The sequence below is a fragment of the Geotrypetes seraphini genome, chromosome 8 (assembly GCF_902459505.1).
Source record: "Geotrypetes seraphini chromosome 8, aGeoSer1.1, whole genome shotgun sequence".
In the NCBI taxonomy this organism is placed as follows: domain Eukaryota; kingdom Metazoa; phylum Chordata; class Amphibia; order Gymnophiona; family Dermophiidae; genus Geotrypetes; species Geotrypetes seraphini.
In genome coordinates this window covers 114,276,325-114,347,926 of record NC_047091.1, presented here as the reverse complement: position 1 = coordinate 114,347,926, position 71,602 = coordinate 114,276,325, and the positions used below count along the sequence as shown (strand labels likewise).

Here is a 71,602-nt window from a genome sequence, read left to right as displayed (position 1 = left end):
GAAGATGAAGATTGAATTTGCTTTCTGCGGTTGAAATTTTTGGTTGAACAATTAAGGCTATTTAAATATTGCTGAAAATTAAAATAAAGCTAAAGTTGAAATTTGAAGAAAAGTTTAGAAGAGACAAGGGCTCTATAGCTACGACCACTGTGGCAGTTAAAAAGTGAGGAGATTTGAATAGGTAGCACAAGGTGGAAACTATTGTGCATACTCAGAAGCCTAGTTTAAAAAGTCTTGTGAGCTTTGTGACAAGGGCCACTCAGTGCTGTTAGCTGTGATATCACTCCATATGTGTAGCTGTTGTCATCCTATTTGTCCATGGAAAATAAGGCAAAAGCTGTCAATCGGCTTGCAATCTCCATACTTCCAAACCTATTTGTTCAGACTTTCCAGGTTTATGGAATTTATTACCACCTGAGCTGATGTGAAACTGATTTTACTACTTGGTTATTCAACAGATATTTTCAGTAGATTAACCATTGTTAGTCTCATTTATTATGTACAATTAGATTTTATCTGTTTTTACTGGAATCATTCTATGTGGATCTTCCACTTATTATGAACCTTTTTGAGTCCTAGGTTAGAATAGGTCTGTGTATCCTATATAATAAAACCCTAGCCGCGCATGCGCACTTCTATCTGCGTGTTCCATTTTCCCTGTTCCGTGAGATGTAGGTCCGTGGTGGCAGGAGTACACATGCGCAGGTCCCCAGCCTTACAGCACCTAACTACACTTGCCGGTCGGACTGGCCGCCAGCGCTGGACTCCCTGCTCTGGTAAAAGTAAGTTCTTCGCCTTGCCACCCCCCCCCCCCTTCCCGCAGTCCCAACTCCAAACCTGCCGACTCAAGCAGTGTCTGCATCACTGTACACACGCTGCTTTGGGGCCGTAGAAAGGCCTGAAGCAACGTGTGTACAGTGCTGCAGACGCTGCTGGAGTCGGCAGGTTTGGAGTCGGGACCGCGGAAAGGGAAAGGGGGGCGGTGGCGGCAAGGGACTATGAGAGCCAACCAGACTTCTAGCACCCGTTAATGTAACGGGCTAAAATACTTGTACTGTATATAGTAATTGCACCTGCCATTTGGATGATCAGTCTTCCAGTTTCACATGATCCTCTTGAAATTTCTCACAATCTGCATCCAATTGAACAACTTCATAATACTAATAGACTATTAGTATTATGAAGTTGTTCAATTGGATGCAGATTGTGAGAAATTTCAAGAGGATCATGTGAAACTGGAAGACTGATCATCCAAATGGCAGGTGCAATTTCTGTGGACACGTGCAAAGGGGTGCTTGGAGAAAATAACCCAAACACAATGCTGGGCTTCACAGTAGGAGTCATCACCCAGGAAAAAGATCTAGACATTATTATGCACAATAAGTTGAAATCTTCTGCTTAGTGTGTGGTGGTGCCCAAAAAGCAAACAGAATATTAGAAATTATTAGCGAAATGGTGTAGTTGTGTGTGTTCACTCTTAAAGATATGTAGAAATAAAAATAAAGCAAAACAAAAAATTAAGGTGTTAGTCCATATTGCCTCAGGTCTTATAATCCATTGGATCCAGAAACTTCAGTCCGGTAGGAGGAAAGATTACAGGACCTGAGGCAACATGGACTAACAAGCATTTTTAGATTAACTTTCAAAGGTACCCTGCTCCAGATCAGGGTTACCTTTGAAAGTTAATCTAAAAATTCTCCAGTTAGTCCTATAAAAAAGGTAGAAACAGAAACATAGAAAGATGACGGCAGAAAAGGGCCATAGCCCATCAAGTCTGCCTACTTTACTGACCCACCCCCTAAGTCTATTCTAGAGATCCTACACCTAATGACCCAATTCCTTAACTCGACCCTCGTAGGGATCCCACATAGGCATCCCATTTATTCTTAAAATCTGGCACGCTGTTGGCCTCGATCACCTGTACTGGAAGCTCGTTCCAATGATCAACCACTCTTTCGGTGAAGAAATACTTCCTGGTGTTGCCATGAAATTTCCCGCCCCTGAGTTTGAGCGGATGCCCTCTTGTGGCCGAGGGTCCTTTGAGAAAGAAAATATCATCTTCCACCTCGACACGTCCGGTGATGTATTTAAATGTCTCAATCGTGTCTCCCCTCTCCCTGCGTTCTTCAAGAGTGTAGAGCTGCAATTTGTTCAGTCTCGCTTCGTACGAGAGACCCTTGAGCCCCGAGACCATCCTGGTGGCCATCCGTTGAACCGACTCGACTCTTAGCACATCTTTATGGTAATGTGGCCTCCAGAATTGCACACAGTATTCCAGATGAGGTCTAACCATGGTTCTGTACAATGGCATTATGACTTCAGGCTTATGACTGACGAAACTTCTACGGATACAACCCATCATCTGCCTTGCCTTAGATGAAGCCTTTTCCACTTGATTGGCAGTTTTCATGTCTGCACTGATGATTACTCCTAAATCTCGTTCTGCTGAAGTCCTAGCTAAAGTCTCACCATTCAAGGTGTAAGTTCTGCATGGATTTCTTCTACCGAGGTGCATGACCTTACATTTCTTAGCGTTGAAGCCCAGCTGCCAGGTTGAGGATCAATGTTCCAATATAAGCAGGTTCTGCGCCATACTATCCTGCAAATTGCAATCGCTTACTATATTACATAGTTTGGCGTCATCGGCAAATAATTCTTTTTTGTTGTGCTTTATTTCTATGCATTATTTTTAGGAATTATGAAAGGAATAAAGAATAAAGCAAAGGATATCATATTGTGTGTGTTGTTTCTTAGTGTGCTGTGTGCAGTTCTGGTCACTGCATCTCAACAACTACATAGTGAAATTCGAGAAGGACAACTAAAATGATAGAAGGGATGGATTAATTCTCATATGAGGAAAATCTGAAGAAGTTAGGGCTCTTCAGCATGGAGCAAAAAAAAAAAAAAAAAAGATGGCTGAGGGGAAATATGGTAGAAGTCTGTAATAACCTGAATGGAGTGGAACTAGTGAACACAAATCAGTTGTTTCCTCATTCAACAAGTACAAAGGTAAGGGGATACACCATGAAGTTATAAAGTAAATTGAAAGCAAATAGGAGAATATACTATTTCACCCAATACAGAGTTAAGCTTTAGAATTTGTTGACAGATGATGTAAAACCAATCAGTGTAGCTGGGGTTCAAAAAAGGTTTTGACAAATTCCTGTAGGAAAGTTATTATATTGAAGCTGATATTCGGACTGCAGGAGTTAGCGGGGCTAATTCCTGTGCTCAGCCCAGATATTCAATACTGGCCTATTTCCAGTTTATCTTTGGCTGCTATAAACTTACCTAAGTAGACATTCAGCTCTGGCTTAATATACTGTATACAGCCAAAGGGGACATCTTAGCTTAAGTAGCTCACCAAGGTGGGCGAGGCATAATGAAATCTTACAGTTAGAACGGCGGATAAGTAGTTTTTTAAAAAAAATTATTTTAGTATTTATATACCACTTATAGCCTAAATGGTTTACATTCAGGTACTCAAGCAATGGGGGGATTAAGTAACTTGCTCAGGGTCACAAGGAGCAGCATGGGATTTGAACCCACAACCTGGGATGTTGCACCTTAAAGCGCAATTGCTGGAGGCACAGCAAGCACTAAATGAGCTTTTACATCAAGGAGCTTTAAAAGCCTCAGCTTACTATAAATTTCAACTATACCGTTTTGCCAATAAATGCAGCCGCCTCCTGGCACGATTGGCCAACCCTAGGGTGGTGCGAACGGGCATTACCATGTTATGAGATTCTCAAGGGGTATTACATCATAAAAGTAAGAACATTTGTGAAATAATGAGCCAATTTGTAGAGTCCTTGTATGCTTCTCCTGAACTTGCTGGCTTGGATGGAGTTGTTTATCTGAGCAGTTTGGATTTGCTGAGATTGAATGTAATGTAATGTAATGTAATGTAATGTAGTTCCCTGGAGATGCCTATCTCCTCTGATGAAGTTGATTGGGCTATTCGGAGTGACGTTTTAGGGAAGGCACCTGGCTCTGATGGACTGCGAGCCGAGTTTTATAAACTGCTCATGGAGGAGATTGCCCCTCTACTCGCAGAGACTTTTAATCTCGGGGTGGCAAAGAGTTTCCTACCCAGACATCTCAGTATGGCACAGATTATAGTGCTTTCGAAGCCTGGTAGAGATCAGACTTTGCCAGAGTCCCACAGGCCGATTTCCGTACTCATGTTTGAAACTAAGCTTCTGGCAAAGATTCTGGCCAGTCACTTGGCTAGAGTGTTGCCATCCCTAATCTCCGAACAAGTGGTCTTTGAGAGCTCCCATATCTTAAGAATGTCCGTAGGATTTGGATCTTGATGGCTTTGGAGAAGGTGCAGACGGACGGAACCCACTCCCTGCTCATTAGTTTTGATGCCGTAAAGGCTTTTGATCGGGTACAGTGGGGGGTACCTGTTAGCTGTGCTCAGGGTCTATGAGATAGGGCCATTCTTTTACAGAGCTGTTCAGACTTTGTAATGTGACCTGGAAGCTCAGATTCTGGTCAATGGGATGCTTTTGGTGCCCTTTACAATATGTCAGGAGACGAGACAGGGATGCCCCTTACTCACATTACTGTTTGTACTTTCGTTGGATCCCCTGATTAGGAAATTCAGGCATATGTGGAGATTAGTGGGCTACAACTGGGAGCTAGTCATTTCAACATAGCGGCATTTGCCAATGATTTATTGGTGTTTCTCTCCAACCCACATAGATCATTGCCGATTCTATTGGAGAGTCTGAGGGAGTATAGCGACTTCTTGGGGTTGGCTCTAAACTTTGGGAAGTCAGAAGCTTTGGTTTCTTCGGACTCCCTATGTATTACTTGGGGAGCCTTCTTGAGGTTTGCTGTAAACTTTGGGAAGTCAGAAGCTTTGGCTTCTTCGAACTCCCTATGTAGGACTTGGGGAGCAGACTTTCACCTGAAATAGGCAAAAGGCTCTTTTTGCTATCTGGGAGTTCGATTATCTATGGACGTGACTTGTTTGTACTGTTTAAATGTTGATAAGTTGGTGGATACGTTCTCTCTTTTGGTGAGGTGTCAGGGACTGCTGCTATCCTTGATGGGTAGAATACACCTTTTTCGTATGATCTTGTTCCCCAGGGAGCTTTATGTTCTTCAAACTCTCCCTGAATATTTGCTGAAAAATGATATTAAAGCTCTCAGCTCTTTGCGCTCCAGGTTCTTTTGGGGTGGGAAAAGGCCTTAAACTTAGGTGGGCTAGCATGATTGCACATTTGGGGGAGGGGTATATTGGATATCTGCTTATATAACTAGGCTTGTCTTTTACATCATATTTACGACTAGATGTTGGGTACAGACCTATTTACTGATGTGGCCTTAGAGCGGGATTATTTTTATTCTTTGCACTTACTGTATCTTTTACATGCACAACTTTGGGATGTCTTTTCGGCCCACTTGGAGCAGTGTGTTGTTCCGACCCATTTAGGCAGTGTGGAAACAAGTTCTTTCTCTTTGGGGACAAGATCCAGATAATCAGTGTGTTAACGCCATTGGTAGATAATGCAACCTTTCCACCAGGACTTCTAGTTTCAGCAAGTGGAGGACTAGGGGCATTTTCCAATTATGTCACATTCTTCAGGGGGAGGGTACATTACTTTCTTATGAGACATTGATCGCTAGAGGGATCCCTTCCTTGGGGGCGCACTATGCCTATCAACAGGTCTGACATTATGTGTGGTCCCTCCCGATGGGTTCCCTATCTTGGGAGTTTGGAGTTGGATTTGAGGAATTCCTGGAGGCGCCAGTGGAGACCAGAATATTGGTTTCCTACTTCCATAGGGGCTTGCTTAAATTTCAGCCTCCTGGGACCTTTTCAAGTGTACTACAACACTGGCAGAGGGATCTCTGGACTAGAATTTAACACTGCCAATATTGCTGAGGGCTCTCAAAGGCATACTGGTTGTGGTGGTTAGTGCTGAACTACAAGAGTGTCATTATCATACTATGATGCGGTCTTATGTCCCTCAAAGCCAAACTTATATGGGAAGTGTTGACACACAGCTTTGCATAAAATGTCATTCTGCTGCAAACGCCTATGTGCATGTTCAACAATTCAGGGATTTTGCAGAGATGCTTCTTTCTTTTTGGGAAAAACCTTAAACACAGCGTTTTATCTCGGCGCCTAGTATGCTATTTTGTCATTTCTCTCTTTTACATATGTATTCAGCTTGGGAAAAATTGTTCTTGAGCAAGTGTTATGTCGTGGGGAAGAATGTATTTTGAATCATTGGTTGTCTGAGCAGCCTCCTTCCGTGTGATATTGGAGAAACAAACTACATGTCCTGATGAAGTGGGAGATGAGAGCTGTATTATCCCAGGACAAGCAGGCAGCATATTCTTGACTGATGGGTGACGGCACCGACGGAGCCCCGGTACAAGAATATCTGCCTGCTGTCCCTGGATAACACCTGTTACGGTAAGTAACTGTGCTTTTTGTTCCCGGAGATAGCGTAAAGCTTTCCTTCAAGTGTGAACTCCTTATCTGAATGTTCTGGCTCCGAGAAGTCGAAGTCAGGTTTTGAACAATTTTTGTATTTGGTTTCTTGAGTTCCATGGATGGGGTTACTATACTGTCTTTTTGTTAGACAACAGGAGGGTTGGGTAGGGAGTGGGGAACCGAGGTGAAGTGTCCTTTAGGGAATTGTGGGCTTGGGGACATGGTGGGCATGATTCATTGTTACAGAAATTATTGTTCTTGTACGGATGTTTGTACTTTTCCTTAATTTCAATAAAAAGAATATTAAATAAATATATAGCGGCCAAAGGCAGACCAGCTACTTAAGCAGCCTGATTTGGCTGCTAAATATAGCTGGCTAGCACTTTAAATTTTGCATGATATAGCTATCCACTAAGTGCTAATATACAGCAAACATCTTGCGCCAAATATTAGTACTTAGCAGGTTAGTACTATTTAACGAGCCAGGAGCTGTTCCTGACCAGTTAAATAGTGCAGAATATCGGGCAGATGATTATGAGAATAGTAGAGAAACCTGCACTTTTTGGGATTCTGCCATCAAGCCCTATATCCAAGCAGGAAATTGGACTTGATGCACCTTTGGTCTGACCTAGTACAGCAAGCCTTATGTTTGTTTTCCCATGAATAGATACCACCAGATAGTGGCATATCTGTTGATGACTCAGTGCAGTCACTCAGCTGTACAATTTCCTCAGTTCTGTGAAAGATCACAACAACAAAAAAGAAATCAGAGGCTTGTAAGACTTAGAATAGAATGCTGATTAAAGCACAGAGTAACAGTTTCATAGACAGATTTTCAGTTTCTATAGTCACCTTTCTGTCTGTCAGCTTGAACAGATTGCAACCTCTTGGCACAAACCTAGTTTCCAGGCTAGTATTTGAGAATTGTAGCCAGATGGATTATCTTGTACTCTATCAGGGTTGGCTAAAGGGATAGTGGTGCCCAGAGCACCCCCTTCCTCCCTATGTATTTGGCATCTCTGCCCATATCCCTCTTTCCTCCTCCTCCGTCTTCCTCCCCATGCATCTGGCACTACCTCTGCAGTCCTGTAAAATTTACCATATATACTTGAATATAAATGGGCCAAAAATGGGGTCTCGTTTTATTAGGGTCATCGCCCACCTGTACAATTAAAAATGGTGCTTAAAATACAGAAACACCAGCGCATGCGCACTTGCTACTGCTAACGTTAATGCTCCCGATTGGTGGAACATGTACTCATTCATGTTTGAAGTAACCAACTTAACTTAGGGGTCCTTTTATCAAGTTGCAGTAGGGGTTTAACGCGTGTTAAACCGCCTGCCGCGCTAGCCATTAATGCCTGCATTGAGCAGGTATTAGTTGTTTAGCCAGCCGCGGAGGTTAGCGTGTGATGAAATGTCCGATGCGCTAGCGCGGCTTGATTAAAGGACCCCTTAGATGATGTAAAAACATTAAATAAAAACAGATCAATCAGCCATGGTGTTTAAACCAGCAGGATGCATGGTTTTCAGTTTGTAGATCCAATGTAACTCTCGCTGCTTTAATCTTTTTTTTATTATTATTATAAAATTTTTATTGATTTTTAGTAAACATATGACAGAACAGAATGCAAGCGAAAACCACATACAAAGAACAATGTTTCCTATCCCAAATCTGGCCTAACTAATACAGAATGCTCTTGACTGGACAGATAAACAGAGCCCATCTATCACCCCCCCCCCCCGGCTCCCATTCTCAACCCTAAACTTCCTCCAGCCCCCCTCCCCATACCCAACAAACATCCTCCCCCCCAGCCTTCCACTGTCCCCCAATAAAGAGGAGTACGCAGTGTGTCCTTCAGCATACTCCCCCCCCCCAACTCCACAAGCCTGCTTTAATCTTTTTATCCTGTCTCCTCCTCTATGCATTTGTGGCTCATGATCGATCACAAAATAGCGGAGGTTATCAGACTTGTGTCTCTGCAATTGACAGTGTTCCACTATCACTTCTGAACTTTGTGCACATTTTAAATCTGACTTGTGTTCTCTCTTTTTAAAAAAAAATTCTTTATTTTAATAATTTTACAGAGAAAAAAAAGTGTAGATAACAATAATCTCAATACAAGACATAAATTACATTTGACATAATTCATAGCCTTAATAATTAATAAATAACACATCTTATCATACAGTCAATAAAAACAACCCTACTTCCCCCACACACACACCCTCAGGAGGCCTGAACTCTTTTCATAAGGATAGGATACTATACAATTTTGATCCTTTTTCCATTCAATATATTCCTCCCATATATCTTCAAACTTTGTCCATTGATTTGTTAACAAGGCCGATAATCTATATTTTTCACATACCACTCCTAAACGATCTCTCATATCTCTTATAGTAGGTATGTTTGGGGTACACCATTGCTGAGCCAATATTAATCGAGCAGCTATAAATGCCAAGTCCATAAGTTTAAGATGGGCAGATGATAAACCCTCTTCTCCAATTCCCAACAGTGCCCTTTCAGCACTCATATCTAGAGGGATCTGGATTAACTTACTTATATAATGAAATACTTGTTCCCAATATTTCTGGACCTTTCAACAATCCCACCACATATGATAAAATGTACCTCTTTCCCCACAACCTTGCCAACAAAAATCATTTTTCTCCTTAGTACATTTACTAATTAGAACTGGAGTAATATACATTGTACTAAAAGTTTTATAGCATTTTCCACCAGAGTAGCAGCTCTGGCTATATGGAATAGGTGTGATACAATTGTACCCCCACTCATCAATTGATCATTCCTTTCCCAAATCTTTTTCCCATGCTTTCATAAACGCTGTTTACATATTCTTATCATCATGTAAAATTTTATATAGCCAAGATATACATCCTTTAGCAACTGGGTTCCCCAATCCCTTTTCAAATTCAAATTTCTTTAAAACTTCTTTTCTCATCCCCTTACATGTCATGATATAATTTTTCACCTGTAAATAGGGGAAAAAGTCTCTCACTTCCAACTGATATTGATTCTGCAAGTCTGCAAATGCTTTGACCTCCCCTTCCTCAATAAGTTGGCCAAAGCACTTCAACCCTTTTGCCTCCCACTTCTTAAAGATTCCCCCCTCTCTACATGGTATAAAATCTTGCACATATAATATAGGAGAAAAATACTTTTTTCTTTTCCCAAAAGTTTTTTCCCCACATTTTTCCATATTCCCATAGAGCATCTACTAAAGGGATTACTTATATTCATTAATTCTTTTTTCTCTCCCCATCCATGGTAGATATTTAAATTCCATAATACCCTCTATCCCTTCTAGCATTTCTTGTTCTACCCTTACCCATAAATTAGGTGCATACGAATGCCATTCAACTATCGCTCTTAATTGAGCGGCTCTATAATAATTCTACAAAGAAGGTAAGCCTAATCCTCCTTCCACCTTAGACATAAACATTGCATATCTTCCAACCCTTGGACTCTTTCCTCCCCAAATGAATCTCATTATCATACTCTTCCATTTTTGGAAGTACAATTTTGGAATTTCTATCAGTAATACTTGAATTAAATACAAAAACCTAGGAAAAGTCATCATTTTAACCATTTCCATACATCCTAGCCATTAAATAAACATCTTATTCCACCTTTCTAAATCTTTCTGAATATCCGTTGCCAATGATATATAATTTTGCTGAAACAAAAGTGTCCAATCTGCTCCCAAAATTATTCCTAAATAATAATAACAGTTTATATACCACAGGACCGTGAAGTTCTATGCGGTTTACAATGATTAAAAGGTATTACAGATTGAGTGGAATAAACAAAGTTCAGAGTTAGTGAATAACAGTTCGAAGATCATTTGTTGAGGACTAAGATTGTATAGGTCAGCGAGTTACAATATGCAGATCAGAGGAAATAAAGAGTGCAGAAATTTTAAGAAAGCAAAAATAGGAGGCCAATGCCTTATCCAATTATAATAAGTTTAAAAAGATTTGGGAGCCATTGACTATTTATTCTAATGATCAGACATCTTAAACACCTGAATATTGGATAAGATAAAGAGGGTGGGATTATGATTGATAATAATTGATATATGTTAAGTATTAGTTTATGGGTGGGAGGGGTGGGTCTCTTTTATAAATATTTATTTGGAGTAATACAAACAAGAATGTCAAGTGATTAATTTATTTCTGAATGATTATTGTACACTTGTTGAAATTTCTGAAAATGAATAAAGATTTAAAAAAATTAAAAAAAGAAAGAAAAATATAAATATACAGTTTGCTGAGCGAGAATATAAGATATACAGTTTGCTAAGAAATTTCCGAGAGGACCCGATAGGAAAAGGTCACGCATTTTCAAAAAATACAGCGAAAATTACAATATGATAATAATAACAGTTTATATATAATAATAACAGTTTACATGGTCTAAGTCACAATGTCCAAGTTCCGTTGATCGTGGGCTGTATAACTTTCGGTTATACATGCTGTACGACTAAGTCTAAGCCGGCCCACGTCCCGCCCAAGTCCCACCCTTGACACTCCTCCCAAAACGCCCTTCGTTTAGAAATAAGCCCAAAACCCATTTTTAGTATCGGCACTAGGACGTTTTTGAGAAATGTTCGTACCAAGTGCCGACTTAGGACGGTGTTTGGACGTATTTCTCTTTCCATTATGAGCCCCCTAATGTTTAAGTCTAAGGCGGTTTAGATTAAATTGAATAGCTTCATCTTCCATTTTTCCCAGAACCATACAAATCTCTTTTTATTTGAGTTCTGAGTTGTTCCCCCCCCTTACACCCTTCTTATGTTGTATTACTAATCCCATCAGTTTCTCTTAATTTTTTTTCCTCCCTTTCTTGGATCTTTTTCTTATGTGAAGCTATAGAAATTCTCCCCATAAACAGTTTTTAGGTATTCCCAAATCATAATAGGTGAATAATGATCAATACTATTATTATCCAAAAAATTTCTAATAATATGTTCTATCTTCTGAATTAGGGTTTTTTAATAAATTATCATTTAATTCCCAATATTGTGTCCCAAGCTTGAAATAGCCCCATGTTATATCTACCCATATTGGGCATGATCTGCCCAGCTGGTTTCCTCTATTTTAGCATCTAATAATTTGCCTCCCAACACTTTATCTAAATAGATCATGTCTATATGGGAATATACTTTATGAGGGGAAGACTAATACGTATAATCTTTTCCTGATGTATGTAATGTCTGCCATCCATCAATTAAATTTAATACTTCTAAAAAAAAATTTAATTGCTTCCTGTCTGTTTTAGTTCTATCACTTTTTTTACTCGTAGAATCCCAGCGAGGATCCAAAACCAAGTTAAAATCCCCTCCCATTAGTAATAAACCTTGATTTTTCAAAAAATTACACTTGGTTAATATTAGGAGCATACAAGTTCACCAGTGTTACCTTTTCCCCATTCAACTCCCTCAACCATATAATCCATTTCCCTTCATCATCCTTCCATTCAACCTTTGTAAGGACTTTCAATTTTTTATCAAATAATATCCCAACCCCTGCTTTCTTTTTATCCTTATTAGATGCCCAGATTCGCACCGGATAATCTTTTAAATTGATCATCCTTTCTCCCATTTTTTGTAAATGTGTTTCTTCTACAAAACAAATACCATAATTCAACCTTTTTATCTCCTTTAAAAACAATTGGCGTTTTTGAGGTATATTAAGACCATTTAACTTCCCAATCTTATCTTATTTCCATTCATTCCTTCAATGAACTTTTCATTTTATTCTCTTTGACTTCCCTATCCTTACAGATCTTACAATTTTTTTTTCTTTTTTTCCCCAAGCCTCCTTAATTCCCCACCCCCTCCACTTCCACCTATCGCATCCAATCTCCCCTTCCCCCTCTACCCCTTCCACCTTCCATCCCTTCCTCCAGGACTTTGTGTGATTCTCTCACCGACCTCAATACACTGATCAAACTTCAAGTTTTCTCCTCTTACTTTCATCATTCATCCATCCCAATCTCCCCCTTCTCATTCATATCCAATCTCATTCATTCATTACTTCTTCTCAACTACTCAAATAAAGATTTTTCATCTCCTTAATTTCAGTCAAATGCCTTGTATCAGAGTCCTTAATCCTGCACCGATCTGGTCATCAACCAGGATTCAAAGTGCCCTTAGATTCCTGCCCCGGTTCCATTTGTTGTTCTTCCTGTTGCCTTTTCTTAGATCCAGCAGAAATCTCCTGCCAGCGGTATCTTTCCAATTTTTGCAATGCTATTGAGCCAGAATCTGGCCTAGTTAATTCCATCAGACCCTCTTTAATTAAATAGTCCTCTGCTTCAGTCACAGTAACAACTTTCTTGTAAGTACCATTATTTGTAATCAAAAGGCCAAATGGAAACAGCCATTTATAATGCAAATTCTTCTGTATCAAAGCTGTGAGAATCAGGCGAAATTCCCTCCTCTTTTGTAGAGTAATGGCAGATAAGTCCTGAAATATCTCAATATTATAAGTCTGCCAAATTACCGTTCCCAGTTCCCTGGCCTTGCGGATCAATCGTTCTTTATCCACAAAATTATGCAGGTATACAATTATATCCCGAGGCTTTTCAGACAATCTGGAACCAGCCATCCTGTGGGCCATGTCTATTTTTACTGTGGCTAGGGAAATTTCTTCTGCGCTCTCAGATGTTAACATAAAAGCAAATAATTCCTGTGCCACTTTCGCAGCGTCTTTATATATCTCAGTGTCAGGGACCCCTCGTATTCTTAAATTCTGCCACCGGGATCTATTTTCCAAATCTTCTATACGATTTACACAGTCTTTCAATTGTTTTTGGGTATCTCCCACCTGACCATCAATAGTTTTCAACAATGTCTCTTGTTCACCAACTTGTCGCTCAGTTTCTTCCACTCATCCCAATAAGTCCGCCAGATCTTGCCTTATTTCTTTTACAGCGTCTTTTATTTTCCCTTTCACCGCAGCTACTTTGCTCTTTATTTCCAGGGCCCACTGCTGAATTCTTCCTTTATGGCCGAAACCGCCAAATCATCATGTTTTCTCCGGGGCAGACCTTCTCCTCTGACACACTTTCCCCCGACTCACTTGACATCCCATGGGCGGTTCCCAGTCCACGTCGGCAGCCACCTCTTTCCTGCACTCCTTCCTGGGTGTAGTTCTCCTTGAGGGGGGGAGGGTTTGCCAGCATATTTTCTCACCGTTCTTTAAAAAATATTTTTTCTTTCCATATCGCTTAAGCTTCACTTAGAGGGGGGTTTGGAAACGCCGAGGTCAGCGCTCCCTTCTCAACCCATCAAGATTAGTGATGTCACCGGAAGTCTCTCGACTTGTGTTCTCTCATACATGTACATAAATCCCTTGAAGACATACCCATGTATATATATTTTTTTTACATGGGCATAAAATGAGATAAACAATGAAAGTTGGCTTGCAGTTTGTAAAGCTTTTTAAATCATATTGAAGTCCATCCATTGGATTCATGAACTGCTTACATTGTAAGGTGACTTGACATGTATTGCAGGACCCACATTTGTAATGACCTGTCTGTTGCTTCTCTTGACTTAATAATGGAGGGTCAAAGCATTTCTTTAAGATTTTGTTGCGTGAAAACGCAATTCTGCCATATTTCTTCCCCTTTTTATTGGCATGGTAATGTGTGCCAAGTTTAGCACCACCAATCCGTTTGAAAAGTTGGATCCTTTGTCAACAGCTTTGATAAAACATTTAAAACTAAAGCATATATGTCTGTGGGATGGAAAATATTAGTGAAAGTGTTCTGGGCGAGAATAGTCAGTTTTAAAATGGCTAGGTAGTGAAAACAGAGACAAGTTAGCCCTCCCCCACTTGTCTCCACTCCATAGTAGACCATATGCAAGAGGATAAAATGAGACTGCTGCCTCTACAAAGTCCATCTTATAAATCCCAACCCTAACCTTTAAAAAAAATTACTTAAATTCCACTCTTTTTTCTCCCAAGAAAACATGTAATTTGACTCACTGTATACTTACACAGAAGTATACAGTACTGAAAATGGTAAATAAACATAATTATGCTTGTTACAGAAAATGACGTGAACCAGCCTTTTGCTTATTGGACTTTTGATTGCCCAAATCAACCCCTTTAACATGATCATGGTTTTTAACATCTGATAACTTGCCCTTTTTAAAACTTCATATACAGTATACTGCAAATAAAAAAAACAAAACACACCACCACTAACACCATCGATATTATACAGTCTCCCAATAATGATATAATGCTGAAATTTTCCAAACAAGGCAGAGCGGGGGGAGGTGTATTTTCCTAGAGCTCAGCTTAATCTCCCAGCGCGCGCCTCGTGCCCTCTCTCTCCTGCTGCCCCCGGAGGGATTGGGCTGCTCGCAGGACGAAGGCGTCACTTCCACTTCGGAGCTGCTGCTTCTGTCACATCCGCCACTTGGAGCCTCTAGGAGAAAGGGAAAGCGGGAGGGAAGGAGAGAGGAGAGGCGCGCGATCAGCCCCGGCGGGACGTGTTGCCGCCGCTGTCGGGGGCCACGCGGCAGCGCCGGCCCTTTAAATCCTTTTAAAGGCGGACTAGCCAGGCCCGATCCGCTTTCCAGGGAGGCTACTGGATCAGGGCACGGTCGAAGCCCGTCTCGGGATCCTTGGCCTCGGTTACACGGGCAGGCAGCAGGTTACATTAGATCGGAGTCCTGGCTTCCGATCCCGGTTGGGACCTGGGGTTTGTTCCCCCCACTTGAACGATATGTTATGGTTGGGCGCAGAAGAGGTAAAATCCCTTGAAAAAATGCGGTTACCTAAGGGATCGATGTCAGCCTGTTTGCTGTATCTCCCCTTCCCTTGATTATGGGTTTGGTTCGGTTTCTTTTTGAATTTCCAGGATAGAACTCTGACTGTGGATCGTAAGGTATTTGGCTTTATATTTTCCTGCCATGTTACTCTCTTTTTTGACATTATCATTAATATTAATATACCAGTTTTCTCCTCTTGTCTTTTCCCAGGCAGTGCCCAACAGGAATAGTCTCTCGCGGTTTTTTAAAGCCTCTCAAGCCCTGATGGTCCTTGAACGAACTATTTTTATTTAAACTCGAGTTAGATTTTTCAAGGCGTTGCTTTTATTTAATTTACACGTATTTATGCTCCAAGGACAAAGAACAGTGTGCTGACAGGGAAGAAAATTAAACAAAGGAGAAAAGGGGACTTGAAATTGTATATTTCCCTCATCTGTGTTTTAACAATAATGGATGTTTAGCCTACTACGGCTGATTCCTGAGGAAATTCTTAATCTATAGCTGGTTAAAATACATTATTATACAGGAACATTAATTGTAAAATGCTCTCTTGTTCATTGGATCTATTTTGAGGGTATTTTAAAACAGGTCTTAAGGCCCTGTATATACAAGTCAGTTAATTCTTGTGGTGATTTGATTGCATATATACATGTCACTGGCATGTATATGTCTTTTCTTACATGCAATGCACATGCATGTAAATTATTTTAAATTTGCCCAGTGGTATAATTCCTGACAGTATTTGACACCCTTTGGGGAAAAATAAGCTTTCTCCACATTTGTAAACTATCTTTTTTTTTTCTTTTCTCCTTGTCTACCACATTGTGTTTTGGGGTTTTATTTATTTTTTTTTTTAAGAAGACACTACTGAGTTTGGCTTTATTTCCTAACTTATTTAAAATCTGAAACTTCCTGCTGTCCAAAACAGTAGAAAGAAATGTTCATATTGCTGGTGGCACTATGAAAGAGGACTGTAGGACTTTTTCCTAATGTAAGACAATGGCTAGTAGATGAGTAAAGTGACATACAGAAATCACACTGATTCAGCAGTTTTTAGAAAGGGTTTTGGGGTTTATTTTCTTTTTTTGCCTTTTTCTTTTGTTCCCTGCAATTTAAATTCTTCTCCTCCCTGCCATGAACGGGCTGTCTGTTAGTGAACTCTGCTGCCTCTTCTGCTGTCCCCCTTGCCCAAGTCGAATTGCGGCCAAACTGGCATTCCTGCCACCAGAACCTACTTATGCCCTGGTCCCAGAGGCAGAGGGAGCCGGGGCTGGAGCTCCAAGCAGCACCAGGGGAGGAAGTGGCATCATGGCTCGCTGGAAGCTCCATCTGATGGAGCGTGCTGACTTCCAGTACACACAGAGGGAGTTGGACATCATGGAGGGGTTCATGACCAAGAGCAGCCGTGGGAACCGGATCGGGTGTATGTACATCCGATGTGTGCCCGGAGCAAGGTAAGGGACTGCAGAAATTCTAAACCAGGTGGCCCAAAGCAGATTTCTCTGGAAGAGATTTTCCATCTTATTCCTGTACTAGAATTAATACACACTCAACTCTGCTAATGCACCCCCCCCCCCCCCTGCTGCCTTGTAGCACTTCCTGCTATTCTACTACTGAGATCCTCACACACACTGCCCATGCAGCCCACTCCTGCCCTGCAGCACCCCCTGCTATTCCAGTACCATACGGCCACATATTGGGATCGACTTCTTGTTGGATAAGTGAAAAGTGAGATAATACGGAAAACAATGGTAACCCCTTAAAAATGCACAGAAAACATACTATATGCATAAAGAACAAGCATATTAAAATATAGTTTATTAACACTAATCAGCTACGGAAAAAACTGCAGAGAAGCATGGTCTCAAAACGAAAATGGTTCCCTTGCTGAAAAAGCAGGGACCAAGGTTCAAAAATTGCTGCACATACTGGAAAAGCATGGTCTCTACTCCAAAACATGGCTTCCTTGAAGCGTGTGAAGCTGGAAAACAGGAAGAGAAGCCGTGTGCTTCTTATCAGCACGGAGGCTCTGTCAGATGTGCTGGATTGTCAGATTATTGAAAGTTGTATAATTGAGACTGTACAGTACTGATAGCATCACACACAAAGCTCTGTCCACACAAACTCGCTTCTGCCCTGCAGCATCCATTGCTTTTTCAGTGTCTTGCTGCTTGCCATTTAAGATCACCTACCTTAGAAATGTGAGGAAATATTTCTTTCCTGAGAGAGTGGAGGATACCCAAAATCACCAACAACCAAAATAGGGGCATAATTGAAGGTGCTTGGAGCCATTCAGAGAGTAGTGGTAGGGATGAGGGAGAGAGATGACGGGCGATGTAAAATAGGTCTGTGAGGACACAGTAGGCAGATGGGACTGAGCAGATTGACTGGGCCAAATGGACCTGATCTGTCAGTACGTATGTGGGCACCTATTTATACAGTCCCAAATGTGGTACTAACAAACATATTTCACTGTTCACAGTAGCCTAAATCTGCAGAAGTGGATGGGGGTAGTAAATCTCTTTCATAATGACCTTGTGGGGACTGATTTTTGGGGGTGGTTATTAAGGTGGGCTAAATGTTGGGCTTTTACTATGCCTTAGTTTACCACAGGAGTGACCAACTGCAGTAACTCGGTTACTATAGGTCAGTCACTCCCACAGTACATGAATAGTTCAACTTAGCAAACTGCGCTGTTCATACTGCTTGGGAGCACTGGGCCTTTAAACCATCTTAAAAGGTCCAGGCAACTAATGATAAATTACCCCTCACAAAACGCCCCCCCTTTCCAAAGAAGCCCCCTTCTGTAGATCCTTGGGCCTACCTTTAGACATCTCTGGGGTTTAGGGGTGCTTCTGCTTCTGTCTGCGCCAGGTTCAAAATGGCACTGCTGACCTCTAATGGTAATATTATACAGCAATGTAATGCACATTATTGTCATTTATCTTGTATTAAGGACGGAATAATGTGTTTTATGTCTCCCAGTTATTGGAACTTGTAACAAATAATTCACATGTAGTAAAGACTGTGACCTGCCAGCATTTGGAGGACTGAGGAAGGGGAATGGGGGAAGGGAGGTAGACAGATGCGAGGCCCAAACCCTGTTGCGGTGGGAGAGGGGGGGACACGAGGCTTCCATTTCAGATGGCCCCTACCATTGAGTCGTCCTGGGCATATTGCTGGTCTTGCTCAGTGGTAGCTATGCCCCTAGTAGATATTCTGAAAGCATGAGGAAGAATCTATTGAAGCTTGAGGCACAGTAGAGTTGGGCAGATAAAATTTAATGCTAAAAAATGCAGAGCTATATTCCATGTATTAAAAAAGGAGGAAGGAAGACCAAACAGCAGCCAGCATGGTTAACGAGTGAGGTGAAGGAAGCTATTAGTGCAAAAAGAGAATCCTTCAGAACAGTGGCATATTAAGGGGGTGAGTGGGGGGGGGCGGTCTGCCCCGGTGCCATGTTGGTAGGGGAGCTGACACCCCTCCTCCTCTCTGCCCCCCCCCACCTCTTCCCTCTGCTCACCATTCGCGTTCCCCTTCCCTGGTACATCTAGTTGTTCACCGCCGCGAGCAACAGCTTCAATGTGCTCCTCACGACCGCATTGTCTTTCCCACGGACATCACTTCCGGGTGCCACACATAGGAAGGGACGTCAGAGGGAGAGCCGACGGAGGTCGTCAGGAGCACATTGAAGTTCTTGTTGCGCGCGGCGGTGAACAACTAGAGGTGCGGGGGGATCGGGGAAGGAGCGCCACCGCACCAGGTGCCTCTTGCTCTTGCTACGCCACTGCATCAGAAAGTGGAAGAAGGATCCGAATGAAAATAATTATAAACGGCACAAGGAATGTCAAGTCAAATGCAAGGTGCTACTAAGGAAGGCGAAGAGAGATCTTGAAAAGAAGATTGCGCTGGAAGCAAAAAATACCCCGTAAAAACATTTTTAGGTATATTAAAAGCAAGAGACCAGGAAGAAAATCGGTTGGACCGCTGGACGATTGAGGGATAAGAGAGGATCTCGGGGAAGACAAGGCCATAGTGGAAATACTGAAAACCAGACTAGGTTGTGGACCTTGAGGACTGGGTTTGAGGACCCATATACTGGGCCTGGTATATGGGGTGAAATAGTTCTGTACACAAAAGAAGAGCAGAACCTGGGATGGTTTTATCTGATAAGGTGGATAAAAAAAATCAGAAAAGACAATGGTAAAAGCCTTAAGGATGTAAAGGGAAAGCAATGACTGGCAGGAAACAGGAAAGAGTACCTTTGTCTGTATCAATTCTCTGGCAAGACATCATTTAGAGTATTATATACAGTTCTGGATACCACACCTTCAAAAATACATAAATAGGATGGACTTACCGGTAGTTCAGAGGTTGACTAATAAAATGGTCAGGGGTCTTTGTCATAAATAATATAGAGATGAGAGCATTGCAGTTACTTTTGAATTCTGTAGCACAGTTGATTACTGGTGCGTCGAGAATAGCTCATATAACACCGATTCTTAAACGATTCCATTGGTTACCAATTCAACATAGAGTGTAATACAAAATATTGCCAATAGTGCATCAGGTACTGTATCGTGTTTCTCCTGTTGTATTGAAGGGATGGTTTGAAATCTGTTGCCCACGAAGAACTTTGAGATCTGAAACAAGCAAGCAGTTAAATTCTAACAAGAGCAGGTCAATAGTACATTCAAAGATTGGAGATGCTATGGTGTCTGTGGAAGGGGTGAAGCTTTGGAACACTCTGGCTGGAACCTTGCGGTTATGTACGTCCAGATTAGGCTTTAAGAAACTATTAAAAACATACTTGTTTGTCAAGGCATTTATGTGATGGGGTTTGACTGAGGTTGAGAGGTGAGGCTTATGGTAGGTCAATGACTTGGTTTATGTACTCTGATGTTATTTCAAGTTATGTATGATTTGCCTTTATGATTACTATGTTTGTATAGTCAAATTTTTGTGTATGGTTTCTATGTGAATCGTGTAGGCTACGGTATATAAACTTTTTAAATAAATAAATCTGCTTTGTTAGAAAGATGGGAAAGTAGAAATATGATACAGATATTTAAATGCCTCTAGCACAGTGTATCGCAAACTGATTGCCATGGCACACTAATATGCCTTCTGAGATTTCAGGTGTGCTGCGACACTGATTGCCTAAAGGACGTGCCTCTCGCAGTGAGAGGCACATCCTGTAGGACGAGAGGCACATCCTGTAGGAAATCAGCCAGCGCAGATGACTCTCCTATTGGCTTGCATCTTTCCTTCTTTCCCCGCACCTCCCGGATCCCTCCACCAAAGCAGGTCGCAGCCAGATGGGCCTCCACACACTTCTTAGTGCCTTCCATCCGGGACAATGGATTTAGTGTGCCCCCAGCCAGAAAGTTTGCGAGGCACTGTTCTAACATAGTTTCTGTCAAGTCAGACATAATTAGGCAAGCCATAAGGGCTAGATAGAAACATGATGGCAGATAAAGGCCAAATGGCCAATCCAGTCAGCCCATCCACAGTAACCATTATCTCTCTCTCTCTCAGGCCCTCTTGAATTCAGACACAATTTCTGTTTCCACCACCTCTTCCGGGAGACTGCTCCACACATCTGCCACCCTTTCTGTAAAAAAGTATTTCCTCAGATTACGCTGGAGCCTATCACCTCTTAACTTCATCCTATGCCCTCTCATTTCAGAGTTTCCTTTCATGCACATTTATATCATGTAGGTATTTAAACAACTCTATCATATCTCCCCTCTCCCACCTTTCCTCCAAAGTATACAGATTGAGATCTTTAAGTCTGTCCCCATACGCCTTATCACGAAGACCACACACCATTTTAGTAGCCTTCCTCTGGACCGACTCCAACCTTTTTATATGTTTTTGAAGGTGCGGCCTCCAGAATTGTACAGAATATTCTAAATGAGGTCTCACCAGAGTCTTGTAGAGAGGCATCAATATCTCCTTTTCCCTACTGACGCCTCTGTATAAGACTGTATAAGGTGACTGTAAAACTCCATGTCATAAAGTTCTGGCTATGTTCTTTAAGGAATATAAGAACTGCATTGTTCTTTCTGATGTGGCGCCAAGTGGGAAGTAGATGATGAAGACAGAAACCTGACCTAAATGCTGGAGACTAAGGCGGCATCCTTCAGAAGTGCCCACAGAGTGTGCTTCTCGTCAGGTGCCTGGGCTCTGGCTGCTAGCTTCGCCTGGCACAAGCTCTAGTTTGCCTATGTGTGCTTTCTCAGGAAGCTGGCCAGTGTGTGAATCTTAGATGCCTACCTCCACAAATATTTATGTGCTTCTCCTATGACTGGAGTTAGGACAGAGTATAAGAAGAACTGAGCTGAGGATGTGAATGAAGCTCATGGGGAAAAGCACAGCACAACTGACCTAAGCCTTGGTCCTGCTTTGAATATCAGAATACCACTGGCACAGGCAATATGTGGGTGAACCAGACCAGGGGCACTAATGGTGGGAGGGAGGCAGTGGGTGAGCGTGAAGGAGGCACATGTTCTGTGATTGGCCCAAAAGCTCTGAAGAGGTGGGAGTTTTGGTTAGTAATGGAGTATTCATCAGTGGAAAAGCTCCATAGTAGGGAACATTTGAGCACAAAGACAGTTAAAATGTCGAAAACTGAGAAGGTCTCCACTAAAAGAAAGAGAGAACTGCCTATACTGGAAATAAGAAGGGTGAAGGAATGTGCTTCTGGGGATGAATAGGGGACCCAGAGCTCATCTGACACACTGACTAGCTCTGTCATTGTTTGGGTGTGTCAGTTGAACATTCAGTCTCTCTCTGAAACTGGAAAAACCTGCTTGTTGCAGAAGAAGGGAGGTCTTCTCTATTGTATAACTCTGTTTTTAACTAGTGCCAGTAGCTGCCATTTGGTACTGGAGTGTTTTTACACTTGCTCAGTCTTCCACAGAGGTGGGGCTCAGACTTTGACCTTTCCTGGAAAAATGATATGTTGATTTGTCTTTAGTGATTCTTAGAATTTTTTTTTTAATTCTTTATTCAGTTTTAACTCTTGCAACAAGTGTACAATATTCAATCAGATAATTCGTACAAATCACTTGACATTCTAACAATTATTGTCAAGTGCATATAAAAAAGACCCCTCCCCCACCCATCCCCACATTAAATATATTCCTATGTAATTCTTAGAATTAACTGACAGGGCTGTCCTTACAGGCAGGTGAACTCCATGTATTGATCCCCATTGTTACAGCCACATGTGAGGGACTCGGCCTTCCTCAGTCAGCACCAGACTAAGGTTCTATATGAGAGTCCCATGCTCCCTGTAGAACTCCCCAGTGCTACAGCCATGTGTGAAAGCCCCACATTTCCTGAAACACTCCACATTCCTATTTCCCTCCCACAGTCACTTCTGCCTCTTAGCTTTCCAATCTAATGCTGTCCCATGGTCACTTCTGCCTGTTAGCACTCTTCAATCTAATGCTGTCCCACGGTCACTTCTGCCTCTCCTGTATGTTATAGGTTCTTTACCTCTCTCAACAGGTTCACTGTTCTCTTCTCACATGGAAACGCAGTGGACCTGGGCCAGATGAGTAGCTTCTACATTGGCCTGGGCACACGCATCAACTGTAATGTCTTCTCCTACGATTACTCAGGCTATGGAGTGAGCACGGGCCGGCCCTCTGAGAAGAATCTCTATGCAGATATTGATGCTGCCTGGCAGGCTTTGAGGACGAGGTAAGACTTATAAACCGTGCACATCTTGCATCCTGGGTCTTGACTTTTTTCATTTATTGTGTACACCACTGTGCACAAGGGTGCAGGAGCAAGAAGAAAAAAATCTCCTCACTTAAAGGGAAGCTCTCTCTTACAGTCCATGATGGAGGGCTCAGATAATGCTAGGCAATATAATAAATTATATTTCATGAACTTTCCTTTTATTTAATTAGTTTTATATCCCATTCTCCCCAAAAAGCTCAGAACAGGTTACAGGTTATACATAATAGTTAAGATGGGTTACAATCTGACATACTTACAATACAATGTGAACATCTTAACTCAACATATATCTAGAAGAAACCAAAAGAAACTGTGGAATGACGATGTTCCTTAATGGACTTTATTTGAAAATGTCAAAGTTCCGAAGGTACACTAAAATCATCCACATAAAAGTAAAGTAATCCACATAAGAGCCTTACAGGACCTAATCCGCTAGAGATGCAGGACCCAATATGGTCCGCGTTTCGCCAAAAAGTCTTCTTCAGGGGTCCTATAAATAATGAGGGGTACGTTAAGAATATATGTAAGTTATGAAGTGGTTATAAAATCTAAGATTGTGAGTGATATCTAACATGCAAAGAATATTGATAATGTGAGATGAAGGATACAGTGATGTGAATGAAACTGATAGTAATGAATTGGTGAAAGACCGTGATAAATATCACCAACATGTGAAGACAAAAAATATATTTGAATCTATGCAAAATGCAGAGAGAAGTGAAAAACTTAATATATTATAAAAAATAATAAGAATTATAAAAATCGTGCTAAATAATTGATCTGTGAACACTTGTGTTTGAGCAAGCTTAAAAGAAGCAAAAACATATATCTATACAGAGGGTCTAGTTCCAGTATTCATTTCTTACTTTTCACAGTCTGGTTACAATTTGACATACGTACAATATAATGTGTGCATCCTAATTCAACATATACAGAGGAACAGGTTCCAATATACATTTCTTTTAATTTCTCATATGGTAAATGGGAGTTTTGGGCAGACTTTATTTCCTCAGAATCTATCAAGTAGTAGATTTAAAACAAACTGGAGAAAATATTTCTTCATACAACATGTAATCTCTGGAATTGTTGTCGGAGAATGTGGTGAAATCAGTTAGTGGGGTTTATAAAAGGTTTGTGGTCTGTCCCAGTATGTCTGTTATGCATGTAAGTCCAGGCGGTATATTAAGATATTAATAAACATAGTATAGCCTGCAGCCCCTCCCCAACCTGCTGTTCTCTTGCATCTCTCAGCAGCTATCTCGACAAAAAGGACATGCCAAGCCAGTCCTGGCTTTAATCACTGCCTGTCTGGATTGGCTCTTGGGATTTATTTCTGAAGTCTGGCAGTATGGTTTGACACCATCAGGGGAACAGTTTTTGAGATCTGACCAGTGGCAGACTGACCATTGGTATAGTAGAGCAGTGCCTGAGGGTCCTTAGCAGTAGGGGAGCCCACTGTTCTCTAGCTTCCATCTAATGCAGTCACTTTGATAGGTGGTTAGGGGCCCATAGAGTCCAGAACACTGTCAGTCTGCCCCAGGATCTGGCATAGGGATTAGAGTGACCTGTCATGTCTAGTAATCTATTCTAGGATGTGCATTCATTTGAAATGACATTTCCCATTACATTTAATTTCTTACCCAAAATAACAGGAAAATATCAGAAATTTTATTTTTCTCCATGTCATCAATCGTGTACCCTGTTGCTCAAGAAAGGGACCTGTTGAAGAAAAGGGTGCTGTATTCCCTATATTTCCCCCAAAACAAAAAAAAAATAATTTAAAAAACCCCCAAATAAAACAAGAAAAAAAAATCTTATGGACAACATGGGACACTAAACAAAATAAACAATTTTGACTTGTGCATCCCTAGTATATACCTCAGTAGCTGACCCCTGTGCTTCTAATACTTACGATAGTTTGTTGCTGGTGATCCCTGTCACCTGAGGTGAGTACCCTGAAGACGCCTGCCTCTCTTAATGTCATTTTATTTTCTCCAGTGAGCAGTGGTTATCTCTCTCTGCTGAAGGGCTGCTGGCTGCACAGATGCATCCTGTTTGCACGGCCTGAAATGGCCTCTTCCTCTTGGCTATTTTCTAGGCTCTGTCACCTCCTCCCACAGGTCTTCTTCCAACCCCATTTGCTGACATTTCAATTTTAAATATGCTGGCTCTGGTGACCAGGAAAGAGTAGGGTTACCATATGGCTGCAGAAAAAGGAGGACAGATTGAAACATTCGAGTTTTACTTTCATTGAAAGCAATGGAAGTAAGTAGGACAGATTGAGACATGTAGGTTTTACTTCCATTGAAAGCAATGGAAGTAAAACCCAGATGTCTCAATCTGGCCTTCTTTTTCTGAAAATTATTCACATTTTATACCTTAAGCAAATCATTCAAGACCTCAGCGGTACCGCTGTGTGTAATACGTGTTCACACATAGACTAATGGCACCCAGATCGTCATCGATCACTTTATTTTTTATTTTAAATATTTAAATATATACTTTATGTTAAAACTTTATTTTAAATATTATTTGTTTAATTATTTAAAGTTAATACGGTACTCATCTTTAGTATCAACCCGGCTAGGGGGGATCAAGTTCTGACAGAACTATGTTTCGCCGTAGCTGTCTCAAGGAAGTTCCCCTTATGCAGCGGAGTTAATTATCCTCACATTGCAGTTTTCTGGAGCCATATGGTAACCATAGGGAAGAGGAATCTATCAAAAATTGCTTTCCAGCCTATTAATGAGAAAAATATACGCCTAAGTATTTATTGCTTAGATATCTTTATGGCCCTTTTACTAAGCTGTATTAGAAAATGGGCTTAGCTTGTCCTTTCATGGACCTTTCCAATGCACTAAGCCCAATCTAGTGCAGCTGTCAAAAAGGGCTTTTTTTATTTTATTTTTGGTCACACAACTATTGTTAGCATTAATTACCATATTTTTTGCTCCATAAGATGCACTTTATCCCAGGACAAGCAGGCAGCATATTCTTGACTGATGGGTGACGGCACCGACGGAGCCCCAGTACGGACAATTTTAGAGTGATTGCACTCTAAGAACTTTAGAAAGTTCTAGCTCGGCCGCACCGCGCACGCGCGAGTGCCTTCCCGCCCGACAGAGGCGCGCGGTCCCTCAGTTTCTTAGTTTCCGCGGAGCTAAGAAGACGCGTTTTCAACGGCTGTTGAAATTTTTTTCTCTTTGCCTTCCCGCTCGCGTAAACTTTTGATTATTTAATCTTATTTCTTTTCTTTTTTACTATTTTGTAAAAAAAAAAAAAAAAAATCCTTCATTTTTTCTTTAATTTAATCTTTCCCCGGCGGGGCCTTCTGCCACCATCGAAGCCTCGGCCTTCGATTTGGCTGAAGCCGTTTTTCCTTTCATGCCCCCTCAACCGGGTTTTAAAAAGTGCCAGCGGTGTGCTCGGCCTATATCTCTCACGGACCCACACAACTGGTGTTTACAGTGTTTGGGTCCTGAGCATCAGGCCTCTACTTGCACCCGCTGTGCCACTCTAAAAAAACGGACATTAAAAAATCGCCAAATCCAGCAGCGATTATTGTTCGGTGCCGAGATGTCCGACCCCGTTCCATCGACTCCAGCTTCGGCACCGATTCAGTCGGCACCCTCTTCTTCGACGCCGCGTGATTCCGCACCGGCGTCTCACCAGTCAGGTAAGCCGGCTAAGAAGCCTTCCCCGCTGGAGCGTCCTCCGGTCTCGAGTGCAGTGAGTCCAATCCTGCCGACTGTGAGACGCCAGCGGAAGCGTTCCGCCCCTATAGAGGTGAGTCCCTCGACATCGGGCTCCTCATCTCCGGGGCGTCGAACGGCACCGCAGGTACCGCAGAAGAAAAAGGCGGTACCGGTGCCATCCCTTGATGACCGCATCACGGCCATCCTTCAGGTGCAGCTTAAGGACCAATTGAAACAGCTCCTTCCTGCTATCCTGGCTCCGAACCTTCCGGTGCCGGTCCGCACCGAGCTACCGGTACCGATTGTGGAACAGCCTGTGTTACCTGCTTCCACTATTTCGGTACCGCTTCAACTAACCTCATCGGTATCGATGCCAGTTCTTGCACCGGAGCCGAGAGCTCACCATCAATCGGTGCAGACTTCGGCACCGGTGCGACCGATAACATCTCCTGACTCGATATCGATGAGGTCGGGTAAGTCATTACACAAAACCCGACACTTACAATCATCGACACCGGAGTCTCGGGACCATACTCCCCATGTCAGGGATCCTGATCTGTGGGGAGACTCAGAGGAACCCTTTCTTTCTGAAGGCGAATGTTCCTCAGAGGAGGAGGATTCAACTGTCCCTGACCCATCCTCCAAACAAGTCACTTCCTCTTTCTCCTGCTTTTTGAAAGAGATGTGTGACTCCTTATCCATTCCTTTGGAGGCTGAATCCAAAAAGTCCAAAGCTTTTTTGGATGCCCTTGATTTTGACCAGCCTCCAAAGGAATTTTTGAAACTCCCTCTTCATGACATCTTGAGGGAGACTTTCTATAAGAATTTAGAGACTCCTTTAACTGTCCCAGGGGCCCCACGTAAACTGGATTCTCTATATAAGGTAATTCCCATTCCTGGGTTCGACAAACCTCAACTTCCACACGAATCCTTAACTGTCGAATCCACCCTTAAAAAATCTTCAGGAGCCAGTGTATATGCATCGGTACCTCCTGGCAGAGAAGGTAGAGCCATGGATAAATTTGGTAAGAGGCTCTACCAAAATGCTATGTTAGCAAATAGAGCTAGCAATTATGCTTTTCATTTTTCTTTTTATTTGAAGCATCTCCTTACCACCATGGCTTCCTTCGAAAAGTACCTTCCTTCACGAAAACATCACTCCTTTCATACCTGCTTGTCGTCTCTTTTTCAATTACGTAAGTTCATGGTTAGATCCATATATGACACCTTTGAACTTACATCCAGAGCGACAGCAATGTCGGTGGCTATGCGTCGCCTGGCCTGGCTTCGGGTATCCGACCTTGATGTTAATCATCAGGATCGGTTAGCCAACGCCCCTTGCCTAGGGGATGAGCTCTTTGGGGAATCCATGGACTCAACCACACAAAAGCTCTCTGCTCATGAGACACGCTGGGATACCCTGCTTAAAAATAAAAAGAAGCCTCCTCCACCAAAACCATATAGGCAGCAGTCGGCCTATCAACGCCGCTTCACAGCTCGGCCATTACCTACCACTGCTCAACAACCCAGGCGTCAAAGGCAGCAACAACGTCAACCTCCCAGACAGCAGCCACAGCAGCAACCTGTGAAACTACCTCCTCAGCAGAAGTCACAGCCCTTTTGACTTCATTCTCCACAGTATAGCCAGTATTCCTATTCCTGCTCTCCTGCCTCAACCTATAGGAGGTCGACTTTCTCTGTTCCTCAGCCGATGGGAAGTTATCACTTCGGACCAATGGGTCCTCAACATCATCCGCCACGGCTACTCTCTCAACTTTCAGACTCTTCCATCCCAAAACCTGCCAAAAGAGTCTGCTTTGAACAGTCCTCAATCTGCCCTCCTCATTCAGGAAGTTCAATCCCTCCTTCTTCTAAACGCTATAGAAGAAGTTCCTCAAGATCAAAAAGGGCAGGGATTCTACTCCCGTTATTTTCTAGTCCCCAAAAAAACAGGAGATCTCAGACCAATTTTGGATCTCCGCGATCTCAACAAACACCTGGTAAAAGAAAAATTCAAGATGCTTTCTTTAGCCATCCTTTATCCTCTTCTCAATCAAAACGACTGGCTATGCTCCCTCGATCTCAAAGAGGCATACACTCACATACCGATCCATGTAACCTCAAGACAGTATCTCCGTTTCATGATCAGTCATTGTCATTACCAATACAAAGTGCTGCCCTTCGGCCTTGCCTCCTCTCCAAGGGTCTTCACCAAATGTCTCATTGTGGTAGCGGCATTTCTACGCTCTCACCACCTCCAGGTCTTTCCTTACCTGGACGACTGGTTAATCAAGGCCACATCCGCTCAAGCAGTTCTACTGGCCACCAACCAAACCATCTTGTTTCTACGAATTCTGGGGTTCGAGATCAATCTACCCAAATCTCATCTCATCCCCACTCAGAGACTTCAATTCATTGGAGCGATCCTGGACACACTCCTCATGAGAGCTTTCCTACCATCCAATCGTCTTCAGACCCTTCAGTCTCTATGTCAGCAGGTGCTTTCACTGCCTTCCATCTCAGCCAGGCAAATGATGGTACTCTTGGGGCACATGGCATCTACAGTTCATGTCACGCCCCTCGCACGTCTTCACCTGCGCACTCCTCAATGGACCCTTGCTACTCAGTGGTCCCAAGCGACGGATCCTTGCTCACGACACATATCTGTGACATCATCTCTTCGTCAGTCTCTTCAATGGTGGTTGGTATCCTCAAATCTATCCAGAGGTCTTCTGTTCCATCAGCCTCCTCATCAACTAGTCATCACCACCGACGCCTCTCTTTATGCATGGGGAGCTCACTTGAACGAGTTCCAGACTCAAGGTCTTTGGACAGCCCAGGAAAAGAAGCATCAAATCAATTTCCTGGAACTCAGAGCGATGTTTTATGCCCTCAAGGCCTTCCAACATCTTCTCTTTCCTCAGGTCCTTCTGTTGTGCACAGACAATCAGGTTGCGATGTACTACATCAACAAACAGGGTGGGACAGGCTCTCGCCTTTTATGCCAAGAAGCCCAAAAGATCTGGAATTGGGCCATAGATCACCATCTCTTCCTGAAAGCTATCTACATTCAGGGAGCACAGAATTCTTTAGCGGACAAACTCAGCAGAATTCTCCAGCCCCACGAGTGGACACTCGATCCTGTAACTCTGCAGTCTATCTTCACTCAATGGGGCACTCCTCAGATAGACCTCTTTGCAGCTCCTCACAATCACCAGCTGCCCCTATTCTGCTCCAGACTTTACTCTCCTCACCGTCTGGCAGCGGATGCTTTTCTCCTAGACTGGTCGAATCTGTTCCTATACGCCTTCCCTCCTCTGCCTCTAATGTTGAGAACCTTATTCAAGCTCAAGAGGGAACGAGCCACAATGATTCTGATTGCTCCGAGGTGGCCCAGGCAACATTGGTTCTCCCTTCTACTTCAACTCAGTTCCAGGGAACCTTTTCTTCTTCCTCTGTTTCCTTCTCTGCTTACGCAACAGCAGGAAACCCTTCTACATCCCAACCTCCAGTCTCTGCACCTGACAGCTTGGTATCTCTCGGGCTGACATCTCATGATACTCTTTTATCTCAGCCTGTTCGTTCCATTCTGAATGCCTCCAGGAAACCAACCACTCTGCAATGTTACCATCAGAAGTGGACGAGATTTTCCTCCTGGTGTCTTCTTCATCATCTTGATCCAACTTCTCTGGCAGTGGAGACATTGTTGGATTATTTGCTTTCTTTGTCTGACTCTGGCCTTAAGTCCTCTTCCATCAGAGTCCACCTCAGTGCCATTGCAGCTTTTCATGAGCCAGTCCATGGAAAACTTCTCTCAGCTCATCCCCTGGTATCCAGGTTCATGCGAGGGCTTTTCAATGTGAAACCACCTCTTAAAGCCCCTCCTGTTATCTGGGATCTCAATGTGGTTCTTTCCGCCTTAATGAAGCCTCCATTTGAACCTTTGGCTACCTCTCCTTTCAAGTTTCTCACTTGGAAAGTGCTTTTCCTTATTGCTCTTACATCTGCCAGGAGGGTCAGTGAGCTTCATGCACTGGTCGCAGATCCACCTTTTACGGTTTTTCACCATGACAAGGTGGTTTTGCGTACACATCCAAAGTTTCTCCCTAAGGTTGTCTCTGAATTCCATCTCAACCAATCCATTGTTCTACCTGTTTTCTTTCCAAAACCTCATTCTCATTCTGGAGAACAAGCTTTACATACTTTGGATTGTAAAAGGGCTCTGGCTTACTATCTAGAGCGTACGAAACCCCACAGATCAGTTCCCCAACTTTTTCTGTCCTTTGATCCAAATAAATTGGGACGTCCCGTTTCTAAACGTACGTTGTCTAATTGGCTGGCAGCGTGCATTTCATTCTGTTATGCTCAGACCGGACTGACACTGGAAGGTTCTGTCACGGCCCATAGAGTCAGAGCAATGGCAGCTTCTGTAGCTTTCCTCCGTTCCACTCCTATTGAGGAAATCTGCAAGGCTGCTACTTGGTCCTCAGTTCACACTTTTACATCTCATTATTGTCTGGATGCTTTCTCCAGACGGGATGGACACTTCGGCCAATCTGTTTTGCAAAATTTGTTTTCCTAATGGCCAACCTTCCCTCCATCCCTCTTTTTGTTAGCTTGGAGGTCACCCATCAGTCAAGAATATGCTGCCTGCTTGTCCTGGGATAAAGCACAGTTACTTACCGTAACAGGTGTTATCCAGGGACAGCAGGCAGATATTCTTGCGTCCCACCCACCTCCCCGGGTTGGCTTCTTAGCTGGCTTATACTAACTGAGGGACCGCGCGCCTCTGTCGGGCGGGAAGGCACTCGCGCGTGCGCGGTGCGGCCGAGCTAGAACTTTCTAAAGTTCTTAGAGTGCAATCACTCTAAAATTGTCCGTACCGGGGCTCCGTCGGTGCCGTCACCCATCAGTCAAGAATATCTGCCTGCTGTCCCTGGATAACACCTGTTACGGTAAGTAACTGTGCTTTTTCCCCCCCAAAAGAGTGGGTGGAAATAAGGATCGAATACTCCCCCCCGGGTATCTTTTTTCCATTGCTTTTATGGGCAGGAGCTTTCCATGCTCCTGCCCTTCCCTCCGTAAACCGCTGCCTCCTGATGTCTTCCGACAGCTGCAGAGTGATGCAGAAGGCAGGCACGAGCTTTTTGCGGTCTGCCTGGTCCCGCGCTACTCTCAGAATAGCTTCCATCAGTTCTCACGGGACGCAAAGCTATTCAGAGAGCAGCGCAGGACCAGGCAGGCCGCGAAAAGCTCATGCCTACGTTTTGCACCGCTCTGCAGCTGCCGGAAGACATCAGGAGACAGCAGTTTACGGAGGGAAGGGCAAGAGAATGCAAAGCTCCTGCCGATAAAGCACAATTTTAAAAAAGTACCAGGGGAGGTGGGGTATGGAAGAGACTGCCAGTGATACTGTGCTGTGGTGGTAGAAGAGACTGCTAGTGATACTGTGCCAGGGGGAGAGGGGAGTGGAAGAGACTGCCAATGATACTGTGGGCCAGCAGCACACCAGTTGTTTTTCAAAAACATATGTTGGCTTGTTCCAGCTACAAGTCACTGACATGTGGCAGCATTGGATTTCCTAAAGCACAGGGCCCCAGTGGTCTCTCCAATATTTTTTACTTTGTAATAAAAAAAGTTGTTTTAAGAGGCTATACTCTTTTACTTTAATATTTTTGACGAGTTTCTACTGTTACTTTACTGTTGCAGCCTAATCCCTGGTAAATAGACCCCTTTTTTCATACAGAAAAGAACCCAGTGCCAAGTATAATGGGGAGCATTTCCTGAATTTTAAAGGGTGAAAAACTTTGGGGCTGCGGCACAAAGGGGCCTTTGCATCCCCTTAGGTAGGTCTTTCCCACCTCTAAGGTCACTTTGCCATGGCTGGAAAATGGCTATTTTTTTCATATTCTGATTTAGTGGCTCCTGGACCGTGAAGCACTGGACCTATACGAGCTGCAGCTGGTTAGAAGTCAGAAGGCTCTTGGCCTAGAAGACCTGGGTGAGAGGTTCTTGGAAGGTCTCTAGAGCTGGCCTCAGGCTATAGCACTGCAGCTCCCCCAGTCCCATAGTAGCAGAGCCTCTTTCCTCCTCCCCCTTGGAAGGGATAGCGATAGCCCAAAGATATCCTATGCCTTGCTTCTTTTTTTTTATAATGGGAGACTGACTATATAATAAAGAAACTACCAGTGTGGAGAAAATGAATAACTCATTAGCTGTACGCTCAGAGAAATGAAACTCTGAAGAGGGGGTGAGAACCTCCTCTTGGGGTAAGAGTTTACCATCCAATCATTGCATATGTTTCATGAAAAAACACTCTCTGAACACTGGTAAAACATGTATTGATAATTAGACTTGCTTGTAAGGCTGGCGTAAATATTCAAATTTCTTATGCCACAAATCTCACTGGATTGCTAGTTTGGAACACTTATCTTGTAAGTATAGCTCTCAGGGGTCTCAACGCGGCCCCGTTTCGTGTTCTGCTTCAGGAGACCCAGAAACACTTAATTGAACGATGTACTCATTGAGACTCTGTACAACAGTAACAGCTTTCCATGAGAAAATCTAAAATACAAAAATTTAAATCAGAACCACACAAACCGTAGAAAAATATACTTAAATAGTCTACGCTGTGGGAAAAGTTAATGTCTTATTGGCAAAGATGAGGCGGGAAACACAAGAAAATTCAAAAAAGTACATACCAATTGCAAACTTCCAAAGTTCCAAGCAACAGAGAGCCCTGCCTGCCTCACCCAATTTAAAGCAAAGGGGAGGGAGGGGGAGGGGAGCTCTGTATGCAAACGTGATGACATCATAACGTGAAAAAAGTTACAGCTGTGGGTGAACAACTGTCACTGTAAATAAAGATGATTGAAAAGATGAAAAAAATGTAAAAAATGTAAAAAAAATGTAAAAAATGCTTCTTTTTTTGGCAGCCTCCTCCTTCATCATGTGCCCAGAGGTTTAGGTTCAATCAGATGCAAGCTGGCAGTGCCCTACTGTTCTGTGGCCATGTCTGGGTGGCCAATCTATTACAGGACTGGCCCCTCCCACATCCAAATAGTCTTGTTCTGGGCGTTTCGGACTTGGATTAAATTTTGGTCGAAAATGTGGTATAAAGATAGACATCCTGGTAGTCTGGGCGCCCCAATGCCTGCCTGCCTACCTGCCAACCACTAGGCCTGCCTGCCTACCTACCTTGCTGCCACTAGGCCTGCCTGCCCTGTGCTCTGTCCCAGCCTACCACAAGAGGGGGGATAGAGCAGGGTAGTGGGACAGGGTACACCATTTGATTCAGAATTTTTTTTTCTTGGCTTTTCCTCCTCTAAATCTAATGTGCGTCTTATGGTCAGGTGCGTCTTTTGGGGCGAAAAATACAGTAATTGATTTGATTTACCACCTTTTTGAAGGAATTTGCTCAAGGCAGTGTACAGCAAGAATAGATTAAACATAAGCAATAGATAATTACAGCAGAAAAAAAATTTTTCAGATTACAATACAAAGTATGGCATGGTATGTTACATTACAATGTCAACAATGTTAGTGTGCAGCTATTTAAAACAATTAACATGGGAGCACTTACTGCCTCCCATTTAGGAACGCTAAGAGTTCCTGTGTTACACATAACCATGGCAGTAATGTTAGCATTCTAGGTGATTAGTGCATCCATGCCTGTTCACCATCTCTGACACATCCTGTCCAGAAAAAGGTTAAGAGAAAATAAATAACACAAGTTTAGCAGGCGCAGATGGGAAAACTAATGCAGGACACTGAGTTAGGCCTTTTTGTCTGCATTAGGCGTGTTTTAACACCTAACACAGCCTAGTAAAAGGGTCGCTATGTTTTTAAATTTTTCTTCGTAAACTAATTTGATCAAGCTTTTGTTGTTAAAATTGGTACATATGCAGGGGCATTTTAGAAAGGACACCCAATTCAGAACATCACAAATGTTCTAAAATAGTATAAGTTGGCTGTTAAAAATAGGTTGTTCTGCCACAGTTCTACTCTGGAGGATAAGTAGATGATTACAGTGAAATCCCAAAATGTTTTTAAAAAATTGTACAGTAGACTCTGTTATCTGGCACCCATGGGGATTGGTAGATGCCGAATAAATGTAGTTTCTGGTTGCTTGAGAGTTACAATTAAAAATAGGCCTAACTACCGTATATACTAGTGCTGCCCAATTCTCGATTCGAATCAATTCAGCGATTTGAATCAGTTCAATTTTTAAAAAATCAGCCTCCCAATTTTATGACCGACCCTTCCCCCGTGCCTTCCTAAAGCAGGAGTGGCAGCGCTGCCTCTTGCTGGCTGTCCACTGCCGCTGCCACTCCTGCTTTAGGGGGTGAGGGTCAGTCGGGAAGTGTTGCATAGGCCTTTGCAGCGTCCTCCGGCTTCCCCCCTGGCCTCCCTGTTTTACCTTTAACTAATACGGCAACCTGTTTTTGATCAAGTGACCAATGCCAGTTCCAGCATTTAAATCCCTCTTTTTTCGCACCGTTTTCACTTTCGTTTTCATAGCGCTCAGCCGAACATGCTAGTTCAGCTTTGCTCAAGGTAAGGACGCCTTCCCTATATTATCTACCAGTCTCCCAGCTTTTATTTCTTGGCTTGGTAACCTTACTTTTTTCTTTTCAGCGTTATAGCTCAATGAACAGTGTTTTTCAACCGAGGTATTTATTTTCTGTGATGTCCCAGCGTATAGTTTTACTTTCTGGTTTACCTTGGGCATTTTTATTCGTTCTGGTACCGGCACTATTTTCTAATCAGTCTAACTCATTGTCCTGTCTGGTTTGTTTTTCCCGATGGTCGAGTTTTGTTTTTTATAGATTTTTGTTTTTGACTCCGTTCCCACTAAGGCACCTTCTTTCTTTAATTATACTCACTGCTTCATTTGGTCCGTTTAGCTTTCCTTCCGCTTAATGTATAATTGTACAAGTTACTCTGTTTTGCTCTGCTGGTTCACTGATTCCATATCTCACAATGTTAGTTTTTACAGTTTGTATTTTAAGGCTCGTTCATCTGCTAGTTTCCACTCTGTCTGGTCGTTTAATATTACGTTTTCCACAGACTGCATGGACATTTCATCTGGTCTTGTGTTATATACACTTCAGATTCCATTTTTACACCATGTACATTTGTGTTTTTCAATTATGTATTTACATATTTTGTAACATATGGGTTTATCTCATATTTCATATCATTTAATGCTGGCCATTGATTTTAGTATTGAGTTTGCTACAATTTACTGGTTAGAGGCTATAAAAGGGGTGAAGAGGCTATAAATTAAACCCACCAGGATGTTTGAAAAAAAAAACACCCAAATTGGGCAGGAAAATTGAATCGAATCGAAAAATTGATTTAATAGGCTGAATCTAATTTTTTTTCCTGAATGGGGCAGCACTAGTATATATATTACTTGAATATAAACCAAGATTTTTGGACCAAAAAATGGGGGTTCCTGCTTATATTCAAGCCCCCCTGAAGACCACGGTCACTGCTGTCTTCCAAACTGCCCCCCTCCCCAAGGCCACTGACATTGCTACCCTCCACTCTGACCCCACCCTCGAGGCTACCAGCACTGCTCTCCTCCACTGCAAATCCCCTGTCCCCCAATGCCACCGGCGCTGCTCCTTCCCTTCGCAACCAAGATGATCAGTGCTGCTGTCTACCTCCTCCCCCTCTGACCAGCACTGTGCTTACCATACATGTGCCGGTGCTGAAAGAGCCTGCCGCCGATGTTCTGTGCTGGGCCTTGAGTATCTGTGCATGCTGAAAACCTTCCAGCTCCCGCCTTCTCCAAGAATCTCATGAGAATCTTGGAGAGGATGGGAGCCAGAAGGCCTTGAGCCATGCGCAGATGCTCAAGGCTCCGCAATAACCCGGCGTAAAACATTAGGCTCTTTCAGCACTGGCACACATATGGTAAGCACATTGCCGATCAGTGGAAAGAGGAGGTGGACAGAAATGCTGATCATCATGGTCACGAAGGGAGGAAATTAGAGCCCGTAGCCTCTGGGGGGCTGGGGGAGAGGGGAGTTTGCAGTGTAGAATAGCAGTGCTGGTGGCCTCAAGGGGGTTGGAGTGGAGGGTAGCAGCACCAGTGGCCTCGGGAGGGGAGATAGCAGCACTGGAGGTCTCAGGGTGGTAGTTTGGAGTGGAGAGTAGCAGTGAAGGTGGTCTTGGGGGGGGGGGGGGTTGCCAGTTGTTGAGAGTGCCGGTTAATTGGAATTCTACTGTATATGAAAATGAGAAAGCCTCAGCATTTCCACTCATCAGACAAAGCAAATGGGGGTTAAATGGAGAATCTTATCGTTGGCTAAACTTAAAACAAATTGTGTCACAAAAACTAATAGGACAAAAAAGCCAATATTGGCTGAAAAACTCCTATGTTGAAAAAATGTAATATACTATTTGTTAATCAGTTCAGAAAATATAGCTGTGTCCCACTGGACCTGCACCACATCTGTAATAATGTCTACACTATGCCAAACAAATTTGAAAAAAATAGCTTAGTGCACTGTACAGTCCAATCCAGTAGAGCTCAACAAGGGTCCCTTGTTTCATAAAGCGCTGCAGCTTTCTCCCTTTTATGCACAATTTTCTAAAACATTTCGGATTTTGCTGTAACCACCCACATGTCTTTCAGAATAGAATTGTGGCAGAATTGTTAACTTGTTTTGCCATTACTGCTTTTTCTTTTTGCATAGTTGACTGGGAGGGTTCAGAGAGACCTATCAGACACATAGTGCATGCTGACACCAACCCTCCCCACTATGCTGACACTGGCAGATCTGGTTACTGATAACCCTTCCTGAAGTGTTTCAGTGGCCTATAATCTCAGTTTCAGTGGTGGAATTGCTACGTTCTAATCAAAATTTTATTTAAAACATTTATACTCTGCTTAACTCCTAAGCAGCTCACAATAAAAACATGCATAAAAACTGGACAGACATCAACATCAGATAAATCAATGCGAGGTTAAAAACCCACACGTTTTATAAATTTCATGAACAATTTGCTAGACTTCAGATTATGACCATGATGCAGGACTGTCAGACGTATGGCCAGCTTGCTGAGGTCATTTATCCACCCACTTCCTGTCCTTTAACTCCCACCCCAACCTTACCCTTTACATGCAAGTGAGAATGGAGCTCAGCAGGTGCTCTTTTATCTGTGCCAGGGGTGGACTGACAGTGATATGTGCCCATAACTACCTATTAAAAATGATTAAACTAGATCAGTGTTCCCAAACTCATGGCCCGGGGGCCACATGGGGCCTGCCAGGTACTATTTTGAGGCCCTCAATATACCAATTAGGAGCTGCTTTGACAAGCAGCTCCTGATAGGCAAGGCCCGACTTTAGTGCAGGATGAAGCGATCGGAGCATACAGCGAGTGATTTCCTTCACTCGCCAGTGCTCCGGATGTTCTCTCCAGCTGTCATCTTCTGGTCAGCGGTCAGAAAATACCGCGAATGACTGGGACCGCAAACCGCCGACCGCGAATGACCGGGGAACACTGTATATTTAACAAATAAGACATAAATGTACTGAAACAGGAGGATCAAGGGTTGGGCAAAAGTAAAAAATACATCAATATAAAATAAAAAAAGGGTAGTAAGAGGGGAAGGAGAAAAAGAAGGGGAAGTCGCTTCTTAGAGAAGGAAACTTGAAACTTAATTGCTAGTTCTAGAGTAAAGTGGTCCAGAAACAGAATTCAGACTTCAATGGTGTAATTTTGTACACAAACTCTATCAAACCTGTCCAGACCATTTCTGCCCAGCACACGCCTTGGATTGCAAATTCTTGCTGTGGTTGTGATACTTGGAAATTTGTCTCTTTCCCAGGTATGGAATCTGTCCTGAGAATATCATCTTATATGGGCAAAGTATTGGCACCGTGCCAACTGTGGATCTGGCATCAAGATATGAGTGTGCTGCTGTCATCCTTCATTCCCCACTCACCTCTGGAATGAGGGTGGCCTTCCCAGACACTAAGAAGACGTATTGTTTTGATGCATTTCCTAAGTAAGTTTTCAAGTGGCTAGAGGAGGAAGAGGTAACATAAGTAATCTGCAAACACAAGGGGTCTCTGGCAGTTTGACGAGCAGCTGTTAATTGCTGGAGGTGTACCTGTAATCACAGGTTGTAACAGTGCAGGGATTATGAAGAACCTTGTTGAGGAATGCTTGTTGCACTGCTGGTGCCTGTGATTACTCACACACTGGTTTGTGAGTATGATCTGTGCATCCACTCAAATATGCAGGTTTAGAATCCAGCTCGGAGGAACCAGAGTTTTTCTGCTCAAGTCTTCTAATTCCACCCTCCCCCCACCCACCCATTTAAGTTTCCGAAAAGTTTTCCATTATTCTAGCGCAATGTGTGCAGTAGTTCTGAACACTAAGATTATGCATCTGAACCCACAAGTTGCAGAATACTGTCAATCATCTTTGAACTCCACCTCCTTCCCAGGAAGCTGCCCCTGCCCCCTTGGTTTTTATCTGCAAGCAAGTTGCTCAGAAGTATTTCTGCTCTGCTCTCCTCTGCGGTTTTATTATTTTTGGGTATTTTTTCTTAGTGTTCGTTTGGAGCCTTGGTACCCAGAGGTTCTTACTTGTTGGGACTTCTGCTGGCAGAAGATGCAGACTCGTGTTGCAAAAGTCTGCTGCTAGCAGGATCAGCCCTCGGGGACACCTTGCTAGCCAGCCTGCTTTTGTAGTTTTGGAGCTTAGGGGCTGACCTCTGCATAGCTGCTCATATCCCTGGTTTATCATGAGCTTAGGCAAAGGCTGCTTGGCTCCATCCCGGCTTGGCTGGGCTTAAAAATGGGTTGGCTGCATGGTCCTCTCCCCCTTTGCAGTGTGAGATTTTCTGAGGTTGAAGCTCAGTTCAACATCAACTAACTGGCAGCCTGAAGACCAAGTTACTCTACAAGCCTGTAAGGCAGAATTCTTCTCCGTTTGTCCGAGCTTTATTTGTAAGCTGAAGCAGGCAGGCACATGACATAGTGAGTAAGGCTTTTATAGCCTATGGGGAAAATTGTGTGTGTCGGAGGGGGGGGGAGGGAGGGACAGTCAAGATGCCCCACCTCTAAAATCCCTTTCCCTGTATTGTTTGTGCATCAAGGGAGTCCCCAGGGACCATTTTTGTGTGATTTTGCTGGCGGCGGCCACCTTGGATTTTAAACTTTTTAAAAAATTTTTCCCAAAGCCTCCAGCTGCCTCAAACCCTCTTGATTTTACTTAAAATCGATAGGGATGAACCCCTCAGGCCTTCCCACCCCTGTATCATGCCAGATTTGTGCTTGATTTGCTGGCCAAGAAGCATCCATTCCTGCATGTGACTGAGCACACAGGGAAGGGGTGGGAGCCTTGGGCTAAGTCTCCTCCAAGTCCTCCAGGAGGCGCGATCTTAAGGGAAGAGACCCTTTCCAGAGCTCTCTGAAGGTGCATTGGCTAAGCACAGATGCGTGGTTGCATGAGAATAGCAGTCAAGAAGCGGTAGTGGTCCTAGACCAGAAGGAAGACCCCATGGTGCGCCAGGTGTTGAAAGCCTCTATGCTGTTGGGTATTATATTTATCTCTCTGTGAGAATTGAAGCTGAAGTTCCTCCAGCCCCCTCGTTGCAGTTCAAATTATTAACGGCTCACTTACTCTGTCCTTGTTCTTTCCCTTGCATCCAGACATCACAAAGCTTGTCACAGACCACTGGAAGTCACCAGAGGGGTCCCTGCGAGTGGCTAGGACTAGGTCCAAGCTTTACCCTATGACTCCGGATTTCAGCAGCTGTTTGTTCAGTCAAAACTTCCTTTGTGGCACATGAATGTCACTCCTGACTGTCTCGAGTCCCAGCCTCGGAGGAAGATGAAGACCCCCAAATGCTCTGTGGTGAATTATATACTGGACACTGTGTATGACATTGGTAGCACAGGTAGCACAGGTCACCAAACAAACTTCCTTCCCTAGTGAAAGAGGTGTGCTGTTAAAGGATACGCAATTCTGTAAAGTGGGCATGGTCCTCAAGAGACAATTTGAAGCTTTGGCCCTAGGGATTGAGGTGGCATCCGCGACTTCCTTTGTGGCACGTGAATGTCACTCCTGACTGTCTCGAGTCCCAGCCTCGGAAGAAGATGAAGACCCCCAAGTGCTCTATGGTGAATTATATACTGGACGCTGTGTATGACATCATCAGAGTCGCAAATAAGGGGTCAGCCTATGCTATCTCTTCCCAGTAGATGCTCTAGATCAGACAGTGAGCAAGAGATTCAGCCTCTGGAGCTACATTGAGCAGGCTTTCCTTTCAGGGGCAGATGCTGTTTGGCAAGGATCTGGATGACTTGATGGTCAGTATTAAGGATCATTGCTCTAAGGTCTTGCCAGACGGTAGACCCCAGGATGACTCGGAGTCTAGTATTTTTTGAATTTTTGAAGCTTTCAAAGATTCCATCCTTATGTGAGAGGCCAAGCAACGAAGCGATCCTTTCAGGGGTTACGGCAGAGGTTCAGCAGGGACAAAAGACAGCAAGCCTTTGGCTCTTGCCACTTTCCAGCCTCCAAGAAAGCACAATGATGCCAGGACAGGGTCAAGCTCCCCCTCCCCCAAGATAGGGGGCAAGCTGTCGACTTATTGGTTGGTCTGGACTCAGATTGGTGCAGATTGTTAGATCCTAGAAGTTGTTCGAGAAGGTTACAAAATTGAGTTATGTGCTTCCCTTCCACACCTTTTTGTAGATTCTATGGCCTGCCAGCCAGATGGAGAGAGCCTTCAAAGTCTGGGCAACGGTGCAATGGCTACTGGATCTACGTGCTATAGAGGTGGTCCCGAACAAAGAGTTGATCTTGGGTAGATACTTTATTTGCTTCATCTTGCCAAAAGCTCAAGATGACTGGAGGTCATTTTGGGACCTCAAATTGGTCAATGCTGCACTGAAACTGCCAATTTACACACATAGACTGGTCAGTCATAATGACAGTGGCACCAGGGGAATTTGCCACCTCCCTCAATTTGATGTTTCCACATTCCCATTTTTCCGGCCCACAGGAGGTATTTGCGGTTTCATGTGAGGGAGCAGCATTTCCAGTTCTCTACACTCCCCTTCAGCCTAGCAACAGCACCTTACACTTTTACCAAGGTCATGGTGGTGGTAGCAGGGTACCTCTGCAAGGCAGGGATACAAATGCACCCATATTTGGATGATTGGCTAATCGGAGCCCTGTCCAGGGAGGAAAGAGAACGGGCAGTTTCAAGAGTGGTCAATTCCTCCAGGACCTGGGATGAAGAGTCAGCTAGAGCTGACCCAGTGCCTGGAATATCTGAGAGTTTTAATTGACACAGCTTTGGACCAGGTTTTTCTTTCAGATCCACAAAGACTAAAACTCCAGAAGCGGATTTTGGACCATGGTTTGGCATTATCTGCAGGTCCTGGGGTCAATGGTAGCAGTCATAGAGGTGGTCTTTTGGCGAGAGTGCACGTGGGACCTCTCCAAGACTCTCACTAGTCTCCTCAGATGGACTCGCTTCAGCAACCGCTTCCATGGTTACTGGAAGCGAGGAACGAACAGCCTGCGGTGGTGGCTACAGATAGCTTCCCTCTCAAGGGGCATGCCTCCGCATTTTCTCCAGGGAGATACTTACAACCATTGCCAGCCTTTATATTTGGGAGTGTCATTGCAACAGACACCCAGTTCAGGATTGTTGATCACTGGCTTAGCAAAAGTGGTCCATAAATTGCCTAGAACTCAGTCATTCAGCTAGCGCTGCAGGCATTAGAGAAGAGTCTGGAAAGCAAGGCAGTTGGGGTCTTCTCGGACAGTGCAATAGTGGCAGCCTATGCAATCAGGCAAAGAGGCACCAGAAGCACCCCAAACTCCTAGAAGCTCAGTTTCTCTTTTGGGGGCAGAAGCTCAATTGCAGACTCTCTCAGCCGCACACAAAGCAGGAGTGGAAAATGTGCAAGCTGACTTTCTCAGTCATCAGACTTTCAACCCAAGGGAATGGTCACTGTCTCCCCAGGTATTCAACTCCATTTTTCGATGGTGGGGGCATTCACAGATAGATCTGATGGCCTCAGCAGTAAGCACAAAAGCGGCTCACTTTTACAGCCAAAGATATGAGCCTGCAAGCGCGGGGTTAGACGCATTAGTCCAACCTTGGCTGGAGATGTTTCCCCCATGGTCCATGCTAGGTCAAGTCATTTTCAGGATTGCGAATCGTCCGGGATTTTGTAATCCTATTGGCATCTGATTGGCCATGCAGACCATGGATTCAGCCCTAGTTCACCAAGTAGATCTTCTCGGGGACTAGTTCCTATAGATAATCTGGAACTCTTTGGGCTTACAGCATGGCTCTTGAGTGGGCTGCTCTGATGAATAAGGGTTACTTGGACGTAGTCATTACCATTCTTCTTAGAGCTAAGAAACTGTGGACAGTGGCAGCCTGTGCTAAAGCCTAGAAGTCTTTTTAGCACTTGTGTGCTGTGGATGATGTAGAACTCTGATTTTGGTAGTTCTGGACTTTTTGCAAGAAGGATTTCATAAGGTTCTATCAGTCAAATCACTGAAAATGCAGATAGCAGGCCTTTCCTGTTTCCAAACTCAGGGGGTAAAGAGGCGCTTCAGTTGCATCCTCTGGTGCGTCTCCCATTTACATCCTGGAATCTTAACATCGTATTGCAAGGCCTCAGTAGAACTCTGTATGAGCCCTTACATTAGACTTCCCTTACTGTCAAGTGTTTCTGGTGGCGATTACTTTGGCAAGATGAGTTTCTGAGTTACAAGCTCTGTCCTGTAGGGCAGTGTTTTTCAACCGCTGTTCCGCGGCACACTAGTGTGCCGCGAGATGTTGCCTGGTGTGCCGCAGGGCCGCCATCAGGGCAGTACTACCAGTCCTGCATTCAGGGGCCCGGAGCTGACAGGGGGCCCGAGGCAGGGGCGCCAGTAGCTTGCCAAGGCAAAGTGAGTCGATCACCCAGGACTCACTTTGTCTTGGCGATCTAATCTATCGAGCCAATAAGTCTTCTTCTCCCCGACGTCAATTCTGCAGTCGGAGAGGAAGTTCGGGCCAGCCAATTGCTGCCTGGCTGGGCAGAACTTCCTCTCCGATTGCAGAATTGATGTCAGGGAGAGCATGCGTCGGCGTCGGCTTTGGGGCCTGTTATCCATTGGTGGGTCCTGTTCCCCGATGGCAGCGGCAGTGGCAGTGGCTTGGGGAACGGCAGGGAGAAAGAAAGAAAGGGGGCAGGCAGGGAAACAGAAGGAAAGAAGAGAAACAGAAAAAAAGAAAGAAAGGTCAGGGAGAAAGGAAGAAAAAGTTGGGGGAGGGAATGAGGTGTGGAGGAGAGAAAGCATACAGGCTGATAGAAGGGAAGAAAGATTGGATGCACAGTCAGAAGAAGAAAGTGCAACCAGAAATCACCAGACAAGGTAGGAAAATGATTTTATTTTAAATTTAGCAAAGTGGAGGCAGTATTACCACAGTTTTCAAAGGAATTTGCCCAAATAACTTAATAGTTAACTGGGTAAATTCCCAGAGATGAAAACTTCCCTTCACTTACTATGCACAGTTCTGAATTTATATCTGCTGTCTATATTTTACAATATGGTCACCTTTTACTAAACCGCAATAGTGGTTTTTAGCGCAGGGAGCCTATGAGTGTCAAGAGCAGCGCTGGGCATTCAGCGCAGCTCCCTGCGCTAAAAACTGCTATTGTGGTTTAATAAAAAGGATGGAGGGTATATTTGTCTATTTTTGTATGCTATAAAAACCAAACACAGAGAGAGACTGAGAGCTGTTGACGAAGAGCTACGTGTGTGTCTTTCTTCGATTCCAGCCAGAATATCAGCTTTGTGTTCAGCCAAACAGGCCCAGGTTTCGCACTGAATAAAGTATTTTATAATTTTTCACTATTCTGTTTACTTAATATTTCATAATAAAGTAATTATAAAATACTTTCTTTGTGTTTATTTAATTCCTATTCAAGAGAATTACTTTATATATAGTCAATATAGGCACAGAGTTAAATTTTTTAACATTTTCTAATGGTGGTGTGCCTCGTGATTTTTTTCATGAAACAAGTGTGCCTTTGCCCAAAAAAGGTTGAAAAACACTGCTGTAGGGAGCCATTTCTTAAAATTATGGAAGCAGGGCTTTCCTTATGCATGATTCTGTTCTTCTTACCGAAAGTAATCTCTGCCTTCCATGTCAGCCAGAAAGTGTTGCATTTGCTGGATGTTAAGTGAGTGCTTCACCGGTACCTCAAAGTTACCAATGAGTTTTGCATATCGGATCACCTTTTTGTTCTGACCAGTCATGCTAAAGGGAGGTTGGCGTCTAAATCCTTGATTTCCAGATGGATTAAAATAGCCATTACCTCCATGTATGTGGGTTGCAGTAATCAGCCGCTGATCGCATTGAAAGTGCACTCCACCAGAAGAGTTTCTACCTCTTGTGTAGCAACTTGAACAGTTTTGCCCAAAGGAACCTATAGAGCAGCTACATGGTCTATCCTTCATACCTTTGCCAGGTTCTAGAGTAGACATAGCAGCCAGGTAAAATGCTGCTTTTGGGTCCTCCATTTTGAAGGCAGGCTCAGTGTGCCTGCCCTAGAATCAGAGGTCTGCTTTGGTATGTCCCTACGATTCAGGACTATTAGACACACTGCACTAAAGAAAAATTAGGTTCTTACCTCGATAATCTTCTTTCTTGTAGATGTGTCTAGTAGTTCTAAAGCCTTCTCAGTCTGGCTTTGGAGACTTCTCTGCCTCTCAGATAAGCTGGAAAAAAAAACCCACAACATGCAAGAAAGTAAAGGCAGGTCTAAGTATCTGCTTGATAGCAGGACATGTGAGTAGCTCCGAACTCTATATAATATTAATGCTAGTTGCAAATAGTTTTGGTATCTGTTTTGATAAGTTACTTTTTGGTTATAATGTTCATTGATATGTTTGTTGCAGAGCAGAATTGTAGTGTCGGGGATTTTTTTCCCTGTTTCCCTTCTTCCAGTTATGTCTGCCATTACAGTGCTGCTTAATTGTTTTTATACAAACTGAGAGAGCAGGAGCAGCTGCCTGTGAAGGAGGTGGAATTCAAAGATGATTGACAGCATTCCGCAAGCAACTTACAGGTTCAGATGCATAACCTTAGTGTTTAGGACTACTAAATACATCTACAAGAAAGAAGATTATCGAGGTAAGAGCCTAATCTTTCTTTGCCAGCAAAAATGACATGATGTCTACGGGACTTATTTTCAAAGCACTTAGACACACAAAATATCTTAGGTCTCTTATCTGCCAGCACTGCTTACCTATATTCAAAAGATGCTATAACAGGATATCCTGGATAAGTCTGGGGGTTGTGGGAAAAAAGGATAGTTATCCCTGTGCCTAATTTTGGCCCAAAAAATTAGATATCTAGTATTTGAAAATCAGCACTAGAGCCCTGATTCTATATATGGCGCCTAACTTGTAGGCACTGTTACTTAGGCGCCATTATGAATCATCCACTAGGTGCCATTTATAGAATCGCTTTATTGAGGTGCTGTTTATAGAAGTGTGCCCCGAATCTGCCCCTAACCACATCTACTTGCTGGTAGGTGCCTAGCAATGCCTAAGCGGTCTTAGACCTACTGCCATTTTGGCTAGGGTTTTCTTGGCCTAAATGAGTCCATCTATGTCAAACCACGCCCAAATTCTGCCACAAAATTGCCCCTTACCATCCCTGCTTGCTAGTAGGTGCCTTCAATGTAGAAGTCTACTTCAAAGTGGTAGGCGCAAACCAGCTAATTAATTTTTTTTAATGAGTTTTTAATTAGAAACATGATGTCAGATAAAGGCCAAATGACCCAACCAGTCTGTCCATTATCCCAGGACAAGCAGGCAGCATATTCTTTACGCATGGGTGATGTCACCGACGGAGCCCTCGGTACGGACCTTTTTAACTAGAAAGTTCTAGTTGGCCGCACCGCGCGTGCGCGAGTGCCTTCCCGCCCGACGGAGGAGTGCGTGGTCCCCAGTTTCTTCATTTCCGCGGAGCGAAGAAGACGCGTGTTTTTTCAACGGCCGTTGAACTAACTTTTTTGCCTTCCCGCTTGCGAAATTTTTCCCTTTTTATTTTCATTTTACCTTCGGGTTACCTTTTCTTTTGATTTGTCAAAAAAAAAAAAAAATCTTTAATTTCTTCCCTTTTTTCGTCTTTGCCCCGGCGGGGCCTGTTGCCATTATACAGGCCTCGGGGTTTGATTTTGCGGAGGCTGTATTCCCATTCATGCCCCCGCAGCCCGGTTTTAAGAAGTGCCAGCGGTGTGCACGCCCGATCTCCCTCACTGACTCACACAATTGGTGTTTGCAGTGTTTGGGTCCGGAGCATCGGGCGGACTCCTGCACCCGCTGTGCCACTCTCAAAAAGCGAACACTCAAGAATCGCCAAATTCAACAAAACATTTTGTTCGGCACCGGGTCGACGATGGACTCCTCGGCATCGACTGCGGTACCATCAAAATCGACACCGCCTACTTCGACACCGCCCGACCTGACATCGGCGCCGCTGGCGCCAGGTAAGCCAGCTAAGAAGCCTTCCTCTTCCCTCGAGTGCCCGCCAGCCACAGTGGCGGCACCGACTTTGCCGGCTTCACGCCGACCCCGAAAACGCTCCGCCTCGATTTCGGTGAGTGCCTCGTCATTGGCCTCCTCATCGCCGGGGCGTGGAGCGGCACCTAAGGAACCGAAACAAAAGAAAGCGGTTCCGGTGCCACCCCTGGATGACCGCATTGCGGCCATCCTCCAAACTCAACTCCAGGAACAGCTGCAGCATCAACTCCAGCACCTGTTGCCTACTATCCTGGCACCGCTCCTTTCGGTACCAGACCGGCCCAAGCCCCGTACCGAGCACCCGGTATCCACCCCATCGGTACCAATCAATACCTCCATGCCGATTCTTTCGGCTGAGCAACTTCACGCCCATCCTGTGGTTCACTCCCATACCACTACGGATCCGCCTCGGGACCGGGCGGGGCACCATTCTTCCCGGGACCGGGATCGACGCCGGTCTTCCTCTCCCGGCACCGTTTCGGTGCGCTCTGGAAAATCTTTATCTAAGACCCACCATACCGAGCCTTCCATCCCGGTGTCTCGGCATGCGCACCCGGAGGTCCGGGACCCGGACTTATGGGAAGAGTCCCCCCCGGTACCGAGGAGGATCTCTCCTCATCCGATGAGGACCCCTCAGCACCCGATACCACCTCCAAACCTGAGCAATCCTCCTTCTCAAAGTTCCTCAGGGAGATGTCAGCAGCTTTATCTCTCCCTCTGGAGTCAGACTCCAAAAAATCCCAAGCCTTTCTGGAAGCTCTGGATTTTGAGCAACCACCTAAGGAGTTTCTCAAATTGCCCGTACACGACATCCTACGGGAGACTTTTTACAAAAATTGGGAGAACCCTCTTACAGTACCTGGGGCCCCCCGCAAGTTGGATAACCTCTACCGAGTTATCCCAATTCCGGGGTTCGATAAGTCCCAATTGCCCCATGAGTCTCTTTTAGTTGAATCCACCTTGAAGAAAACTCAGGGCTCCAGTGTCTATGCCTCCACCCCTCCTGGCAGAGAGGGCAAAACCATGGACAAGTTTGGCAAGAGGCTCTATCAGAATGCCATGCTGGCCAACAGGGCGAACAATTATTCCTTCCATTTTTCATTTTACATGAAACACTTGGTTCAACAGCTGTCCGCCCTCCAAAAGTATCTTCCGGAGAGGAAGATTCCACTTTTCCAACAACATATCTCTGGTCTCCTTCAGCTGAGAAAATTTATGGTCCGCTCTATCTACGATTCCTTCGAGCTGACCTCCCGTGCCTCTGCCATGGCTGTCGCCATGCGCCGCCTGGCCTGGCTGAGAGTATCAGATTTGGACATTAACCACCAAGATCGTCTGGCCAACGCCCCCTGTCTCGGGGATGAACTTTTTGGAGAGTCCCTGGATTCCACCACCCAGAAACTCTCGGCACATGAAACCAGGTGGGACACCCTGATTAAACCGAAGAAAAAGGCTCCACCTGCCCGACCTTACAGACCTCAATCCTCCTATCAGCGCAGGTTCTCAGCCAGGCCACTCAATCCGCCTTCCCAACAACCTCGGCGGCCCTGTCAGCAACAACACCATGCCCAGGCTCGTTCTCAGTCCAATCAACCCAACAAGCCTCTTCAACCTGCAAAGCCTTCTCAGCCCTTTTGACTCTTCTCTCCAGGGCATAGCCAGTCTTCCACCTTCATTGCCTCTTCCACAATCAATCGGAGGCCGTCTCCACATATTCTTCAGCCGTTGGGAGGTCATCACATCGGACCAGTGGGTCCTCAACATCATCCGCCATGGCTACTCTCTCAATTTCCAGACTCTTCCACCGGACAACCCTCCCGTAGAGTCTGCTTCTCACTCCTCCCAAACCCCCCTCCTCCTGAGGGAGGTCCAATCCCTCCTTCTTCTCAATGCCATCGAAGAAGTGCCTCCGGAACAAAGGGGTCAGGGATTCTACTCCCGCTACTTCCTGGTTCCCAAGAAGACGGGAGACCTCCGTCCCATTCTCGATCTCAGGGACCTCAACAAGTATCTCGTCAAGGAGAAATTCAGAATGCTCTCCCTTGCCACGCTTTACCCTCTTCTTTCTCAACACGACTGGCTATGTTCCCTGGACCTCAAGGAGGCCTACACTCACATCCCAATCAATCCGAATTCACGTCACTACCTGCGGTTCCAGGTGCAACACCGCCACTATCAGTACAAAGTGCTACCCTTTGGCCTCGCTTCATCGCCCAGGGTATTCACCAAGTGCCTTATTGTGGTGGCGGCCTTCCTCAGGTCTCACAACCTCCAAGTGTTCTCCTACTTGGACGATTGGTTGGTGAAAGCACCTACGTCTCCACTTGTGCTACAAGCCACTCAACACACTAACTCCCTCCTCCATCTCCTGGGGTTCGAGATCAACTACCCCAAGTCGCATCTGCTTCCCACCCAGCGACTTCAATTCATTGGAGCAGTTCTCGACACCACGCTAATGAGGGCATTTCTCCCCTCTGACCATCAACGGACGCTGCTCCACCTCTGTCGTCGGGTGCTCCTCCATCACTCCATCCCGGCTCGTCAGATGATGGTCCTCCTGGGCCACATGGCCTCGACGGTCCATGTGCTTCCTCTGGCACGGCTCCACCTCAGGACACCTCAATGGACTCTTGCCGACCAATGGTCACAGACCACGGATCTTCTTTCTCAACCCATCTCTGTGACATCGTCTCTTCAGCAATCTCTGCAGTGGTGGTTGAACTCCTCAAATCTTTCCAGGGGTCTTCTTTTTCATCTGCCCCCTCACTCCATGACCATCACCACGGATGCCTCCCCCTATGCATGGGGAACTCACCTGGGAGATCTGCGCACCCAGGGACTCTGGACCCCGCAGGAGCGTCTACATCACATCAATTTCCTGGAACTCAGAGCCATGTTCTATGCTCTCAAGGCCTTCCAGCATCTTCTCTACCCTCAGGTTCTTCTCCTGTGCACAGACAACCAAGTCGCCATGTACTACATAAACAAGCAAGGCGGCACCGGATCGCGCCTCCTTTGTCAGGAGGCTCTCAGCATCTGGACTTGGGCCACGGCCCGCAATCTCTTCCTCAAGGCTGTCTATATCCAGGGCGAACAAAACTCCCTAGCCGACAATCTCAGCCGCATCCTTCAACCTCACGAGTGGACTCTGGACCCTCCAACACTCCGCTCCATCTTTGCTCGCTGGGGCACTCCGCAGGTGGACCTCTTTGCAGCACCTCACAACCATCAGTTGCCCCAGTTCTGTTCCAGACTCTTCTCTCCTCATCGTCTGGCCCCAGATGCATTCCTGCTCGACTGGAGAGATCGGTTCCTTTATGCCTTTCCTCCACTTCCTCTGATGTTGCGGACCTTATCCAAACTCCGCAGGGACAGGGCCACCATGATTCTCATCGCTCCTCGGTGGCCTCGCCAACACTGGTTCTCCCTCCTGCTCCAGCTCAGCTCCAGGGAGCCCATTCCTCTTCCTGTGTTTCCTACTCTGCTTACGCAGCAGCATCAGTCTCTACTACATCCCAATCTGTCTTCGCTCCACCTGACAGCTTGGTTTCTCTCGGGCTGACCTCTCCAGAGAATCTGTCTCAGCCTGTCCGTCTCATTTTGGACGCCTCCAGGAAACCGGCCACCCTCCAATGTTACCATCAGAAGTGGACCAGGTTCTCCTCTTGGTGTCTACGGCGTCATCACGATCCCACCTCTTTAGCGGTGGAAACTGTACAGAATATTTGCTCTCTCTGTCCAATGCTGGCCTCAAATCTACCTCCATCAGAGTCCACCTCAGTGCCATCACTGCGTTTCATGAGCCTATCCTCGGAAAACCTCTCACGGCCCATCCACTGGTTTCCCAGTTCATGAGAGGCCTCTTTAATGTCAAACCGCCTCTGAAGCCTCCTCCTGTCGTCTGGGACCTGAATGTGGTTTTATCAGCCCTCATGAAACCCCCTTTTGAGCCTCTTGCCACAACTTCGCTCAAACTTCTAACTTGGAAGGTGCTTTTCCTCATTGCCATCACCTCTGCCAGGAGGGTTAGTGAGCTGCATGCACTGGTCGCCGATCCACCGTTCACTGTTTTTCACCATGACAAGGTGGTTCTGCGTACCCATCCTAAATTCCTTCCCAAGGTGGTCTCGGCTTTTCACCTCAACCAGTCCATTGTGTTGCCTGTCTTTTTCCCTAAACCCCATTCTCATCCTGGGGAACAGGTGTTGCACACGCTGGATTGTAAGCGTGCCCTTGCATACTACCTTGACCGTACCAGAGCTCACCGCTCATCTCCTCAGCTCTTTTTGTCCTTCGACCCTAACCGTCTAGGTCGTCCTGTCTCCAAACGGACGCTTTCCAATTGGCTTGCTGCCTGTATTGCGTTCTGTTATGCTCGGGCCGGTCTCTCACTGGAAGGTGCTGTCACGGCCCACAGGGTCAGAGCTATGGCTGCTTCTGTGGCTTTCCTCCGTTCCACGCCCATCGAGGAAATCTGCAAAGCGGCCACTTGGTCCTCAGTTCACACGTTCACTACTCACTACTGTCTGGATGCCTTCTCCAGACGGGATGGACACTTCGGCCAATCTGTGTTACAAAATTTATTTTCCTAATGGCCAACCATCCCTCCTCCCTCTCTGTTAGCTTGGAGGTCACCCATGCGTAAAGAATATGCTGCCTGCTTGTCCTGGGATAAAGTTTCAAGTTTATTAAGTTTATTAGGTTTTTATATACCGCCTATCAAGGTTATCTAAGCGGTTTAACAATCAGGTACTCAAGCATTTTCCCTTACCGTAACAGGTGTTATCCAGGGACAGCAGGCAGATATTCTTACGTCCCACCCTCCTCCCCGGGTTGGCTTCTTAGCTGGCTTATCCTAACTGGGGACCACGCACTCCTCCGTCGGGCGGGAAGGCACTCGCGCACGCGCGGTGCGGCCAACTAGAACTTTCTAGTTAAAAAGGTCCGTACCGAGGGCTCCGTCGGTGACGTCACCCATGCGTAAAGAATATCTGCCTGCTGTCCCTGGATAATACCTGTTACGGTAAGTAACTGTGCTTTATCTCTTCTTCTCTCTAAGAGATCCCACGGGCCTGTCCCACACTTTCTTGAATTCAGACAGTCTCTGTCTCCACCACCTCTTCTGGGAGACTGTTCCATGCATCTATAACCCTTTCTGTAGGAAAGTATTTCCTTAGATTAATTACTCCTGAGCCTATCACCTCTTAACTTCATCCTATGCCCTCTCATTCCAGAGCTTCCTTTCAAATGAAAGAGACTCAACTTATCCACATTTACGCCACAAAGGTATCATATCACCCCTCTCCCGCCTTTCCTCCAAGTGTACATATTGAAATCTTTTAGTCTGTCCCCATATGCCTTATAATGAAGACCACGCACCATTTTAGTAGCCTTCCTCTGAACCGACTTCATCCTTTTTTATATCTTTTTAAAGGTGCGGTCTCCAAAATTGCACACAATATTCTAAATGAGATCTCACTAGAGTCTTATACAGAGGCATCAATACCTCCTTTTTCTACTGACCATACCTCTCTATATGTATCCTAACATCCTTCTAGCTTTCACTGTCATCTTTTCAACCTGTTTGGCCACCTTAAGGTCATCGCATAAAATCACACCCAATTTCTGCTCTTCAGTCGTGCACATAAGTTCTTCCCCTCCTAAATAACTTTCTCTGACCCTAACTACCAGATTGTCCAACCATTTTTTAGGTGGCTATGTTTAGGGACTCTGGAGGGGACAATTTTCATTTAAAACATCTGGGTGTCTACCTCCTCCATCTTTTGAAACCTCATTAAACGTACAAGTGTTCTTTGAAGGATTACATGTTTTAATGCTTAGGATTTCTGATAAATGGATAGTGTGTATCCAGTGTAAGAAGCTTGGTTGGTTTGACTTAAGATTTCTAAACTTAGGTTAAAGTGTCTAATTGTTCCCTATTTACATTTTAAGTCCCATTTTAACATATGCAGTGGTGTCTTCATCTGTTTAACTGAGAGAATATCATCTACTTTAGGTTTTGTTTTTATTTTATTTTCTCATGGACTGTTTTCACAGCATCGAAAAGGTGTCAAAGATTACTTCCCCTGTCTTGATCATCCATGGCACAGAGGACGAGGTCATCGACTTCTCACATGGCTTAGCCTTGTACGAACGCTGCCCCAAGGCAGTGGAGCCATTGTGGGTGGAGGGGGCAGGCCACAATGACATAGAACTGTACAGCCAGTACCTGGACCGTCTGCGCAGGTTCATCTCGCAAGAGCTGCTCAGCCAGCATAGTAACTGATGCCTCTGACCCAAGGAGGAGGGGGCCTAGAACTCAACATAAGGCACAGAGGGACTTCATTTGGCTCTACTTAGATGTGATGAGCAGGGAAGTCCTCAGCCCTCACTGAACTTTGAGACAACATTAAAATGGGAAAAAAAGCCTCCTCCCCAACAGCAAAAAAAAAAAAAAAAAATACACCCAAAGCCAGACTGTATATTTTGGTTTTCAGTTTTCAGAAATTTGATACAAGCACAAAAGGAAAGAACTGAAAAATGCTTTTGTGGATAGTATGACACTACTGTGTAAAAATTTCCAGTTATGTATAGAACAAACTCTCCTTCACTCTGAAGGCTGCAGGAGCTGCTTCAGTTAGGATTTTTTGTTTGTTTTTATTTTTAATTTTTGGATAATATCTGAACCCAGGGGGACTCATCTTGTGGCTTTTGTAGGGTCAGTAGCTGAAGTGACTGTCTCTTAATTTGTTAAAAAAAATCAGGAGACGGGGCATTTTTGTTTTCATTGTCTTTAAAAAAAAATCTCTACAGTCCAATCCATTTCAGTTGGGTTTGAAGATGTGTCCCTCATTCCTTTTGGATATGCCTTTTATCTCTGATCCACTTCTAGTTTTCAGCCTTCCATATACGTAGGGCTGCATTTCCTGCTTTTTCTTAGGACATTCAGAACAAATGGTACATGCAGCAGGCATAAACTGTGGCCTGGACGAACCTCTGGTCTGACCTAAGTGCATGACTGGTTGACACCCACCAAATTATTAGAATAAGACAGTCTTGATTATGAATGTCTGAAGCTAACCCAGAGGACATTGTGTATGCTTCCTTATCCTTTGTAAGCATGTACTAAGGCCACTTCTCTGGAAATTGGGGTCAGCTTTGAGTTTTGAGTTTAAAGTGACATTTTATAAATTAATGAGGAGAATAACCTACTTTCCTTCCACCAGCAATTCATAATATTACTTTATATTTATATCCCTATTCTTGAAAAAAGCAGTTTCTAATTTCCTGATAAGGCTCAATATTCAGCCGGTGGCAATCAACATTTTGCTGACCTGGAAATTCAGTGCCAGTCCTTGGCCAGGCACAGACATTGAATTTCCAGGTTTCTGGAGCCAGCTATGGGCTGTATTCAGCATTTAACTTGCTATCGATTACTGCGTAAAGATAAGACTGACTTTTATGCTGCCTTATTTATGCAGTTAATCTGACTGATTAAGTGCTGAGTATCTGCACTTAATTAACCAAGTGCTGACTCCACCCACGGAATGCCCCCCAAATAATCCATTTTCATTTTGGTGCTAACTGGTTATTTTCAGCAGTACTAACCAGTTAAGTACTGCTGAAAATTAGTGATTAGCCCCAAGTAGGTGCTTTAACTGGCCAGGAGCCATTTCTGGCCAATTCAGTCTCTTTAAATATTGACCCCCTTGGTGCTTTTGAGCACAGAGTGCAAAAGTGCCATATTACTGCATTCAATTCATCTGTCCAGTGGCAGAAGAACTTCACTAAACTATGCTGATCGACCAGGAACTTAGGAGGGATAAAAAAAGGTATGCCTTGGGCTTATAAATTGCACCACTGAAATTTATCAGAATCCAATGAGTTGAAGTGGGGAAGAATTGATAAATGCTAGAAAAGCTTGCAGGGTTTTCCTTCCCTATGTGTTGTATTTTTAATTGAGTTTTAAAAATAAGATATGTCATGCTGGGTCAGACTAAAGGTCCATCAAGTCCAACCTGCTGTCTCTGATACTGACTACTCCAGATCACAAGGGCCCAGCAGGATCCTAAAGCATAGGTCTATTCTTTACCATTCACATCCAAAGATGAGCAATGGCTTTGCCAAGTCTATACGGCTAGTAATTGTTTATAGACTTTTTCTCCAGAAGTTTGGTCACAGCCTTTTACAGGGGAATTGGGGATTATGGTGCCAGTTGGAGATCATTCTAGACAGAGGCCGCTATGGAGGGCCAGCAGTATTGAGTAGGTGTAAAGCTGTGAGAGGGGAAGTGATATATTTGGTACCTTGGCCATATACTTTGGCAAAAATTCCATATCTTGATTTTGCATTTAGTGAAAAAAAGCATCACAGAACAGAATTTACCAAAGGAAAAAGATTACTTCAGGTGTTCAAATGACAGCTATATTGTGGCTTATATCTTTTATTCAAATCAAATTCCCCAAGTGTTTTTTAGGGAATTTGTACAGCAGGAACCTAAAGGCAACCATTCTGTTAAACAGACTTGTAGAAAGGGTGAGGCTATATTAGCTGAAGCTCTGGTCCACTGAGATGTCTGAAGCCTCCAGTGTGTGGTGCCTGTCTTTAAACTCCAAATCTGGGTTGAAAGGTTAAGAGGGGGAGACATTCATCCAGTGACTGAGAATGCTAAACCCAACGCAAATTATCCTTTTCTGGATAAAGCTATTTGGCTCTGGCTCCTAGGGTTTAGTTAGCAAGATAAAAAAAAAGCTTGTTAAACAGGGTAGGGCTGCTAAGAATGCTGTAATGAGAAACTAGAAGCAAATGACTAACAAAGGCCCGAATGCACTAAACTCTCCGATTGTTGCTAAATTTAGCAACAACCTAATTTGCCGACCCAATGTACACAATGGATCACAGTGGTTTTCCGTGCATTTGTACATTCTCCAACTCTGCCATGCAAACAACCTCATTAGTATTAAAACAAAGTCATTAATATTAAAACAAGCACACAGATCAATGCCCTAACATTGCTAAAGCATACACTAAATCTAGTAATTACTTCTAGAGACCTGAAAAAAACAACAGGTTAAGGCCAGTCATAAGTGTCTTACTGACAGGTCTGCCATGAAATCGGAATATAAAATTTATCGTCATACTGAAGGAAGGACATATACTTGTGTGTTTAGAGGTGCGTTTTGAGCATATGTGTTGAATGTGTGTCCTATGTGTGCCCATTAAGAGCATAAACTTAGCATACGAGGGGACAGGGAAAAGATGGGGCCCAACAAGAAAACTGGAAATTTTTGTTCATCATGAGCCAAAATTAACGAGCCCTGGGCCAAGATATTTTCAGCACCCTCTCATTTATGTTCCGCATTTGCATGGGCTGCTGCTACCTCGCCACCCCCACCCTACTGACGATGGCATCGATGGATATATGTACAGGCACGCCTACGACTGACACTTATGCGTGCCTATGTAGCAATCCTTGACACATGCATATATTTGTGCCTGTATCAAGTTGACTATTCTGCGCATGTGCCAGTCGACTGATCAGATGGGATTATGGTGAACCTCCATGAAACTCATTTGTATGCAAAGTTAGTTGAACATTGATTGCCATTTTAAAATCAGACAATGAATAGTCCCACAGCGACCCACTTGGCTTGAACACCGTTTTTAGTGCATCTGGGCCAAGATGTCTCCATATAGAGGATAGGTCAAGGGAGGAAATGAAGGAGTTCATTAATACTTTTAAAAATAAATTTATTTGTGTAAAAGTTTTCCAAAATTTGCAAACAGGAACATCTTGAAATCCAGTAATAACATAATTAATGGAAAGACCCTAAAAGTAAAGTAAAATAAAGGAAATTAAGGCCCACTTTTACTTCTGCCACGGCCCAGGGCAATAAATACTCCGATGCTCATAGACTTCTATCAGTGTCAGAGCATTTAGCGCTCCAAGTTCTAGAGGAAATCTCTACCGCAGCTTAGTAAAAAGGGGGGTGGGGGGTAAATAGGGAAAATAAACCCTAAGAACTCAGAGAGAGTGAAGAACAGATAGTCTAGAAGTTAGGTAACACAAAAAATTTAAAGAAAAGAAAATTCATATCTAAATAATTCCAAGTTTCAGGCAAAACATACCAGAAATCTACGGATTGGGGAAGGGGAAAGCATTTAAAATAGCTTGGAACTGTAAAGCATCATAGAAGACATTTCTTATCGAGATATTTAATCAAACATTTACAACGAAACTTAGGGTCTCTTTTACAAAGTGGTTATAGTGATTTCTGCTTAGCAAATGTGACACAGCCCATTCATTTCCCATGGGCTATGTCACGTTTACCGTGCCAAGACTCGTTACTACTGCTTTGTAAAAGGGGCCCTTAAGCAGGAAAGATGCCACAAGAGATTAAACTTTTTGGGGCTTCACAATATATTTTTTCTTCCTCTCCTGAGACTCTTTACAGAGATCCGGAAAGATGTACATTTTTGTCCATGAATTACTTTGCCATATCTGGAAAAATAGTCTCAGTATGTGATCTTGGTCAGTAGGGAAAACAAAAGATACCACCATGGTGCTCCTATTACTTCTTCAGCAGATTCTTCCAACAGTCAGTCAATGTCCCCTCCCCCACCCCAGGCTGGTAAGGGAAGGAGTCCAATAGATTTTTTTTTCACCATTGAGCGAGAGTGTGGTAGTCCCAGACAGTAACCTTATGTTTGTTTGGTGTTGGTCTCTGGACAATTGGTTTTTTGTTGTTGGGTTTTTTTTTGTATAATTGGGTGGAACTTTTTTTTAAGTCTGTTCCAAACTATCCATAGATATCATCCATCAAACAAGCCTCTCCCAGTCCAACATACTGCTTCCCAGAGGCAAGGTAACAAACCTTATTAAGTGAAGGCCTTGATCTCCAGGACATTCTACATAAATTCATTAAATAACTCTAGTGTAGTGAAAACTGGAACCTTTGGAAAGTTAAGAACCCTTAAAATAAGGGTCTGTAACTGATTATTTGCCATCAATTTCCTGTTTGTAGCTATTTTGTCCTGTATTAGTTCAACAGCCTGATGTTACAGAACTGACCATTTGTTCCAATTATTTTACTTGCATTTTACACTCTCCTGTAGTTTAATCATGAGACAGAATCCAGAGATAAATGATTAGGCTTGTCTAAAGGGGGTTTCCTACTACAAATATCAAGAAACTCTCCTCCAAAAGATGGAGAAAACCAGGGCTGCCCTGCCCTATGGCAGGAGGCAGAAATCCCTCCCTTCCCAAGGCAGGTAAGAGAAGGTGTCCAGTAGGTTTTTTCTTTTAGCATGGAGAGTGTGGTAATCCCAAACACCAAACCAGCATTCCTAGGAGCAGACTCAGGAAACGCTCCTTCCTGCAGTGTAACAGACACACTCCCTTTTGGGTAGCTGCAGCACTAAGCTTTTCCTATAGGTCAGTGCTCCTTTGCTTTGACACTGAAGCCCCCTCCACACTGAATTCAGTCACCAGGTCCAGTTTGGGCTGGTGCTCCATAGCTCCGACATTAGTGGCTCCCATGGTCTTGGAGGTAACATTGGGATTCAAGATTATACTAATTTGTCAAGTAATAACATAACAATCAATACTTATACCATTAGCTCAAGGCAGTTTACAGTAAGAATAAAAATACAATGATATTAACAAGCATAAGTAATAATTTCCAATCAAGTAGAAAATTAAGAAGTCCTTCCTAACTACAGTATTTAGCAGATAACCATGTTTTCAGAAGCTTTCAAAATTGTAATTGCATTCAGTTTGCAATATGACTGGTGAGGAATTCCAAAGTGCAGGAGCAACTCCTCTAAATAACCTCTTGCAGATTACATGAATTTATTAATATAAGTCAATCAAGTGGAACGAGTCATATTTTTTCTTTAATTTGAATATTTTATTGGAAAATTTGAGAAATAAACAGAGAGCTATATACAACTTCTTCTAAACACATCCAAAAAGAGGAAAAACACTGCAAAATGTTAAACCTACAACTAGTCATAGTTCTTAATCTCAAATAAGATGGCAAGTAACCTGGACTCACACCATGCAAAATTTGTAAAAGTTTACCCTTCTTGTTTTGGCAACAAAATAGCAAAAAACACAGAGGACAAACAGAATTTAGTTACAATAAACAGGGTCCAATATTCAATTCTCAGCAATAACCAGCTAGTAATCGGCTTCCAACTGTAGGCTAAACTAACCCCAGATATTCAATGCTGGGGCATGTCTGGCTCCTGGCATTGACTATCCAATATGTCCACTAACCAGGAAGTTAATTGGGCACCAGCTGATAGTCACACCCGTGCCTAGTTAACTCACTGCATAAAGTTAATACAACTGGAAAGTGATGCGATACCTGGTTAACGAACTGAATATCACTTCTAACCAGCTACATTGATGATCTGCCTTAACTCCACCCCTGGCATTCTCCTAACCTAGCTAGTTAAGAGATGGTTGGTCATTGGACGTATTCAGTGGCACTCTCTTGCCTGGTTTTACACCCTTTTGAATGTTGACCCCCAGAGCACCTAATCCAGAGCACCTAACTGTTACATTGACATCTTGGCTTCTGTCAATTCATTTCATTCATATTCTCATGGACAGGGCTGGCCTTAGTTATTGTGGGGGTCCTGTGCAGAGTGCAGACCACTTTGGGGTCCCGCTTCCCCTTATGAAACCAAAAGGTAAGGAGGAGATGTAAAGACTGTCCAGCAGTGTGATGGGAAGTGTATAGAGTGTCAGTACTGAAGAGTACAATTACTGTGGGGGAGGGGGAGATAGAAAGGGAAAGGAAAAAGCAACTTTAACTTTTGGTCAGCTACCAGTACCAAAACTGACTCAAGCACAGGGCCCTGCACAGCCACCCTGTTGCCCAAACTTAAGGCCAGATCATCTCATGAATCAGGTGACTGGCTGACAATGTACACACTTTCCCCTCTGTCACTTTACAGCCTAATTAATGTTCTAGATTTGTTCAAGTGAAGGAACATTTTAGGTGTCTTCATAATCACTTCCCTTTTCCTGCCACGGTTACCTTCATTTTCTTATGGACCGGAGATGTTGTAGTGTGTACAAAGTGAGTACACAGACCCAGTTGTGGTTCTCGACCCTCCTTTTCTCTGAATAACTGACTGTGAGATTCTGTTAACTGATTTCTAGCTTCATGTGGCTGAGTGTATTTGATCCTCGTATGTCCCACACAGTTTGGACAAGAACCTTTCAGTAGGCAGGTGACAGTCTCTTGTCCTGTAGTTCTTTGTGTTCAGTGTCGTAGCCACTGAGACCACAATCAAACACCATTGAAATTTTAAAAAGAAATTGTACAAAAATGATGAAAAGCAATGCATTTATTTTATTGAAATTGCTCAAAATGCACCACACTGGCTATGATCTGAACACCAGAGGGAAGAACAGATTTCTGGTCTTTGGACATGGCTGTTATTTTCAAGACCGTAGTAAGGGGTCTGAAAGGAAAGGTGAAAACATAATATTTTATTGTATATGTGCCCTTTTCCATGGCCTCATCCTAAAATTTGTTTTATTTTAACTTCCTCAGAGTCATTAATATTAAATACAAGTTTCAGCATGTACTGTTGGGTTTGTGTGTGTGCGTGTGTATGTACTTATATGTTTATCCCTATACATGCATGTACTTCTGAGAGCAGGGGTACATATAAGTCTTTTTTTTCCTCATGTGTCTATGACTTTATGTTTACGTTTGCCTGGGCACTCTCTTCCTCTGTAAATACATTTGTTTGGTGTTGGTCTCTAAAACAGTTCATATTTTTTGTAACCTGCATAATTGGGTGAAGCCTTTTTTCCTTTGCCATGGGTTTTGTGGCCAGTTTGTTGAAGCGACCGACCAATTCCTGGCCAAAGATTTCAGGAACAAGTGACAACCAGGTGGTACTGTATCTTGGAGAAATGGGGAAAAAATATTATGACAAATTGTTCTGTAAGCACAGTGAAAGCAACTGGTCATTTATAATCTGTTTGTGAGCTTGGGCAAAACAATGGAATTGTGTTAACATGCTGTACTGCAGTTCACTTATGGTTTGCTTTCCACACTTGTTCCTATGTAATTCTAGAGCAATGATTCTCTACCTCTCCTAGAGCCATATCTTGCCAGTCATGTCTTTAGGATTACCTGAGTAATGCCTGAGACAAATTTGCATATGATGGGTCTATGCTATCTGCAAATTTCATGGGTCTCAGCTATCTGCATATTCATTTTGGTAATCTGAAAATACAGCTGGTACAGTGTAACTCCAGGAGAAGGTTGAGAAACACTGCTCTAGAGGTCACTGTGTAAATTTGCATCTGCACATAGATTGATGTTTTGTCATATATATCTATGGCATGAGAAAGACTTTGTATTAGGCAGAGCAGCTATCTGCCTAGAGGCAGCGGCCCTACCACTGGAACTCTGCTTTTAGTTCTAAGAAGGGATCCTACACAATATTGTCTCCATTTCAAGTTGGCTGTGCACTTAGCTAACATGATATCGAGAGGGATCCAGCCACAATCTGTGATTTTTGGAAGGCGATCTCTATCCCCAGTTGTAGGGGGCAGCCAGCAGCAACTGGAGGGTTACATGACCAATGTGTATAACAAAAAATTATATCTAATCTAGTGGTCTCAAACTCAAACCCTTTGCAGGGCCACATTTTGGATTTGTAGGTATTTGGAGGGCCTCAGAAAAAATAGTTAATGTCTAATTAAAGAAATGACAATTTTGCATGAGGTAAAACTCTATAGTTTATAAATCTGTCCTTTTGGCTAAGTCTTAATAATAATATTGTAATTTATAGCTAAAGAGACATATGATCTAGGAACTTTTTTATTTTACTTTTGTGATTATGATAAACATACCGAGGGCCTCAAAATAGTACCTGGCGGGCCGCATGTGGCCCCCGGGCCACGAGTTTGAGACCACTGATCTAATCTGATAATTTTTTTTCCTATAGTCCTACTAGACCAGTCCAGAACTTGTTGATTATGCCCATTGACCAGTCAATGGAGATAGAGACTAAAGACTTGTGAGATCTGCCTTCTAAGGGCAGGTTCAAAGAAGAGCGACCAAGATGATAAAAGGGATGGAACTCCTCTTGTATGAGGAAAACGGGCTCTTCAGCTTGTAAAAGAGATGACTGAGGGGAGATATGATTGAAGTCTACAAAATCGTGAGTGGAGTAGAATAGGTACAAGTGGATCAGTTTTTCACTCTGTCAAAAATTACAAAGACTAGGGGGACACTTGAAGTTACAGGGAAATACTTTTAAAACCAATAGGAGGAAATATTTTTGCACTCAGACAATAGTTAAGCTCTGGAATTGCATTGCCAGACGTTGTGGTAAGAGCAGCTAGCGTAGCTGGTTTTAAGAAAGGTTTGTACAATTTTCAGTTATTGAGAAAAACATGGGGGAAGCCACTGCTTGCCCTGGATCAGTAGCATGGAGTGTTGCTACTCCTTGGGTTTTGGACAGGTACTAGGGACCTGGATTGGCCACGATGAGAACGGGCTACTGGGCTTGATGGACCTTTGGTCTGACCTAGTAAGACTATTCTTGTGTTCTTATGCAGCCTTAGATCTTCAGTATTTTGAATAGTAAAGCAATGGAGAATAGGAGTATTCACTTTTATCTGTAATGTAGCAAAGCAATCCTTAAGAGAGGCAGGAATCAATTCTATACTTTGCTCGTGAACATGTATGAAAGTAAAGAAAATATAATAAGCAAAAGCCTAGTTACTTCTCACAAAACACTGAAAGAGCCAGGGCAATTGCCCTCCTGATGACTAGTTTTTCTCCACACTATTGCCTCAGACAGAAGTTTTGAAAGTCAAGGATCATAAGGACATGAGAAATTTTCATGTTCTTATTGTATCTCCAAAGTTGATCAGTAGTAGTAATGTAAAGAGTAACTTACTTCCTGCCTAAGTGGGTTACAAAAATATATACATAAGATACAATACAATCTATAGCATAATATAATAAACAATAGTATGACATAAAAAATCATTCATCCTGATCTACCATTCCCCATAAAACATTACTCTTCATTTATTTAAAAAAAGCTTCCACAAATAATACTTAAAGTTATCCACTATCCTCAAATGTCCAGCTAAGTTGTTCCATAAAGTCACCCCAGCTACAGAAATGGCCTTTGTTCTGCTAACAGCATATTTCAGTCTTTGCAATCCCTCCATTGACAAATGCTTTGCCACCTCAGATCTTAATGAGCGATGTGTACGATACCATGTCATAATCAACACCAATGCCTTGAACACAGTTCTTCTCTTAATGAACAGCCAGTGCAGTTGTGGCAAATGGGGGGGTGACATGCTCAAACCTATCACTTCCAAATACAAGATGTGCATCAGCATTCTGGATCACCTGCAATGCTCTACACTTGGTTGCCATCCCCAGGTATAGATTAATTGATTTAGGTCAATCTAAGCAGGAGCCAATCATGCATATAATTGAGACCGCTCAATGCTGAAGATCCTAAATCATGCAACAGAACAACAGTGTGATCTGAGACCTCAGAAGCACTTGTTTCATATGAGTCAACAAATGCTCATTCTAGGGTTACCATATGGCTCCAGAAAAAGAAGGACGGATTAAGACCAGTGGCGTACCAAGGGGGGGAAGGCGGGGAGGGGCAGTCCGCCCCAGGTGCACACTCCAAGGGGGTGCACAGCCAGCTGGGTCGGGAACCTCCCATACTGCTCTAAATGGCACCTCAGCTGTACTTATTCCAGAGCAGAGTCGGCAGCCACGCTGAAGTGCAGGAAGGTCTCGCGATGACTGTGTCTAGCGCCTCTGCTCCGGAAGAGCTAAGTGATGTCGGAAGGGGGTGGACCAGCAGCTGCAGTCAACGCAGGACCTTTCCGCAACTCGTCTTCCGGAGCACAGGCAGCAGAAGTAGTCATCGCGGGACCTTGCTGATTTGGATGGAGAGAGAAAGGAGCATAGCAGGGTGGTGGAAGGAAAAAAGGGGGTCAGGGTGGTATGGAAGGGTATGGAGGGTGAGAAAGGGGGTCAGAGAAGACAAGGTAGAATAAATTTTATTTTTTTTTTTTGCTTTAAGGGAGATGCATCACTGTTTCTGTGGTGTTGCATTGTATGCAGAGTCCAGCTTCTTGGTGCTTCAGTTTAACCTTTGTCTACGTATTTTTATTCTATCTCCCCATTTACAAAACTGTAGAGCGTTTTTTAGCGTTGGCATCTGAGCTGTTACCATCATGGCTAAAAACCACACTACAGTTTTGTAAAAGGGGGAGGGGTTAGTTTTCTGTGTTCTGTGTGTTCGAAAAGACATTGCTCTCTGTTAGGATTGACTATATAGGATTGATCTGTACTAGTCTGGCTTGTTTAGTTTTACAATGAGTGTATTGATGTACTGCTCACTGCAGTATGTAAGATGCTGCCTTTTCCTAGGTATACTCTTGTGTGACATGTGGATTGTTACTAAAAATCATGTTTTTCATACAGATGAGGGGGGGTGTCAATAAATGATGGGCCTCGGGTGTCACAAATGTTAGGTACGCCACTGATTGAGATATCCAGGTTTTACTTCCATTATTTTCAATGGAAGTAAAACCCAGATGTGTCAATCCATCCTCCTTTTTCTGGAGCAATATGGTAACCCTACTCATGCCTCACCTCATTTTGTCATTGGTCTCTTTGACAAAACATTTCAAATATACAGTATTATCTCTTAAATTATCTGAACTTAAACTTTTAATGTGTTCACTTATATGAACAAATCTGAACAAGCCAGGACATAGTAGCCAACATGGGCTTCGCTGTTTCAAAGGCCAGTCCTGGTTAAAATATAGAAAGTATAAATTTCTCACCATTGTGAAACTACCACCAAAAACCAAAATATTCTGCTGGTTCATACTATAATCCTGGTAGACGCCATCTACAATCTGCTCCTGTTGTATGAGTGGTGTCAACCCAGAAGTTCTTAAAATCAGTTGAACTACTCAGATAGCCAATAACATCCCAAGTTTCAATTCAATGAGGACCAATCCAATGTTGCATTAAGTCCAATAGGAATGAGGGTATTGAATTGAAATAGCCAACGTTCTTCTTTGTGATTAAGTAGTGATTTAGCACCACAATACAATACAACATTTATTTATATACCACAAATACCTCAACAAAGTTAACTGCAGTTTAACATCAATAAAAAAATGGAGACAGTGTCCAGAATTAAATCTTAAAATCAACATTAAATTTGCTATGAGGGGCGTTCAATAATTTATCTACCTCAGTAGGACAGAAAAGAGTTTTCAAAAATGTTTTATTTTTCAATATAGTCCCCTGATGGCTCCATACAGTTCATCCACTTTCCCTGCAAAGACTTTAACCCCTTTGCAAATAATTCTGTTTGACCTTCAAACCAGGACGTCATAGCTTCCTTGACAACTTCATAACTTGAAAACTGCTGTCCATGGAGCAATTTCTTCAAAACTTGGAACAGGAAATAATCCAAGGAACCAAATCAGGACTGGAGGGTGGATGGTTCAGCTTCTGAAACCCACATTCTCAGATGACAGCCTGTGATTGTCGTGAAGAAGCAGCACACCTGCTGTGAGTTTTCCTTTTCTTTTCTCCTTGATTGACTCTTGCAAAGCGATCATTGTGTTGGCATAACTCTCCCCGGTTATGGTTATCTTGTGTAGTATGAACTCCAGAAGCAAAAGTCCTTCATCATCCTAGGAGACAGTTGCCATGACTTTGCCTGCAGATTTTTCTGTCTTCAACTCTTTTGAGGTGGGAGATGATTTGTGCTTCCACTGCATTGACTCAATTTTGAGCTCAGGATCTCTGTAATAGACCCAAGTCTCATCTCCAGTCACCAAATGATGAAAAAAATTCACTTGGTCTTCACGGAGCATCTCCAAGTTCTCCTGTCAGCACTGGAGCCTCATGGCCTTCTGACATGACATCAGAATTTTGGACCCCATCTTGCACTAACCTTGGACATGCCCAACTTTTCATGAATTATTTTCCAAACTGTACCTGCCGAGATGCCAATTTCTTCAGCTATTCGGGAAACTTTAATTCTTCTGTCTGACAAAATTAAATCCTCGACTTTTTTGCACATTTCTGTGGAAATTGCTTCCACAGGCCATCCAGTGTGAGGGTTATATTCAATGGATTCTCTACCCCACTTAAACTGCTTGCTCCAAAATTTTACTTTGTAGTATGATGGGGCAGACTCACCATAAACTGCAGTCATGTGTTCATGGATCTTCTTTGGCTTTTGCCCTTCTTTTGTGAGAAATTTTATCACTGAATGATGCTCCAAATCTAGCAGTTTCATATTTGATTTACACAATGACTCTTCTGACATCCACTTGGAATGTTGGACTCACTCTGAGCTACAACTGTGCATGAGTAACCTTGAGACAAGTTACAACATGCACAGACTTGTTTCTTAACATGCTTGCTGCTTTCTTTCATATTCGGATAGGGGCGTACCTAGCATATGTGACACCCGGTGCCCATCATTTTTTGGCACCCCCCCCCCCCATCTGTACAAAAAACATGATTTTTAGTAACAAGCCACACGTCACACATGAATACCTAGGAAAAGGCAGCATCTTACATATGCAATGAGCAGTACAACATCAATACACCCATTGTAAAACTAAACAAGCCAGACTAGTACAGATCAATCCTAACAGAAAACCATGTCTTTCGAACACACAGAACACAGAAAATACCTTCGCCTAGTATGGAATATGTAATCACAAACTAACCTCTCCCTCTTTTACAAAACTGTAGTGTAGATTTTAGCCACAGTGGTAATAGTTCTGATGCTCATAGAATTCTGAGCATCAGAGCTGCTACCACCACGGCTGGGGCTAAAAAATGCTCCACAGTTTTGTAAAAGGGGGGAAAAAATAGAAATACATAGACAAAGGTTAAATTGAACCAGCAAGAAGCTAGACTCTGCATACAATGCAACACCACAGAAACAGTGACACATGTCTCCTAAAGCAACAAATAAATAGAAAATTTGTGTTCTACCTTTGTCTTCTCTGGTTTCTGCTTTCCTCATCTTCTTGTTACTCTCTTCCTTCCATCCACTATCTGCCATCTCTCTGCCCCTATATGGCATCTTCTCTCCTATGCCATTTCCAGAAACTGTATGCCTCCCCCTTCCATCTCTCCTTTCACCCCATTGGTCTGGCATCTCTCTCCTCTCCTTCCCTCTCCCACACCTCTCTTCTGCAATCCCTTTCTTCCCTCATTTTCCTTTTCAATTTATTTTCTGCATCCATCTAGATTATGTTCTTGCTACCCTCTCATCAATTTCCTTTTTTACTGTCTACCTACAGCTCGCCACCTCTTTCCCTCACACCCCTCCAGTATTTCCTTAACTCAATCCTTTCCCCCATCATGTGCCCTCCTTTTATTTATCCCCTCCTTCCATCCTCTGCCCTCTTCTCTTTCTCTCTTTCCCCTTTCCCCCACTTCCATCTGCCCTCTTCTCTATCCCCACTTTCATCATCTGCCCCTTCTCTCTCTTTCCCCCCACTTCCATCATCTGCCCCCTTCTCTCGCCCCCTTCTCTTCACTTCCATCATCTGCCCCTTCTCTCTCTTCCCCCCCTCCTTCCATCATCTGCCCTCTTCTCTCTCCCCACTTCCATCATCTGCCCCTTCTCCCCGCTTTCATCATCTGCTTTCTTCTCCCTCCCCCTTCTCTCCACTTCCATCATCTGCCCCTTCTCTCTCTTTCCCCCACTTCTATCATCTGTCCCCTTCTCTCAATCTCTCCATCCACCACAGGCTCATCTTTCTCCCTCACCTTTCCAATTTTGGCAACAAGATTGGCAAGGCCCTCCCCCCCCCACGATGGCACTGAGCGGCATCGGCGCCCCCCCCCCTCCGTGATGGCATTGAGCGGCATCGGCGCCCCCCTGCCCTGCAACAGCACTCAAGTTCAGCCTCCTCCTGGCATCAGCAGAACTTCAGATCGGCAACAGGTGCTCAGTCAAAAGCTTCCCCTGACTCAGCTTCCTGTTTCCGCCCAGGCAGTTCAGTCAGGGGAGGCTTTTTGACTGAGCACCTGTTGCCGATCTGAAGTTCTGCTGATGCCGGGAGAAGGAGGCCGAACTTGAGTGCTGTCGCGGGGCAGGGGCGGGCGCTGATGCCGCTGAGTGCCATCGTGGGGGGGGGGGGCGCCGATGCCGCTCAGTGCCGTCGCAGCCCAGGAATTTTCTAGACCTGACCGGCTGTGCACCCCCCCCCAAGGCTGCACCCGGGGTGGACCTCCCCCCTCCCCCCCTTGGTACGCCACTGACTCAGGTAGATAAATGATTGAACAACCACCATTTGAAAACTATCTAAACATTGAAGCTAAAACAGAATATAGTGCCGGTAATTGGTACAATTGAAAAAAAAAAAAAACTTCTCTTACCAAACCATTTGTATCTGCACAAGAAACTTCCAGAAGTAAGCAAATAAAGTGTGCACAATAATAAAAACCAAAAATATTTTTTAAAAAGCATAAGCAGAGCTCTGTGTTTGAATAAATTTAATATTATGAATAGGGTTGCCAGACGTCTGGGGAAAACTCAGACATTACCTCTTTTTAGAGGACTGTCTGGGTTCCTGGATGGACTTTCCAAAACCCGGCAGTTTATCCAGGTTTTAGAAAGCCCTGATGAGCTCCGGCTGCATCTGGAGGACCACTGAGCATGCACGGATGATGTCACACACATCTGCACATGCTTGAGCCCTCCAGACACAGCTGGAGCTTGTCAGGGAAGAAGATGAGGCTTTGAGGAGGCAGGATTGAACAGGGCAGGACTTGAGGCAGAACTGGGCAGGGCTGGAGGTGGAACAAGGCAGGGATGGGGGTGTAACAGCGTGGGGCCATGTGTCCGGGTTCGTGAGGCTCCAAATTTGGTAGCCTTAATTATGAAGCAATTACACAAAGCTTGACATGTTTCACCTACAGGCGGCATTGGGGTTTAATTCCAACACCCAATCACGGACATTATATAGTCTTCACTGGACTGAGTCAATCTTTTCTAAATGTTGATTGTTACCTTTAGGCACAAAAAGCATCCATGTGTACAAATAGCACATCTTACCATGAGCTGTAGATCCAGGTTTCCAAAGCAGATTGCTGACAGGGGTGATATATCTCAGACTCCTCTGAGATATCCTCTTCATTCCACAAGAAAAACTTCAAATATTCATTTGATTAGAGCCAAGCTTTGATAATTAAATTAGCACTTCTTCCTCAATTGATTCTCGTTGTTCTGTCCAGATCAGAAGCTGTAGTCCAGAAACTGCATGGTCTACCCACCTCTGTCTGCTGGAGACAGAGGCCTAAACCCGTACAGTGCTCTTATAGAGCAAAACTTACAAGTCTTTTAGTCTGCCTTCCTTCTGCTCATTGACGGGTATGATCCATAGGTTTTGGACTGATTTAGAATGGGTGGTAAGGAAATTGCTGTATTTTTAACACAGATCCAGCAGCGATTGACTCTAGTACATGCTTATATCCAAGAAACATGGAACGGCAGCTGATGAAAGATTATAGTTTATTTAAGGTAAGGTAACTTTTACATCATGTTTGGGAAGATAGAAGGAACCAGGCGAAGAAGGCGACCTGCAATCAGATGGCTGGACACATTGAAAACAACCATGGGGATGATGCTGGAGGACCTTTCTGGACTAGCACAAACCCCAATTTCTTTGTATCAAATTGCTAGGACTCGAGCATGAGTCGCTGGCACCTGACAACAACTTTTACAAAACACACATTTCATGTAATGATTCTTCTTCACTCTCTCTGCCTCCCAAACATTAATAGATGAATCAACCATGTTGGCATTTGAACCAGAGATCATGGTTGCATACGCTACAGCTCTATCCACATGGTGTGATTCAAGAGCTATAGGAGCAACCAGATACACAAAAATAGCTAATCCTAGAGATATTGAACAGGGAGGTAAATAAAACACAGGTGGTGGCAAGTGAAGAACATACTGACCATAGGAGACAGCTCTGTGGGTGCGATGGGGGAGTATAAGCACCCTTAAGTATTGAGCAAGCTCCTTCATTATGTTCGGGAAGGGGTAATTTTGTTGTGTTTATTTATTTACCCCTTTTTGAAGAAATTCACCAAACTGTACAGTACTGCTAAAATAACATCATAGGCAAACGGTACTTACAGCATTAACATTCAAGTAGCAATACATATTATAGAAGAGTATGGCTCATTTTCAAAAAAGAAAACCATCCAAAAGATGGCATAAACCGGCACTTGGACGTTTTAATTGCCAAAATGTTAATTGCCAAAACGTCCAAGTGCCAATTTTTGAAACTGGCGTTTTAGATGTCTTTCAGGTCATTTTCCCTCCAGTATGTCTAAATCTTAAAGGGGCATGTTAAAGGTGTGTCTTGGGTGAGATTAGAGCGGCCTTAGTACTTGAGCATCTTGCAGGGATAATGAAACCTTTTTGAAGATGTCCAGGGCATCATTTAGATGTTCTGAGTTAGACCTGTTTTAAAAGTGCATAAGGGTCAAGAAGGAACCCAAACTGACCAGATGACCACTGGATTCATGAAGGCAGTGAAGTCACTGACCCCCCTCCCACCCCCCACAAAGATGTGAAAGAAACAGTACATAACAGCCTCTATGACAGCTGCAGTTATGGAAAATCCTAGTACAGCAGCAAGCAGGTGTCTGGAGTGGCCTGACGGGTGGTGTAGTAAACCATAGAGAGGGGGATCCAGGCCCATATCCCACCCTACCCACTGCACCCCTAGCCCTCTATGTCATGTCTGTCTGTCCAGGTTAGATTGAAGCTCTTCTGAGCAGGGACTGTAATGTCAAAAAAGTACAGGGCTGCGTACATCCTTCAGTGCTATGGAAGTGTTTAATAGTAGTAGAAAAGACTTCCGACAGAAACATGGCACTGTAGGCAGCACTCTCCTGCAGCTCCGGGAAACCGACCATAGATCGGCACTTAACCAGCGAATTTCCCTCCTGCTGTCGCGATCCATGGTGTGGCTTTTATCGGGGGTGCTTAGTGATGTGTGCCTGGTAACGGTTGCAACTGGATAGTGGTGAAACTCACCCAGAAAATGCAGGACCGGAGCAAGCAGGCTGACTTCAAGATGGCGGCGCACGTGGCTCCCTTGTCCCCCGGCATCCCCAAGCTCGCTCTGGGTGGCAGAGGTCACTGCAGAGGTGCAGGCGGTGATTGAGGGCACCTTGGGGGACAAACTCCAGTGTATTC

At 43.8% G+C, this 71,602-nt stretch overlaps 1 protein-coding gene across 2 annotated transcripts; it reads left to right on the top strand.

Annotated features, from left to right (window-relative positions):
• The first annotated feature begins 14,771 nt into the window (after positions 1-14,771).
• ABHD17A (abhydrolase domain containing 17A, depalmitoylase) lies at positions 14,772-61,079 on the top strand. Of its 2 annotated transcripts, none has more exons than XM_033954939.1 (5): positions 14,772-15,389; positions 15,484-16,727; positions 22,792-22,986; positions 38,571-38,750; positions 53,363-61,079. In XM_033954939.1, exons 2-5 carry the CDS (start codon positions 16,408-16,410, stop codon positions 53,589-53,591), a joined length of 924 nt encoding a protein of 307 aa, XP_033810830.1. In that variant the 5' UTR covers positions 14,772-15,389; positions 15,484-16,407; the 3' UTR covers positions 53,592-61,079. The 2 variants fall into 2 exon arrangements, with proteins under 2 accessions (XP_033810830.1, XP_033810831.1); XM_033954940.1 differs by having other exon boundaries at positions 14,775-15,251; positions 16,428-16,727.
• Positions 61,080-71,602: the final 10,523 nt, after the last annotated feature.

What these genes read in the sequence shown, in the direction of transcription:
- ABHD17A (XM_033954939.1), top strand. Translation starts at nt 16,408, where the DNA reads ATGAACGGGCTGTCTGTTAGTGAACTCTGCTGCCTCTTCTGCTGTCCC. An exon ending in TGGCAGGCTTTGAGGACGAG is followed by an intron (nt 22,987 to 38,570) that starts GTAAGACTTATA and finishes TCTCTTTCCCAG; the next exon opens with GTATGGAATCTGTCCTGAGA. An exon ending in TGTTTTGATGCATTTCCTAA is followed by an intron (nt 38,751 to 53,362) that starts GTAAGTTTTCAA and finishes CTGTTTTCACAG; the next exon opens with CATCGAAAAGGTGTCAAAGA.